This window comes from Benincasa hispida, chromosome 3, assembly GCF_027475165.1.
Source record: "Benincasa hispida cultivar pf3 chromosome 3, pf3_genome.v1.1, whole genome shotgun sequence".
Taxonomy (NCBI): domain Eukaryota; kingdom Viridiplantae; phylum Streptophyta; class Magnoliopsida; order Cucurbitales; family Cucurbitaceae; genus Benincasa; species Benincasa hispida.
Genome location: NC_143480.1, coordinates 21,992,423 through 22,064,511, shown reverse-complemented (window position 1 = coordinate 22,064,511; position 72,089 = coordinate 21,992,423). Strand labels below are relative to the sequence as shown.

Here is a 72,089-nt window from a genome sequence, read left to right as displayed (position 1 = left end):
TTCCAGGAGATCACCCAACATAGGATTGACCCAAGCTAAGAACGCTTAACTTTGGAGTTCTTATGATTGAGCCACCAAAAAGGAAGGTGCACCTTGTTGGTATAGGTAGTAACTTTCAATTCTTTTTAAGCATTTCTTAACCATACTTTCATGTCCTCAGGATCTCTCTCATTCAGATGTGATATCGGTTTATTCATGTACCCCTTCTGAACTCGGGTCATTACAAAAGCAAACTAACATCAGAGTTTAAGAGAAAGAGACAATGACGCTCCAATCTAATCACAATTTTGAAAAAAAATAATTGAATGTTAAATAGTCCCCAACAACGACGCCAAAAACTTGATCAACCAAATGTGTATGAGTGATGAAAATGAGAATAAATATAGTCCATCAAGTTTTTTGTGTCGTTGTCTAGGACTATTTCACATTCAATTTTTTTAAGAAAGAGCTTTCGATGCAAATCAAGGGGTAACTGGTAAATGAGTGATTTTGAGGTTAAATGTTTATAAAAGCAATAAATAGGAATGTTGAATAGGGATACAATTATGTTCCAACCTTTTGGGTTCTACATTGTAAGTGATGTGGTCGCATCATACTAAGCTTTGAAATGTGCATGAACAGAAAACTACTCCTATCTGGTCTTATATCAAGTTCCTTTAGGAGATATAAGTAGCTAATGCTTAATGTTTCCATGGTTAGTTGGATCTTAAAATAGTTCAAGCTTAGATTATTTATCCTACGGTGTCCTTTATTTCTAAGACGATTGACCCTCCTATTTCTAGGGGCCTAGCCTGGAATTCCTTTGTGATATCAGTTTATATCCTAACCTTCTCAGTATTAGGACTCCACTAGATTGCTAAATTAAGTGATTAGTTTAACTTAACAATATTTTTCCATAAACTCAACAAAGGAAATGCATAAGTCAAAGAGGTATAAAATATAAGCATTGCTCGAGCCATAAAATCCTGGGGCATCCACATAACTGAACCTTTTAGAGAATTCAGCTTAAGACTAATGATGAAAGAATGACCTTCATTAAATCATAAATCATAGCTACAAGATGATGTTTGGGTGAAAAGAGAATAAAAGAACTACAAGAAATAAAGTAATATAAATGCTGAAAAAATACAATTCAAGGGGTATTGGGACAAATCCTCAATTTTCTAGTCTTTCCCTAGGTTGATTCCCCTTTTTCAAGGAAGAATCTCCCTTCACCATACGCTTTCACAGAATGAGATGACCTAGAGCCGCTACGCCTCAGAGAAACTTTCGTTCTTGAGGGTACTGACGTAAGAAGCTGATAACATGCTTAAAGGGCTAATTGAATAGCAGAAACGGTGAACGAAAGTGAAGATCTTGACAATGGAGAGTTGTTGCTTGAAATGGGAAGCTTCCCCTCCTTTATATAGGCCAAGGTGGTTGAGGAATGATCTAAAATCATGCTCTAGACATTTACCCATCATTTTAGGCGTTAAATAACAATTTTGACAGATAAAATAACAATCAAAATTGACTGAGAGAAAATTTGAAAAATTAAAGCTCACTGATGCGGCACTGCAGATCTGCTGATGTGGTTGTATCAGACAGAAATCAACAATTAGGCTAAAATCACCTACAAAAATCCACAAAATCAACTTCAAATAAGCAATTAACATCTTTTAAGCACATTAAGACACACATAAGCTCATTTTAACTAATTAAGAATAAATTTAGGAGAAAACACATATAAAAGTCAAATTTTCTAAGTAAAGGTGCACAAATAAAGGTCGAAAAACATTCATTTCATGGCATGTATCACAGTGGTATCACGACACAACAAAATAGTTCTAGATTTGACGATAACACAAAATGTATGCTAATTGAATCCTACTAGTTTTGTTTGATATTTTAAAAATTTCTACCATGTATTTAAAATTGATCACAATAATTTACTGTGTATATCCAAACAATTTTCACATAGTTTACTTTGTACCTAAATAGGTTTTATTGTTAGCTAACGCGACATTATAGTTGTGTCCTCACAATAGTTAATACACAATATAACTTTATTAAAGGACTAATTTTATGATGAAGGTATAAAAAGCGAGTTATTAGATGTAATGAATATATGTTAAAGTAAGTTTAGTTTAATGATAATTTGAATAACCTTCCTCTCTAGAAGTTGGATGTTTGATCTTCCACCTCCACGATTGTTGTACTGATAAAAAAATGCAATGAACATATATTACTAAGCAACAACTATATCTTCTCGCTTATTACTTTTATAATCTAACACAGGCACAATCTTTTTGTTTTCTACGAGCACATCTCTTCTAATTATAATTATATCTAGTGAGCGTTGTGTTTGGACGTTATTGCCAATTGCTGCCTTAGCATGCTATGTTGGCTCCTGTTCAAGCTTTCCTGCCCTCTTCTAGTTTTATAGGACGTTTGTCGTTAGTCGGCCACTCCCCTCAATCCCTTAAAGGTGAATTACAATGCGACAATCTTGAATGATGAGGTATGTGTTGGAGCAATTGTTCATGATTCAAAGGATGATGTTCTGTTTGTTTGGAAAACTATTTTCCTTTTAGCCAACTGCAAGAGCAATTCTACCACTCATGATTTAGCTTCTCAAGCTTATAAATTTGGATTTTCTAAAATCCCAAGCTTGAAGATCACCCTCTATGGATAAATTCTGCCCTCTTATTAAAAAACCTTTAAAAATGATGACGTTGAAAAATTGTAAGTATTTCAAAAGTGCTTATGAGATTTTATGCCCTGTTTGGTTCATGCAAATAAGAGATGAAAATGAGAAATGATATTCTATTACCATGTTTGGTACAAGTTTTTAACCTTGGAAATGAAAATATCTTATTCCAGGGTATTTCATATTCTCATCCATGGAGATTTCCCTTAACCACCCAAATAGATGAGCTTTCTCCATTTCCAATTATTTTTTTCTCTCTCTTACTTTTTATCTTTTCCTTTTATTTATTTTTTTCTTTGTTGATATTAGTTAATTTATTTAATTTAATAAATATGTTCAAATTAAATTTATAATTGACATATAAAATTAATTTTATTAATAAATAATGTTAATATAATAATTTATTATATTATTATGAATTACTATGAAAAACCATAATCTTTTAAAGAAAATATGAATAACCACAATTGTATTTGCTTAAATCCCTTTTTATTGGTATTATATATTAACATCATAAATTATTTATTAAAATTATTAATTAGTCGTTAAAAAATGTTAATTAACTAACTAATTTAGTTTATACCAACTTTTTTCTTGTATATATATAAGGCTTATAATTGACCTTAAACAATTAATTAATTAACTATTCAATTAATAAAACTACAGAAGATAAAAAGAAAAATAGATATTTAAATTAATTACTAATATTTTTTAATAAAAATTGATAATATAAATGTGTAATAGAAAAATTCTAATTGATAATAAATATATTAAATTGAAGAGTGAGTAAGTAAATTTAATTAAATTTTAATAGTTTAAAATTGATTTAATAACTTAACGTAATAAAAATAAATTAACAAATGAAAATTAATTATTTATTAATTTTATACTTTATAATTGCATAAAAAGTATAAGACATCTCCAAACATCCTATTCTCATTTCTATACATAAGCAAACACAGTTATTTTGATTTCCAAACATCAGATATCCTATTTTCAGAGATCGGTAAAACCTTAATTCAAATGGTTGGTTAAAGTATTATTACATCATATTAGAAAGAAATTGGAAACGTGAAACCAAGATGATGCGAGCATAGCGGATCCAAAAGTTTTTTTTTTTTTTTTCTAACAAAGATGTAGAAAAAGATTGGTAGGAAAAAGTGTGAAAGCAGCTTAAGATTCCTGATGGGGTTACGGCAACCATAGAAATAAAAAGAAGAATATTGCCAAAAAAAAAAAAAAAAAAAAGGGTCATTAAAGCCCAAACAAAACAGATCTCCATTTTTGTTGAAATAGGTTTGCATTTCCACTTCAGAAACCCCCAAACGCAACTCTTCCAGCTCGTCAAAAGCGATGTGTAGGTGTAATGTGGATAGTAGATGCCAACTTCTTTCTTCCACCGCACGCCCAAACCATCCAACAACTAATATTAAGTGGACTATTACTTGGACTCTACCGTCTTCTTACGACCCTTCCAATTCTATAAATTCAAAAATATTTATAAATTAAAAATTAAAAATTTAGCACAACTCATGTGATGAACCCAAATTATTTTGTAATTGGGTTAAGTTATTGGAGAGCATTAAAAAAATTACCATGTGATGAACTATTATTACTAGTTCGATAATTAGATGGATTCTAAAAAAATAAAAGTAAAGCACCTCATAGAATATTTAGAAGAGGAAAAGATGTTAACTTTATTCTTTATTTAACTTTAAGTAGTTCTTATAGTTATTCTGGGTTATACCATGTGGACTATTAACATACCTCAATAATTTTTGTTAGTACAATAATTACATAGTGGGAGATTAATCTCTACTTTTAAATGTGAAAGTCATGCTAATGTCATTCAATTAAGCTCACTTTAACAAATAATTCAATAGTTAATATCTATAATTCAATATAATGTTGAGGTTTGTAACCAGCCATGGGATGTTATTAGTTAATGAAATCGTTTTTTTCTTTTTTGTAAATAAATAAATAAATAATGCATGCCTAAAGTAATGACGTCGTTTAACCCTTCGAAGTTTGCAACAATATCCAATCTCGCCCTTCAAAGGATGCACGTGATCCTGGACCCACCTTTTATATTCTCAAATTGAAGCATTTGCATTTTCTAGGTATTCTTTTACCTTTTTTTTTTTATTTTTTATTTTTTAAAAAGGCGTAATTTGAAAAATCGGGAGGAAAAAAAAGACGAAACAAATTGGTTTGTTGGTTTTATCTTTATCTTCCCAATGCGACGTTCAGATTCTCATAGTCCTAATTTTTCTTTTTCCTTTTTACAATTTACGCATGGAAAAGAAAGGGTCGAGGTATGAAATCGAAAAAAATTAAAACAAAATGAATAGCTGATTAAATTTCTGGCTCAAGTATTACTCAAAATGTTAAAAATCACGTCTAGTCCTAAATTTTCATATAAATAATAATTTAATCTTTGAATTTTAATTTATAATGATTTAATCATTATATTTTCAATTATATAACAATTGAGTTCATAAATTTTACTATATAACAATTTAGTCCTTATACTTTAAAATTTATAACGATTTAGTCTATTATAGTAGTTAATGATAAGGTTCAATAAAATCTCATGCATAAATAAACCATTAAACTAATTAGAGACAATATTTTTGCAAAATACAAAGTCTATGTTATAAAATATTAAAAATTGACATCTAATTTTGAATTTTTTTATATATAAAGGATTAAATTGTTATAATTTTGAAAATGTGGGACTAGATTGTTATATACTAAAGTTTATAGGCTAAATTGTTACAAAATTGAAAATACAGAAATTAAATTATTACAAAACAAAATTTAATGACTAAATTATTATTTTGATAAAAGCTTAAAGAGAAAAAGATGAACTTCAACGACTGTAATCTCTTGATTCCACCTAATTTGTTAAGTGTAAACTGAAAGTGAGCTAAATAATATTGGAATCATGCTAAAATAAAACTTTTATGGCCAGTTAGCAGTGGTTGAAAAATTACTTTCGTTAATATTTTTAAAAAAAAAAATCCAAAAACCTTGTTTCTGAAATAGAAAATAAGACTTGGTGCTTAACTGAAATTAAAGATTTAAAAACGTATATGGTAAGCAACGTAACTATAGTTGAACAATATGTTTCAGAAAAATATGGTTTGAACATAAATTATATTTACTCTTTTTGGAATCGAAATTAGTTTAAATGTGTGCACTTCATAGAAACAACGTGTACTAGAGAAGTACTTCAATAGACTCCAAATCAAGAAAATTGCAAAATTAATCAATATAATTAAATTTATTTCCAAATAATCTTAGTTAAATTGACTATGATAATAATTTTCAACTTGGTCTAAAATCAATGTAAAGATCAGATCCCACCTTCTCTTCAACAGGGAAAGAAAATTTACCAAACATTTCTTCAAATCGAATGAAATAATGATACATTTGATTATGACTGCGATCCTCCAACTATCTTTACTATGATATTATCAATTTTGGATATAAATTTTCGTGATTTTGGTTTTGATTTCATCCAAAAAAAATCACATACCAATTAAAATAGTTATCACTTCTATATCTATGATCATTTCCTTATTTAATTAATGTGAGATTTTGATTGCACTCTCAATGCAATATCACCTTTCTTTTTATCAATAATTTTTAGATCAATTCAAAAGTTGCAACGCGTAAACATTTTACCTTTGCATACGAGACACGTGGTTAATAATTTTGAAATGCTAATTAATACTTAATGGATAATTGGCTCTTCGTTTTAATTTTCAACATTCTCGAGTTAGGTGGCCCAGGTGCATAGTTTGCATGTGTACATCTTGATTAGGTATAACAATGAGACAAATAAATTGGGAGTTATAATATAATTAATTTTATAGAACAATATTTTGGAGCGGAGAATTCGCTAGTCAAATTACTATGTAAAATTAGAGATGTCACGGAGTGGGATGGGATCGAGGATGTCATTCTCTTTTTTCATTTTTATTCCCCATTTCATTTTTCATCTCCGTGAAATTTTCTACGGAGATCGGGGTGGGAATTTCCTTGGGGAATTCACAGGGATCGAATTCCCTGCAAGATTTTTTTTCCGTTACCTCTTTTTTCTTTTGTAAAAAACAAATTAATTTAAATCATTAATATGAGCAAATTGTACTTAAATAGTATCACTAAATTGTTTATTATGATTAGTTTTACATGACAACTTGAATTTAAAGATAAATTACTCAAATTTTGATCTAAAAAGCTAATTAATTTTTTAGTAGAAAAAAATAAATATAAATCAAATTGTTCACAGATATAATCTAAATTTAAACATATTCATTATTTTTTTCAATAAATAATCAAATTTGAAATTTAAATGTAATATTTATATAATAATAATAATAACATAACATTGGATAACTATACTCAATAAATATGTAGAAGCTAATGGGGACATGGACGGGAAACAGAGCGGGATGGGGATGGAAAATGCATTTTCCTTCTCCGTTCCCGTTTAACTCATGGGAAATACTTTTTCCCCATTCTCCGCCTAATCAGAGAATCTCCATCTCATAAAAAAATTGGACATCTCTATGTAAATAAAAATGGACAATTTCATATATTAAATTCAACTAGTCAAACTCAATTATAGTAAATCGGCATAAAATATGCATTACTATTGAACTAAAAATAAATATATTCAAATAAATTGTAGATTGTATTCCTATAACGTGTGACATAGAAACATGTATACCAAATATAAGTTAAACTCTAGGTTTAAAACATATAGTTATATATTATTTAAATACGTTGTTTAGAAGAACAATTCATAAAATTGAGATAAATTTATTCAAAATGTCGGAGTTAAATAGTCAAATGAATCCAAGGTCTTCGGACATCGTGAGATTGAGTCGAGAGTCGAATGGAATTACAAAGGGATAATGAAATTTCAAGTGAACTATCCTAGTTGCATGTCAAACACTATTGAATTTTTGTACAAATTCCAAAGCACCATATTAAAATTGTTTTTTTTTTTTTTTTACAACTAAAAACATTTTCAGAGTAATTTAAAAAATGAGTAAAATGGTTTTAACAATTTCGAAATCACTCTCAAACATTCTCTTAAATATAAAGAAAAATAAAGAGTAGTTGACCAAATATACTATATGAGACCGTTAGACTAATCAATATACCTAATCATTTACGGATTTAGTATAGGCCCAACCTCCCTCAACTTTATATTCTTTATTTATATATATATAAACTAATATAGTAGTAATATCATTAATAGCCTAGTGGTAAATATAGCTTTCAACCTCTTTAAACCGGAGTTTAAATCTTATTTATTTATTTATTTTTCATATTTTTCTTATTTGAATAGTCTTTCTATTATAAAGTTTTCGTTAACAAAATTTTCAGATCTACGAGTGCACCCGATAAAAAATGACTCATCAAAACACAAAAGCTGAAGTAAACAAATCCGATGTTAAAATGACATTATCCTATCTGATGTATAAGGAAAGACGAAAGTACATAAATCTAATTAAGAAGCCAAAGCACGTACCTCGAGGCAATTAATTGGGTGTTTGACCCTAATGAATTATTGAAATATAGGTTTGATTATTATTATTATTTAAAATTTTGATAACGATAATAATAATAAGTAATAATAGTAATAATAATTAAAGGACCGAAAATGGACGACAAATAGGTCCCAGTAATGAACAGCATCTTAAACCGATATAGGGAGTGATAAGAGCGAGTGGGTGTGGCCAGATGTGTGTATTGTATGGCAATAATATAGAATCATAAATTGAAAATTGAAAAGAAAAAAGGGTTGAAATTTGGCCGCTTATTTGGGAGTAGAAAAAAGTCGGATAGGTTTCCGTGTATTCAAGTCTCACCAACCAACTGGAAACACTATCCCTTGCTATCAGACACTACTGACACATACCCGTGAACCAGCCACGCTTTTTCCTTTTTCCCTTTTTTAATAATAATAATAATAATTTATTTTTTTTTAATTTATTTTTCTTTCCAAATATATAGTATATTTCTTTTTCTTTTTTAATACGAATAAATCTAATTTAAAATATCATTTGAGTCTAAATATTTTTTCAATTTTAGTTACTTTGTTTTTAATAACTCTTAAATTTAGTTTTTTTAAGTAATTTTTTAATCAAAATTGATTAAATAATAATAATATTTTGGTTTATATCTAAGTCTTGACTGTTGAATCATATTCTATTTTGGATCTATGCTTTAAAAAATATTCGTTTTAGTCATTAAACTTTTATAAAGAATTTATTTTAGTCCTTATTATTAAAATTATGTTAATTCTTGATAAAAATGTGAAGGAGCTTATATTTTTGGATGAATATGCTCTAGATGTATTAAGCAAGATTAATGTAAAGTAAAATTTCAACAACCAATATGCTAAAATATTGAGTGACTAAAATTTTGAACTATAAATGTCTTTAAAATTCACCTACTTTATCACCTTATTCGAAACTGGAACTCTAGATTTTATAGTGTAACTAACTTATTTGATAGTCTAGTTATCCAAAAAGACAAGTTATCTCATTATTTTGGGGAAGAGTTAACAAGCAAAGATTAAAATAAGGTTTTTTTTTTTTTAGTTCATGGATTTAAACGAACATTTTTAAAAGTTTATGGACCAAAATAGATTATTATTCAAAGTTCAGAAACTAAAATAGACATTTTTAAAAGAATTACCAAAATAGAATATTATTCAAATGTTTAGAGACCAAAATAAAATTTAAATCTTGTATTTTTTATGGAATAATAATAATAATTTTATGTAAATAAGTAGAATATGTGAATTTATGGTAAAAAGCTAATAGATAATATTTTTTTAAAAAAAGAGAACTACAATGAACTGGCGGTGGGATAAAATGTAGATTTATTTTAAGTAGAGACTAAAATTGGTCAATTTAAAATATAGAGATCAAAATATTATTTTAATCATAAATTTTTAATATTAACTAGTGATTTATTGTTATTTTTATTTGATTTTATTTATAATCATCTCATAATCATGTAAATAAAACTGTCTCCTCAAAAAATCCCAGACATAGTTACTTTTAAGTTAGTATAAAAAATAGAAACTAATGTACCCATTAAATACCACTCCAATTTCATGTATAATCACGACTATATAATTTTTACGGTATTTATCTCTAAATTATAATAATTACATTAAGATTTTAAAATGAAATCCAAATTCTAATAGAGTTTGAAGTGATTTATTTATATGAGAGTTTAATAATGAAAATGATATAATTATTAACTTAGAATTTTAATTTATACGATCCAAAATTTAGGAGTAAAAATTGATATTTATTTTTTTTTTTCATCAAAATTAAAACTTTAATGCCGACGTAAAATAATTCAATTGAAGTGAAATACATTCTTAACAAAAGATCAAATTATTCGAATTCCAACAAAAAGAAAATGAATCTCTAGTAAATATATGTGTGATTATAAACTATGTTCATACATCACGATGATGGTGCCTGATTTGTTTTTAGTATATCAAATATGTGGCTTCATGTAGTCATATAATTAATATTCCATTATGACTTTTTTGGACAAACTTTAACAATTTTGTTACTAAGTGACAAAAGGATTAATGAAAGAAGTGGACAAATAGATAAAATAGTACGACTTACGAGCTCATCAAATCCCTTTTAATAGACTATATACATAGCACATAAACTGTCTAATATTCTTAGGGTTTCATTAGAAAAAAAATAATTTTTTTAAAAATAATACTTTTTATTTAAATTATTTTGATAAAGTCGTTCAAAATATATTTTAGCAATATTTCAAAAATTATTACGAAAGATCACCAAATATTTCAACTTTTTTAAATGATTTTTTTAAAAAATTAAATATTTGAAGAATTAAATCAAATGCAGATAAAAATAATGGTATCTAATAATATGAGAGTATTCCTTCACTATATGTACCGCATCAAACCTTATTTTAAAATTTATTAAGAAATTAACGTTAAATTGAACAACATTAATAATTAGTTGTAAAGACAAAATGATTATTGTATATAGAAACAAAATTCCACATCACAATAATAACTTGATTAGTATTATTATCAATAATAATAGCACGTTGTTTTAAAATGGGCCATGGCAGAAAATATGTCACCTAAATCAATTGTGTGACAACATGAATAATGAAAACATAAAAATAATTAGAATATGTATAGACTATGTTTTATGATTCAAATGAATTGAAATTTCTTTTTCTAAAAAAAAAGAAATTGTAGTATTTGACATCTAATACACATTATAAACATATATCATACATATTAAATTATACAATACTTTTAACTTGATAAATATTATTAAGGTTTATATAACTATACCATAAATGGTTTAATTTGGGATTTATTTTCCAAATTTGCTGTAATATATTTGAAAAGAATAAAATACAACGCAATTTTTTAACCTAATGAAAAAAAAAAGGAAGTATAGAGTTTTGAATCTCCAATCTCTATATATATAGATAATAATTATGTTTCATTTAATTTCATACTTTCATGTTTCTTATATACTAAAAGAATTTATCACATAGCATTTTGTTATTGAGTATTGTTTGGACGGTACAAAAAAAGTTACACTCGAATTTTTTCTATAAAAAAAGAGTATGTCAATTGCTTTTTAGCTAAGCTTACTTGACACCATCAAACACAATTGTAATTGAGAATGAGATCAAATTTTTTTTAAAAAAAAAATCGAATGCTACCACAGTATGGACTACAGATGCTGCTACTATTATTGCCACGACAACTTCTTTTAATTGTTATACGTGGGGTTTAACTATTAATAATTCACTATAAAAGGAAAAATACTAGTGTGAACACTTGTAACTCATAATTGCCATAGACTACTTCAAAAATTTCCTAACTTTTTGTTTGTGAGATCAGACATGGCAAGTTGGCTGCAGCATGTAGATATGTGCGTTTTTTCTCAGTTAAAGTTACTTTTTAGTCCAAAATATCAGGTTAATGGGAGAAATAAGGACTTTATAGAACTTAATGGGGTAAAATGGGTTGTTTTTGAACTATTTAAAGAAAATGGTGTATTTTGTATCGTTATTTGAATGCATTTAACATTATTTTATTCGTTTTTTGACCGTTCTCTTCTGAATGTTTTTCTTCCGGAGATGCATTCAAATAATTAAATAGAAAAAAGATGAAACGTCAAATCGTCTGAATATGTTCGTTTAGAGGACACATTCAGACCACTGTCAGTAACTATCACTACAAGAATTTTTACTTGTTCCGATATTTTTTTTCGACATATCCATTTTCGTTGGCATATATGTATTTATCCCAACGAAAATTCAATGCGTCGGCCAAAATATAGCAATGTGGACATTTAAAAAAAAATTATGCCGACAAAAATTTGGACTTATCCCACCTCCTAGGACTACTAAAAAGGGGATCGTTATTGCATGCATACATAAATATTCACATTGAGGAAAATAAAGTAAAAATAAAATAGATTAATCATGATTTTTATATAAAAAAAATGTTCTGCAATTATCTCAAGATCTTAAATTGTTCAATACGGGCACCCTTTTTAACATGAAATAAATTATATATATAAAAAAATTATAATGAAATCATAAATGTAATAAAATCAAAACATGAGAAAATATAAAGGGTCAAATGCGGAAGCGAATTCTGGTTCCTTTAGCACTGTCACGGATTCCTCTTGTCAGTCGCCCGAATATCCTTGCCCTTACCTAAAAAAAATAAAGATAAAGGTTGAGTATAAAATACTCAGTAAGTGATCCCATTACCGGGATCAGACTATGCATCCACGAGCAAAGAAAGATAGCCCGTGGCTCATACAACTACATCGGGTTTTGATGATGAAAGAAAAACCAAAAGGCGTACTATCTTGCCTTGAAATGCATGTTTAGCGGCCCGTAGGCACACCGACAAACATGAAAATAACATGAACGTGAACCCGTCGACTCACGCATGTCTAGCGACCCGTAGGCACATGTCAAACATGAAACTACACCTGTAGGTCATCTGAAATAAAACATACGTCAAGGCGAGATAGTAAACCGCTCTACTAATCTATTCATGCATCACATATATAATATCAATACTGATTAGAAATTCGAATATGCTCATAATACTTATAACTGTCATGCAACAGATAAACATAATGACAAAAAAATCATGCTTCAAGAGTCCATTAAGTAACTTTATAGGTCTAGTCTAGGCCGCCTGGCACGAAGGCGTCGGTAATAGTACCACTTACCTCAACTTGGTCTCAAAAGTCTGCACAAATAACTCCGTAATAGCCCTTGGATAAAACTCAAATCAACCCTAAGACATTAACCACAAGTTTAGTTTAGTAACTATGGCCTAGGAAGTGAGTTAAAGATTAAATAAATCCTCGGGGTCCAAGTCCAAAGGATAACCAACCAACTTACACAAAACTTACCCAACTCCAAAAAATTTTCGTCGAAAAGAATGGTCTCTTCCTTGATAGCAACGCCCTAAAATCTTCCAAAATCTTAATCCTGAAAGCTGACACAAAGGGTAATAACCAAAATTATTTCCAACACAAAGTGACACTCCAAAATCTCAAAAACTCAAACCTTGCCCAAAATAAACCAACTCTTACCCAACTCAAGATTGCAAGAATAGGCGGTGGTGGTCGAATGCGTCGACTTGTGGTTGGGCGCAGCGACAGATACGGAGTTGAACGGATGGGCATGGCGGCTCACGGTCAACCCGATGGTCCAGACACCAGCGAGGCAGCGGCGGACGAACAGCGGGCTCTTTCGCTGCGATGGGGACGACACTGGCGATCGATGCAGTGATGCGGCGCTGGCAAAAGGACACGGCAATGGCGGCGCTGACGATGGGATGTGGCGATGGAGGAGGGACGCGGCGAAGTAACAAGCGGCTAGGGTTTGGGTAAAGAAAAAAAACGGGAAGAAGAAGGAGGGGGGGGGGGGTCGCGTGGGGCTTTGAGAAGAGAGAGAAAAGAAAAAAAAATATATTTTCTTTTTCTTCTTCTTCTTCTTTTTTTTTTTAACCTTACCCACGAGTATATATATAAAATCTTAAACCTTTTCCTTTTCCCTTTTTAAAAAAAATTCCTAATCCTTTATCAAAATATATATACTTATATATATTTTTCTTTTAAAACTCAAACAAACAAATTTAATTATCTCCATAGATAATCAAATCTCCAAATGCAAGCCAAAATAGAACTCAATTAATTCCAAATAATTAAATTATATTTTAGCTTAGCCAAAAATATAAATCTCATATAATTTATCCAAGTAGCCAACATAAAAAAAAAAAAATATAAAGCTTAATTACAAAATAAATCAGGATGTTACATTCTATCCCCCTTAAAGAAACTTTCGTCCTCGAAAGTTCTAATCCTGAAAAAACTCGGGATAATGCGCCCTCATGTCGTCCTCGCGCTCCTACGTTGCTTCCTCGAATTGATGATTCTGTTAAAGGACCTTCACCAAAGCTATCTCCTTGTTGCGCAAAACTTTTACTTCCCTGGACAGGATTCGAATGGGCTCCTCTTCGTAGCTCAGGTTCTCATTTAAATGCAAAGGCTCATAATCCACAACATGAGATGAGTCTGCTACATACTTCCTCAACATGGAAACATGAAAAACATTGTGAACTGCTAAAAGGGATTGGGGCAAGGTCAGCCGATAGGCTACAAGGCCAACCCACTCTAGGATCTCAAATGGCCCGATGAACTGAGGGTTCAACTTACCCCTCTTGCCAAACCTCAACACCCCCTTCATAAGTGCCACTTTAAAAAACACCTTTCCACCTACCTCAAACTCCAGATCCTTACGCCTAACATCGGCATAACTCTTCTGCCTACTTTGAGCCATCAACATTCGGGCCCTAATCTTCTGTATTGCCTCGTTCGTGGTTTGTACTAACTCGGGTCCTAGTAATTTCTACTCACCAACCTCATTCTAGCATACAGGTGACCTACAACTCTTCCCATAAAGGGCCTCAAATGGTGACGTGCCAATGGTTACCTGATAACTATTATTATAGGCAAACTCTATCAAATGCAAGTGAGAGTCCAAACTCCCTGCAAACTCTAGCGCACAAGCACACAACATATCCTCCAATGTCCGGTTTAAACGCTCAGTTTGATCGTCAGTTTGTGGGTGAAAAGTCATATTGAAATCCAAACGAGTACCCAATTCTGCCTGAAGGCTCTTCCAAAAGCTGAAGGTAAATCGAGGGTCCTTATCAGACACGATGGACACTGGTACCCCATGCAATCTTACCACTTCTTTCATATACAATTGAGCCCACCTATTCACTGAATATGTAGGCTTCTCTGGAATGAAATGTACCAGCTTGGTGAGTCTGTCCATTATAACCCAAATTACTGTAAAATCCTTCGCGGTTCGCAGCAAACCCATAATGAAGTCCATCGAGACATTCTCCCACTTCCATTTCGATACGCTCAAAGGTTACAACAAGCCTTCTGGCTTTTGTCTTGGGGCCTTTACCTATTAACACACCAAGCACTTATTGAAAAACTCTGCTATCTCCACTTTCATGTTATTCCACCAGTAACAACGTTTTAGGTCCTGGTACATTTTGGTATTTCCAGGATGTATTGAAAATGGGGAGTTATGGGCCTCCCATAACATATCGTTCTTGAGGTCACCGTCTACTGGTACACATAAGCGTCTTCGAAAAGTAAGACCATTATCTGCGGACAAGGAGAACTCACCACCCTGTCCTGTCTTCACCTGTTACGCTACTTCAACCAAGTAAGGATCACTGCGTTGAACAACAAGGATCCTCTACCTTAAACTTGGTTGTATTGACAATTATGCTAACTGCGCAGAGGCCTCCCCTACCACCACTGCTATCTCGGCCCGCTCAAGGTTCTTACATAATTGGGTTTGTCTGGTGATAAGGGCTGCTGAATGGGCTACCTTTCTATTTAGAGCATCCGCCACTACATTTTCCTTTCCTGGGTGGTACAGAATCTCACAATCATAGTCCTTCACTAGCTCCAACCACCTACGTTGCCTCATGTTTAACTCCTTCTGAGGGAATAAGTATTTTAAACTCTTGTGGTCGGTGAAAATCTTTATCTTCTTGCCATACAAGTAGTGCCTCCAGATTTTTAAAGCAGAGACCACGACTGCCAACTCCAAATCATGTGTGGGATAGTTCAGTTCAAAGTTCTTTAGCTGGCGAGAGGCATAAACAACTACCTTACCTTGTTGCATCAACACGCACCCCAACCCTCTATTGGATGCGTCACTGTAAATAACGAAACCACCCGTTCCATCCGGTACGGTGAGAACTGGGACAGTAACCAACCCTTGCTTGAGATCTTGGAAACTATCCTCATAAGCCTTACTCCAAATAAAGGAAGCTCCTTTTCTGGTCAACTGGGTCAGAGGGGTGGCTATACGAGAAAAGTCCTTCATAAAAAGACGGTAATAGCCTACCAACCCCAAGAAACTGCGTACCTCTCCAACTGTGGTAGGACGAGACCAACTCGTGACTGCCTCGATCTTTGCGGGGTCAACAGATACACCTTCCTTGGACACTATATTCCCTAGAAAGAACACCTGCTTTAACCAGAACTCGCAATTGAAAAACTTAGCATATAACTTTTGCACCCTCAAGGTCTCTAGAACCTTTCGTAAATGTTCCACGTGTTCCGCCTCTGTCTTGGAATAAACCAAAATGTCATCTATGAAGACTATCACAAAGGTGTCAAGAAATTCCTTAAACACCCTATTCATCAGGTCCATGAATATTGCAGGAGCATTCGTCAACCCAAATGACATCATGATGAACTCATAATGCCCATACCTCGAACGAAAAGCTGTTTTGGGAATATCACGATCCTTTATCCTCAACTAATGATACCCCGACCAAAGATCAATCTTAGAAAACATTGTAGCTCCCTGCAACTGGTCAAATAAGTCGTCAATCCTGGGAAGCAGATACTTGTTTTTTATAGTCACCTCGTTTAATTCCCTGTAGTCAATGCAGAGCCGTATGACCCATCTTTCTTTTTCACAAACAACACCGACACACCCCAAGGGGACACACTAGGGCATATGAAACCCTTATCCAACAACTCTTGCAACTGAACCTTAAGTTCCTTCAATTTTGATGGGGCCATTCTGTACAGAGCTTTTGAGATAGAAGTTGTGCCTGGCTCCAACTTGATAGCAAAGTTTATCTCCCGATGCAGTGGCAAACCTGGGAGTTCCTCTGAAAAGACATCCGAGTAGTCATGTACCACTAGCTCCGAAGTCAAGGAGACCTCAGGCTCTCTAGTGTCAACGACACTATCCAAGATACTTCAGACACCCTGGTTAAGCAACCTCTGAGCTTTCATGGCATAAATCACTTTGGGCAGGACCACGGTCCCCGCCCCTTTAAATTTAAAGCTGGCTCCCGTGGGAGGGTTAAAGATCACCTCCTTGCGAGAGCAGTCTATACTGGCATGATTAGCAACTAGACAATCCATGCCCAAAATCACATCAAAATCCCGTATGTCTAAGACTATTAAAGTCACATCCAGGGTATGACTCGCTACTTCAATCTGACATGCTTTTATCTTCTCCTTTGCTGACATAATTTCTTTAGATGGAGTGGAAACAGACAACACATAGTGCAAAGGCTCTAGTTCTAACATGGTATAATTAACAAATAACGACGATATAAACGAAAGGGATGAACCAGAATCAAACAATACCAGTGCAAAATGTCTCAAGATTGGAAGTGTACCTGTAACAATAGTGCTTGCTTTCTCGGCCTCCTGCCGGGTGGTAGAGTAAACACGACCTTGTTGATGCTGAGGCCTACCTAAACTCCTCTGTTCATGGCCTACAAACTGGTTCCCATAACCGAACATGCTTCTAGCAGGACATCTGTCTATCGAGTGCCTCTTCTGCTTGCAATGAAAACAAATCCCGGTGCCTGCCAAACATTGACCCTAGTGGCGTCTTCCACACGAGCTACACACCGATCGAATTCTTTCCACTATACCCGCCTCGGCATCCTGCTACTTAAAATGTCGAGGCGATTTGTCTAAACTTTGAACCTTCTGATGGGGGTGAGGCTCGAAAGCCTTCTGATCTGCCTTCCACTTTTGACTTGAGGAAGGTCCTGCCCCAAACGCCTGTGATTACTCGCCTCCTGACTGTGGGTCCACCTCGACTGCCAAACGAAGTGCCTCAGCATGAGTGGTTGGTTTGAATGTTCGCACGATACCTCATATACTATCTTTTAGGCCTTGAATGAACCTTTCTACCCTCATAGCTTCCATGGCGACCAACTCTGGGGCAAAACAGGACAGGGTGTCAAACTTTTGGTCATACTTCTCCACTGACCTGTGTCCCTGCCTCAGCTCCAAGAACTCTTTCTGCTTATTGTACCTCAGGTTGGCAGAGAATTACTTCACGTAAAAGCGCTTCTTGAACTGCTCCCATGTCACAGGTTCCCCTCCTACACCCAGCATCATTTCTACTGACTGCCACCAGATCTGTGCTTTGTCGGTAAGCATGAAAACGACACACTACACCTTTTGATCTTCTGGGGATTTCATATAACGAAAGATCATTTTAATTGTGGATATCCATAACTCTGCATTGGTAGGGTCCTTTAGTGACCCATTGAAGGTGTTGGGGTTGTACTTCTTGAAATCTCGCAAATGCTTAGCCTCCATTGAAAGGTCTGATATGCTTTGGTTTTGGATCATGTTCTGAGTCTAGACTTGTGGCACCTGATCCTGTGGTGGTGGTGTCTGATGGAACTGGGCAAACTGTGCCAGACGTTCATCTAGCATGTCCTTCACCTTACTCAACACGACTAATGTAACTGCTTCCCCTATAATGGCTGCCCAATCGGTAACCTCTGATGGAACGACTAGGGTGGCCTGCGTCTGTGGTGGCGTGGCTGTGTGATGGGCTCTACTTCGTGTCTGCATTCGTTGCCACCCTGACCCTAAGGGGTCCCTAGGCGGCAAAGAATCCTCTAGTTCCGGAGGGTCCTGAACTTGTGGGTCCTCATCATGAGGATCTTGATCTTGAACTGACGGATTCTGCTCTTTCGGAACACGTCCCCTTCCGATAACCCTATGACTGCCTCTTCCCCTAACACGAACCATTTTTCTGACAGTTGTTCGCAACCACCCCTTAACTACTTTTCTTACTAGCAAAAAAAAACATATCAAATGCAATCATAAATGCTACTAACTCGGTGCATATTATCCTAAATACTTTTCATAAAAAACATACCTGGCGACGACGAAGAAACCGTTATAGGCCAAAAGGAACAACCTGGAGTTACATAGTAAATTAGTCTACAAAACCCCGAAACACGGGCTCTAATACCAACTGTAACAAGCCCACCTCCTAGGACTACTAAAAAGGGGATCGTTACTGCATGCATGCATAAATATTTGCATTGAGGAAAATAAAATAAAAATAAAATAGAATAATCATGATTTTGAACTGCTTTAAGTATATAAGAAAATGTTCTGCCATTATCTCAAGATCTTAAATCGTTCAACCCAGGCACCCTTTTTAACATGAAATAAAATATATGAAAAAAATTATAATGAAATCATAAATGTAATAAAATCAAAACATGAGAAAATATAAAGGGTCAAATGCGGAAGCGAATTCTGGTTCCTTTGGCACTTCTACGGATTCCTCTTGTCAGTCGCCCAAGTATCCTTGCCCTTACCTAAAAAAAATAAAGATAAAGGTTGAGTATAAAATACTCAGTAAATGATCCCATTACCAGGATCAGACTATGCATCCACGAGCAAAGAAAGATAACCCGTGGCTCATACAGCTACATAGGGTTTTGATGATGAAAGGAAAACCAAAAGACGTACTATCTTGCCTTGAAACACATGTCTAGTGGCCTGTAGGCACACCGTCAAACATGAAAATAACATGAACGTGAACTTGTCGACTTACGCATGTCTAGCGGCCCGTAGGCACACCGTCAAATATGGAAATAACATGAACGTAAACTTATCGAGTCACGCATGTCTAGCGGCCCGTAGGCTCGCCGTCAAACATGAAAATAACATGAACGTAAACCTGTTGACTCACGCATGTCTAGAGGCCCGTAGGCACACCGTCAAACATGAAACTAGACCCGTAGGTCATCTGAAATAAAACATGCATCAAGGCGAGACAGTAAACCACTCTACTGGTCTATTCATGCATCACATACATAATATTAGTACTCATTAGAAATTCGAGCATGCTCATAATACTTATAACTGTCATGCAACAAGCAAAACATAATGACAAAAAATCATGCTTCAAGAGTCCATTAAGTAACTTTATAGGTCTAGTCTAGGCCGTCTGGCACGAAGGCGCCGGTAATAGTACCACTTACCTCAACTTGGTCTCTGCACAAATAACTCCTTAATAGCCCTTGGATAAAACTCAAATCAACCCTAAGTCATTAACCACAAGTTTAGTTTAGTAACTATGGCCTAGGAAGTGAGTCAAAGATTAAATAAATACTCGAGGTCCAAGTCCAAAGGATAACCAACCAACTTACACAAAACTTACCCAACTCCAAAAATTTTCATTCGAAAAGAATGGTCTCTTCCTTGATAGCAACGCCCCAAACTCTTCCAAAATCCTAATCCTGAAAGCCGACACAAAGGGTAATAACCAAAATTGTTTCCAACACAAAGTGACATTCCAAAATCTCAAAAACTCAAACCTTGCCCAAAATAAACCAACTCTTACCCAACTCAAGATTGCAAGAATAGGCAGTGGCGGTCGAATGCGTCGACTTGTGGCTGGGCGCAGCGGCGGACGGAGCTGAACGGTTGGGCGCGGCGACTCGCGGTCAACCCAATGGTCCAGACACCGGCGAGGCAGCGATGGAGAAACGACAGACTCTTTCGCTGGGATGGGGACGGCGCTGGGGATCAACGCGGCGATACGGCGCTGGCAAAAGGACGCGGCAATAACGACGTTGGCGATGACGGGGGGACGTGGTGAAACAACAGGCGGCTAGGGTTTGGGTGAAGGAAAAAAAAAGAAGAAGAAGGAGAGGGGGAGGGTCGCGTGGGGCCTTGAGGAGAGAAAGAGAAAAGAAAAAAAATCTATTTTCTTTTCTTTTCTTTTTTTTTTTAACCTTACCCACAAGTATACATATAAAAGCTTAAACCTTTTCCTTTTCCCTTTAAAAAATAAATTCCCTAATCCTTTTTCAAAATATATATACTATATATATTTTTCTTTTAAAACTCCAACAAACAAATTTAATCATCTTCATAGACAATCAAATCTCCAAATGCATGCCAAAATAGAACTCAATTAATTTCAAATAATTAAATTATATTTTAGCTTAGCCAAAAACATAGATCTCATATAATTTATCCAAGTAGCCAACATAAAAAAAAATATAAAGCTTAATTACAAAATAAATTAGGATGTTACAAAAAAACCCACACTCTTCTTTTTCCCCCCACTTTTCCTTTTCCCCATTTTTTCAAACCAACTCTCTGTTCCCCCACTCTTCTTTCTTCCCCTTCCCCGCGACCCCACCTTCCCCCTCCACACCCCCAATCCTCGTCGCTTTGTTCCCCTTACCCCACCTCCCTGCCCTCGTCTCTTCCTCCCTCCCCCCCTCCCCCACTCTTCCTTCCTCTTTTACCTTCCCTTTCCCTTCAATTTTTTTACACAGATGGCTACCGCTCCAACGTCCAACACTGCCGCACGCACTGGTTGGTTCTCCTTCTTTTTGCTTTTTTCTAACAAATGTGTCTATGGGTTGTGTTTATGTTATTATTATGATAAAGAGTTTTGTTTTTAATAAAATTGATGTATAAATCCATTTAAAGTAAACTTTTAGTTGTTCTTTTTTTTTTTTTTTATCTTTCTTTTAAGATGGATTTATGTATTTATTTCATATTGGAATTAAGATATTCATTTGTTTATGAATGAAATTGTTATTCTATATTTGGTTTGTACATATGGATATAATGAAAGATGGATTATTTGTGTAGTTTGGTTTTGATTTTGTATATGAGATTTATTTGTTAATATTAAAGTTTAATCTTTCCTTTTTTATGGATATAATATGCTTTAGGTTTTAAAATGAAATTGCTAAGGATGTTTAATTAACTAAATTTCACACTTTTACATGCGAGTGTTAAATTTCACACTTTTACTTGCGAGTGTTAAATTTCACAGTTTATTCATTTGGTTCAACGATGAATAAGGATTGAATTAAGCTTAGAGATAGATTTTTGAGAGAGATAGATTTAAAGGAACAAGTTCTTGGCTTATTTATAGAGATTCGATAGTTGCGAAGGTTTAAAGGCCGTTTATTTATTTGTTTAAGTGTATTTACGACATGCTCGTAACGTGGAGAAGGGTTCACGTCTTAATTCTAACCATTTTAATCACCTTTTAGATAGTAAAATGGTTGTTTGTGATGTTCATGTTTTAATTATGAACATTGACGACATGTTTGTAGCTTGAGAGAGGGATCATTCCTCAGTCTTTATGTGATTGTTAAGATCTTTTTGTGCATTTTTCTTTGTTAATTTTAAGAAATCTTTAATAATATTTGTTTTTCCTATTTCAGGTTGTTCGTGTAAATTCTTAAAGATCATTTTTTTTTTAGATTGTGAGAAGATTTTGTGAGATGATTACTTAGTTTGGTTTAGTATCTCACTTATTTTGGCTTAGGGACTATTAAACTTTTTTTTGTATAGGGGATTTGTAAGAAATTAGAAAAACTCAAATTTAATTGTATACATAGTTTTTGTTCGTAGAATTTTATAGTTTGTGTCTTGAATATTAGTCTTATTTTTAAATATATAAGCTTACTTTTGTTATATTTATCCACAATTGATTTGTTTGAAGATTAATTTTTGTTTGTGCATAATTGGGCATTAATGAAATAAAAAATTGGTTATTTATTTGTTACAAAAAAATATACAAAATTATAAACAACTTATGCCGAAGTAAATAAACGTTAGCAGAAATCTATCTATTGAACTAAAATTTTGTTGTGTAGGACTATGCTTTTTCCGATGCAAATTGTATTTTGTTAGGAAAACACATATGCCAACCAAACAATTGCATTGCCAAAAATGGTATTTATGCTGATGAAAGTAGTTTTCATCGGGAGGAACTTCTCTTGACATGAATATGACGACGATTATGCCAACGCAGAAAAAAAAGAAGAAAACGTTGGCATGCATAACCTATCCCAATGTTTTTCATACTTTGTCCGATGTTTTTTTGCATGAGAAAATGTGAAAAATCTCGTAGTGTGCATGCGCCAGACGACCTCGTTGACCATGAGATAATTTTTTGAATTTTTTCGTTTTCCACTTCCCCTCCCCCCCTCCCCCCCTCTCAATTCTTTCACTTTCTTCATCCATTTTCTCCCCAACACCCAAGAAGCGTTGTTGATTTTCATCTTTTTCATATTGTCTCCCCAATAGAAATTTAGGTTTTTTTATAATCTTGTACTGATTTTTTTAATTATTATTTTGTTTATAGTGGATATTATTTCCGAGAAAAATTCTACAAACGATCATGCAAAGATTTTTTTTTTGTAAGGTGTAACATTTTTCTTTTGGTAAGTTGATATATTTTTGTTATTTAATAAAAAATTAAATTTCTCATAATTTTGTTGTAACATCCTGATTTATTTTGTAATTAAGCTTTATATTTTTTTTTATGTTGGCTACTTGGATAAATTATATGAGATTTATGGTTTTTGCTAAGCTAAAATATAATTTAATTATTTGGAATTAATTGAGTTCTATTTTGGCTTACATTTGGAGATTTGATTATCTATGGAGATAACTAAATTTGTTTGTTGGAGTTTTAAAAGAAAAATATATATAAATATATATATTTTGAAAAAGGATTAGGGAATTTGTTTTTTAAAAGGAAAAGGAAAAGGTTTAAGCTTTTATATATATACTTGTGGGTAAGGTTAAAAAAAAAAAAAAAAAAAAAAAAAAAAAAAAAAAAAAAAGAGAAAAAGAAAATAGTTTTTTTTTTCTTTTCTCTCTCTCCTCAAGGCCCCACGTGACCCTCCCCCCTTCCTTCTTCTTCCCCTGTTTTTCCTTTACCCAAGCTCTAGCTTCCTATTGCTTCACCGCGTCCCTCCGCCATCACTACATCCCATCGCCAACGTCGCATCGTCGCGTCGATTGCCAGTACCGTTCCCGTCGCAGCGAAAGAGCCCACAGTTTGTTCGTCGTTGCCTCGCCGGTGTCTGGATCGTCGGGTTAACCGCGAGTCGCCATGCCCAGTCGTTCAACTCCATTTCTGCCGCCGCGCCCAGCCACAAGTCGACGCATTCAACCGCCACTGCCTATTCTTGCAATCTTGAGTTGGGTGAGAGTTGGTTTATTTTGAGCAAGGTTTGAGTTTTTGAGATTTTGGAGTGTCACTTTATGTTGGAAACAATTTTGGTTATTACCCTTTGTGTCGGCTTTCAGGATTAGGATTTTGGAAGAGTTTGGGGCGTTGCTATCAAGGAAGAGACCATTCTTTTCGACCGAAAATTTTTGGAGTTGGGTAACTTTTGTGTAAGTTGGTTGGTTATCCTTTGGACTTGGACCCCGAGGATTTATTTAATCTTTGACTCACTTCCTAGGCCATAGTTACTAAACTAAACTTGTGGTTAATGTCTTAGGGTTGATTTGAGTTTTATTCAAGGGCTATTAAGGAGTTATTTGTGAAGACTTTTGAGACCAAGTTGAGGTAAGTGTTACTATTGTCGGTGCCTTCGTACCAGGCGACCTAGACTAGACCTATAAAGTTACGTAATGGACTCTTGAAGCATGATTTTTTTGTCATTATGTTTTGCTTGTTGCATGACAGTTATAAGTATTATGAGCATGTTCGAATTTCTAATGAGTACTGATATTATGTATGTGATGCATGAATACACTAGTAGAGCGGTTTACTGTCTCGCCTTGACGCATGTTTTATTTCAGATGACCTGCAGGTCTAGTTTCATGTTTGATGGTGTGCCTACGGGCCGCTAGACATGCGTGAGCCAACGGATTCACGTTCATGTTATTTTTTTATGTTTGAAGGTGTGCCTACGGGCCACTAGACATGCGTGAGTCGATAGGTTTAGGCTCATGTTACTTTTTTTCATGTTTCATGTTTGACGGCATGCCTACGGGCCGCTAGACATACGTGAGCCGACAGGTTTACTTTATGTTATTTTCATGTTTGACGGCGAGCCTACGGACCGCTAGACATACTTGTGTCGACAGGTTTACGTTCATGTTATTTCCATGTTTGATGGTGTGCTTACGGGCCGCTAGACATGCGTGAGTCGATGGGTTCACGTTCATGTTATTTTCATGTTTGACGGTGTGCCTACAAGCCGCTAGACATGCGTTTCACTGAAAGATAGTATGTCTTTTGGTTTTTCTTTCATCATCAAAATTCGATGTAGCTGTATGAGCCAGGAGCTATCTTTCTTTGCTCGTGGATGCACAGTATGATCCCGGTAATGGGATCACTTACTAAGTATTTTATACTCAACCTTTATCTTTATTTTTTTTTAGGTAAGGGCATGGACACTCGGGCAGGAATCCGTGACAATGCCAAAGGAACCAGAATTCGCTTCTGCATTTGACCCTTTATATTTTCTCATGTTTTGATTTTATTACATTTATGATTTCATCATAATTTTTTTTTATATAATTTAGTTCATGTTAAAAAGAGTGCCCGAGTTGAACGATTTAAGATCTTAAGATAATGGCATAACATTTTCTTATATACTTAAAGCAGTTCAAAATCATGATTATTCTATTTTATTTTTATTTTATTTTCCTCAATGCAAATATTTACGAATGCATGGAATAACGATCCCCTTTTTAGTAGTCTTAGGAGGTGGGGTTGTTACATTTGTACTAATTTTTTTATTATTATTTTGTTTACCGTGGATATTATTTCCGAAAGAAATTCTTCAGTCGATCATTAAAACGTTATGTAAATAGTTATTTACTCTTATTTGAAATGATGTATTAAATATTGAATGATTGAATGTTGTTGTTATTGTTGTTGTTGTTGTTGTTGTTGTTATGTTTACAATTTATTTAGTCATTATTATTATTATTTTGTTTACAATTTATTTCGATTTTTTTGTTATATATACTTTGTGTTATCGGCACTCTTATGTTAGATTAAGTTGTATTATTCATCCTAATATTGTAAATTTTATGATGATTAAAAAACGAAGATACATATCTGTATAAAAGAATATTTGTCATTGATTTTCAAAATGAGGATGCATGTCTAGATAAAAAAATTTATGATACATGAAACATAATTCGTTTAAAAAATAATTTTAGTTTATTACTCTCTTTCATATTAATATATTTTCATTATTTAATGGAAAATCAAGTTTCCTATGATTTTGTACTGGTTTTTTTATTATCATTTTGTTTATCGTGGATATTATTTCTGAAAAATGTTCTTTTATAAAAATAAGAAACCCAAAACAAAAAATAGAAAATGAGAATGTCATCAAATCAGTGCCCAAATATGTTAATTCAACAATTTTTTTTGTTAAGAATTAAACACTAATTTAATAACACATACTTCCCGTTTTCAACTCATTGTTCAAACAATAGTTTTTCAACAAATGAATGGATTGTGAACTTAGGTTCAAATGTTTGAAATGAACACAACTAAAAAGTTAAATCCCTTTTTAATATAGTTGGCATAATTAAATGCTCAAATGAAAACTATTAAATATTTTAAATGGTCAAGTTAAAATTTCAAATAAACATTAAATGTTTTAAATGGTCATATTTGGCATACAACAAATTTCATTTTTTGGTCTAATAAAATATTGAGACAAAAGACAAAATTTAAATTGATTATATTGCAAACAATAAGAGAAAAAAAATCAATTTTAATCATAAATTTATTATGATATATTAATTTAAACCATAAGTTTTTTTGTTCATCAATTTTAAATGTAAACTTAGATAAGTCTCCATTCTATGAAGATTCTATATCTATTTTATAATGATATATTAAGCATAGATACGTTGCACAATTTGCAGACAAGAAGAACATAATAGATGGAATTGTCTTAATTGAGCTCGCAATGCGACTTAGTCATTGGATTTCGTTTTTATTTCTTGGCTCGTTTTTGTAACTTATTTTTGTAATTGTAAATAACAAATGATGTATTCCTGATTGTAATTGCCCTTATATCATGTAATCGCATTGATTTATAATAAATATTTAAATTAAATTTAATCTTGTTTTTATAGGATCAGATAGAAGATGATGTTAGCACAGGGTCATACAACGACTCAAATTTGTACTTACAATGCAACCATAGATCCAAAGTTGTTTGGGAAGACGAGCATATTGATGCTATGCATTGTTGGAGACCGGAGGCTATTATTCAAAGGAAGGAAGACCCATACCCTCATATATTAAATTATCTATGAGCCGTAGGATTCTTTGGAGTCTCTTGTATCAAATTTATATATATAATTAGATTGGCATCTTATAACAGCATTAATGGAATGATGGCGACAAGAGACATGCACTTTTCACATATTGCATGGAGAGTGTATGATTACATTACAAGATGTAGCTATCCAATTTGGACTCCCGTTTAATGGAAGACCATTAATCGAATCACTAAATCAGGATTGGGAACAACTTTGTGACGTCCTTTTAGCCGTAACAACGAGTGATGTCGTTCTTAGTAGAGGTCATCTTAGCCTGCCGTGGTTAGCTGATCAATTCAACAACCTTACCCATCTATCAGATAATGCAGATGAAGAGGAACTGCAACGATGTGCTCAAGCATATATTCTCACATTGATTGAAGGATTGGTATTTCCCGACAAATCCAACAGCAAAATGTATCTAATGTATCTTCCTCTCTTAGTAGATTTTGATGTTGCTGGGACATACAATTAGGGGGTTGGATGTCTTGCATGGTTATATAGACAACGACGCAAGGGTGCAGTTATAGATGAAAAATACATTGTGGGCTCGATTTTATTACTGCAAATTTGGTCGTGGGATCAATTTCCTATTTTAGAACCTCGACGACTCCACCGATATAAGAACAACTTGGGTAATAGACATTTACAATACGGTAAGCATTTTTACCTCATTATTGTCGTCTTCATTATGAAATACTAATAACTAACATCCAACTTGTGATTGTTGTAGATGGAATGACAACTTTTCTGTCATCAGAGCATTGATGCATGTTCTATTGCAATATAGATACATATTGGATACACATATGCCTAACCAAGTAATATTGTAATCACTTATATATTATATATTAATAATGTTTCAATCTTTTGGTTCATTCATATTTTGACACACATGCATGCAGATTATTTGGGAGCCACACAATCATCTCATTCAACTATTGTTGCCACATTGTCACAATAGTAATGAGATGTGGACATCCAGATGTCCACTCATATGCTTTTTTGTTGTGGAGTGGCATCACTCAGATCATGTGATGCGCTAATTTGGGATGTTGCAACAAATTTCTCAACCTTGCAATACAAACTCTTGACTTCATCACACGATCTAAGAGGCAGGCATAAGCGAGACTGAATTGCATATTTGGCTCCTTAAATTTTAATTTGGGAAAATCATCAAAATTTGGTTGTTAATGGTCCTCTTATTAAAAACGGTGTAGATACTTGGCTTGGATATAGTGAATGGTATTCCACTGTGAGCATGCGATATATAACGAAAGTATGAGCATTCTATCACTTGTTGGTATGAGTTTATTATTTACTAATATTTTTAATTTTATTGCTTAATTGCATACCAGAATAATTTTTAAAGTCATTAACTTGTTATTCAATTCTTTTTCAGGCCGATTTACCAAATATGACATTATCTGTTATAAGGGTCTTGCGTAGACTCACCTCTATATATCGAGTGCGATATTTCAATGGTGATATTCCAATGGAAGAATAAAGTAATCCAGCAAGACATCCTGATGTTTCTATTCGACCTAATGTTCAGAATGAATATCCAACAACCCCATTCGATCATATTACACATAGTTCGATGATGCCACCCCCCTCAACATTTCAATTTTTTCCAACAACCCCTAGTATGCTAAGTATGGAAGAAGGGCAAACTTCACATATTCGTTCAGATGTCCATGATCAGTGTGTGACATACCGACATCGTGGAGAGGGTATACACTTTACAGAGGAGGTTCAACCATCAAGTGTAAGAGATTGTGGCGATCGTGAACACTATGTGACTTAACAAGATCGATCTAGGCATAATAGAGGATCTTCTTCTAGTCATGAATAAAGAAAACTATACTTATAATCAAATTCAAATAAGAAAATGCACTTTCAATCTACAACTTGGTACCTCCACATCCTAAAGAACCTTGAAAATTATTAATGTAATAGTCGGAGGTTAATATCCATATTTTTTTACATAAGTTTCCAATAACTTCAAACAAAAACAAAAGGATGGTGAAAGTATCTTCAAAATATATATTTTTCTTTGTTGGAACAAATTACAAATATCATAAATATTAACTATAGTCATTTTAAAAAAAATGTATATATATGAAAAAGATATTTTTGGAACAAAATACAAACTTTATAAATATTAAATATTATTTTTTTATATATATGAAATATAATAACAACGATTTGTAATTAAATAAATTGAATATTATTAAAATTAATATCACTGGTATTATTAAAATTAATCAAAGAATAGTAATTTCTTTATCAAAGTAACATTATTGTTTATATTGTTAAAAAATGAGTAACATTATTATCACTATAAAAAACGAGACTAACGAGATGATTGATTTTAGAGTTAAAAGTAATTACAAATATTATCGTTAATTTTAGGTTAAAAGAATCAAAAAATTATTATTTTTTAAATCCAATCTTATTGCAATTCATTAGGGAAAAAATTCATTTTGAATACATCTGTTCAACAGACGCGTTCTAAACGGTTTTGCATTCATTATATTGCAGGAGACACATTCACCTTTTTTAAATTAATTATTTGAATGCATCTCTTGAAGAGATGCATTGAGGGGAGATTGGTCGAAAAAATAATAAAATAATGTTGAATGCGTCTCTTAGAGACGCATTCAAATAACGAAAAAAAAAAAAAAAAAACATAATCTTTTCCCTAAATAGTTTCAAAACCCCTTTTATCCAATTGAGTTTTAAAAGGTCCTTATTTTCCATTAAACTTTAAAGATTAAGTGCATTTGACCCATAAATTTTTTAAACCTACAAAAATATGTTAAAATGCTCGTGGGCTAAGCTTTTTTTTTAAAATAATTGTAAATAATTACATGACATGTTAAATTAATAATATGATTTTAAAAAGTAATTTTAAATAAAATAGATAAATTAATTTTTTTAAAAAAAATTGAAAGATCATACAATTGTTTATAGTATTCATAAAAATTATTTTAGTAATCTTTTACACTTATTCTTACAAATTTAGGGATTAAAGTTATACATTTTGAAAAATCAACAGCCAAATGTATCTATTCTTAAATATTTGAAGACTAAAAAGTTATATTCAAAAGAAAATTCAAGAACCAAACATAAAACTAAAAAAGTTAAAAAGGGTTTGCTTAGTATGTATGAAATCTGAAAAAATAAAATTGAAAACATATTGTATTCCATATGTTTTATATATCTGTTTGATGGCAGATTTAGAAATTTGATCATAATTTAAAAAATTGTTTTTAATGTATTTGATATTAAATTTTTAAATTATAAAATTAGTTGTATTTCAGATAATTAAAATTGGGAGCTATATTAAAATTAATAATTAAACGTGTAACAATATTTGTCAATATTTGTCCGGAAAGCTGATCTATGTATTAATTCTTTTATATTGTGCTCAATTTATTAATAACTCGCCTGTTGCTGGATTTGGAGCGGCTGTATTATCAATATATAAATAGAATCTGAAAAGAGAGAAAAAAATTTGGATTACCAACCAAATATAACATAAATTTTCCATTTGTTTAATATATGAGTATTGAATTTGGGTGGTATCTTGGGCAGGGAAGAAAGAAAGAAAAGTATTTAAGTAGTAGAAAGGTGAGGGTAGGAGGGAAAGAGGAGAAGAAAAAAGCGGTTGTACACGTGATGAAACAAAGCAGTAACTCCTTCTCCATTACCATTACCCCCTCCACGTTCCTTCAGAGCTGTCGCTAACTCCTCTTCCGTTTTGGCTCCACGCAATTATTCATTTTCCCAACAAGACAACCACCCCCCACTCTCTCTGGTTTTCACCTTTTCTCCTCCATTATTTCACTTTCCTTCTCCATTTTTATATAAACTCCATTACCCTCTTCCATTTTGATGCTCTCTTTTTGATTGCATACACACCATGGCAAACCCGCTTTGGATTTTTCTACTTCTCTGTTTCTTCTCTGTGCCGTCCATGGCTGCCGCACAGAAGAAGACTTATATCGTGCATATGGCTAAGTACCAAATGCCCGAGAGTTTTGAGCACCATTTGCACTGGTATGATTCGTCACTTAGATCGGTGTCCGATACCGCTGAGATGATCTATGCTTACAACAACGTTGTTCATGGGTTTTCAACCAGATTGACGGCGGAGGAAGCTCAGCGGCTCGAGTCCCAACCTGGGATTCTGGCTGTGGTGCCTGAGATGAGATATGAGCTTCATACCACTCGTACTCCGCAGTTTCTTGGACTCGACAAGAACGCAAATCTATACCCTGAATCCAATTCCGTGTCGGAGGTCATCATCGGAGTTTTGGATACTGGGGTTTGGCCGGAGAGTAAGAGCTTCGATGATACTGGGCTTGGACCGGTACCGAGTAGTTGGAAAGGTGAGTGCGAATCGGGTACTAATTTCAGTGCGTCGAACTGTAACAGGAAGCTGATTGGAGCCAGATTTTTCTCTAAGGGCTATGAGGCGACTCTCGGTCCGATCGATGAATCGAAAGAATCGAGATCTCCGAGAGATGACGATGGCCATGGAACCCATACCGCTACCACCGCCGCCGGTTCTGTAGTTGAAAACGCTAGCCTATTTGGGTATGCCTCGGGCACCGCCCGTGGGATGGCGGCACGTGCGAGGGTCGCCGCCTACAAGGTTTGCTGGGCCGGCGGATGTTTCAGCTCCGATATCTTAGCTGCCATTGAAAAGGCTGTGGAGGACAATGTCAATGTCCTTTCCATGTCGCTTGGCGGTGGAATATCCGATTATTACAAAGACAGTGTTGCCACCGGAGCCTTTGCCGCCATGGAGAAAGGCATCCTCGTCTCTTGCTCTGCCGGAAATGCCGGCCCCAGTCCTTACAGCTTGTCAAATACGTCTCCATGGATTACAACCGTCGGCGCTGGAACATTAGATCGCGATTTTCCGGCGTATGTCAGTCTTGGCGACGCCAAGAACTTCTCCGGCGTTTCGCTCTATCGAGGCAAGGCATTGCCGGGAACGTTGTTGCCTTTTATTTACGCTGCTAATGCGAGTAACTCTGGTAATGGCAATTTGTGTATGACGGGTACTTTGATCCCTGAAAAAGTCGCTGGAAAGATCGTGTTCTGCGACCGAGGTGTAAACCCTAGGGTTCAGAAAGGTGCGGTTGTCAAAGCCGCAGGTGGAATCGGAATGGTGCTGGCCAACACCGCCGCAAATGGAGAAGAGTTGGTGGCCGACTCTCATCTTCTGCCCGCCACGGCGGTCGGTCAGAAATCCGGCGACATTATGCGGAAGTATCTCATTTCAGAGCCGAATCCGACGGTGACGATCTTATTCGAGGGGACAAAATTGGGGATCGAACCATCGCCGGTGGTGGCGGCGTTTAGCTCCCGAGGACCAAATTCGATCACTCCTCAGTTGCTGAAGCCCGACATAATAGCCCCTGGCGTCAACATCTTAGCTGGATGGTCAAAATCAGTGGGACCAAGTGGTTTACCCATTGATGACAGACGAGTAGATTTCAACATTATCTCTGGAACCTCCATGTCCTGCCCCCATGTGAGCGGTCTCGCCGCTCTGATCAAGGGCGCTCATCCCGATTGGAGTCCGGCTGCGATTCGATCGGCGTTGATGACAACAGCCTACACAGCCTACAGAAACGGCCAGAAGATCCAAGATATCGCCACCGGAAAACCATCCACCCCATTCGATCACGGAGCCGGACACGTCGATCCAGTATCAGCTCTTAATCCAGGTCTTGTTTACGATCTAACGGTGGACGATTACCTGAACTTCCTCTGCGCACTCAACTACACTCCGTCGCAGATCAACTCACTGGCAAGGAGAGATTTCACTTGCGACTCCAAGAAGAAGTACAGTGTCAACGATCTCAACTACCCTTCTTTCGCTGTCGTTTTCGACGGCGTATTGGGCGGCGGAGGCAGTGGTTCCAGTGTAGTCAAGCACACCAGAACTCTTACAAACGTCGGCTCCCCAGGAACCTACAAAGTCTCAATCTCGTCGGAGACTAAATTAGTAAAAATCTCTGTCGAGCCGGAATCTTTGAGCTTCACGGGAGCCAATGAGAAGAAGTCATACACAGTCACATTCACCACCGTGACTGGTTCGGCGGCGCCGCCGAGCGCAGAAGGGTTCGGTCGAATTGAGTGGTCGGACGGGAAGCAGGTGGTGGGAAGTCCGATTGCATTTAGCTGGACGTAGAAAGAGGACAATGAAGAAGATGGGTCTTGTTGAATTTCCATGGCTGATGGGCCCAGAAGATGAGGTTCGATCGATCGGACCTGAAAATCGAAAGTTAATGTAATATTTGTCAAATTTCCAGCGAGAAATAGAGCTGGATTTTAGTGTTTTGTTTTTTAACATTTTGTTTCTACTCTACCAAAAAAAAGGAAAGGAAAAATGAAAAAAACTGATAATAACAGGGAATTGCCTTTGGTGCTTTGGTTTGATTTTTGCTTACAGTATTCGTAATTGCTTGTGTGACTATCATTGCTGTGGAAGTCAATATGACGTTCTTGGATTTCTTCCTTAAGCATGTCTTTCCTTATTAATTTTAAAAATTAAGTTTATAGTATATTTACATTTTTAAAAAATAGTAAATACAGTGAAATCTATCATTATAGTCATTCACAAGTTCTATTACATCATAGTCATTCACAAGTTCTTTACTGTATCTGTAAAATCACTAACCTTACCATTTACCTGGTCTAGCACTTTTTTTCGTGTTTCTTTCTAGTCGAAAGTGTGAGATTAATGTATTTTGAGTTTTGCAGAAGATGTTGGTGGTACAGGTACTGTTAAGTTGCAGTGTGAAAACAATTAATTTGGTGTGTACATTTAATGTAAGATATTTATTTAGGTGAACTTGTTTGTGAATCGTGTCTTTTAAGAAATCTATAACATATTAATTTTTATAAATTAATTATGTCATGTGCCCCAGATTTATTTGTTTTTTTTTTTTTTGAGCTCCATGGGTCACACTCACATGGGGGTCATGCCACATTCATAATTATTTTCTCTTTGCTTTTCTCCCCCTTCCCCCTCCAATTAATATTTTCGAAAAAAAATATGTGGCAACACGAATAATAATAGTGGCAAGATTTTCAGAAGTAGCACTCAAAAAAGAAAAATCAAAAATCAAAAATCAAAAGTAGCTTTAAGAAAAATAAAAATAATAAAACACTACAGAGGGCTCATATATTACTCGGCCCACGGCGTGTGCCCATGGGCTACAACATTCAACTCTCTTTTAAGTTCTAAATCCAAGTTTAACATTGACTCTAGAAAGGGCCCATATATTACTCGGCCCACTCATTGATCTGATGGCTATGGGGATGAATGATCGCACTTGGTATATATTTAAACCAAGCTCAATTTATTAAAAGCAATTTTTAGTTGCTATTAAGTTTGACATTTTTTTTAATAAAAAAATACTTAAAATCCAAGTTCCATCTATCTTCATGCATTCCCTTCAATCACAAAAGCAAAGGGCAAAGGCAATTTGAATACACTATTTTGTAGGTGTATCACCTATATTTGATATTTTGCAAATACGACAAAAATTTCAAATCTAGATTTCTAATTATCTTTTATTCTATATTTGTCCACAATCAATTGATAGAGATAGAAAAGCGGCAACCGTCGATTGGTAGTTGAACGTGCGACAGTCGATGAAGGTAAGCGGTAGGGGAGACAGAGTAGTGATTGCCGATAGATGGTATGGAGCAGTGTTAGTTGGTGAAAGAGAGATGTTGGGGGAGGAGGGGCCTGTTGCGAAAAGTGCATCGATAGTATAATGAGTGTATCATTATCATGTTTATTGACAGTATATCAATCAAGTGTATTAACAATATATTAGTCAAGTGTATTGACATTATAAAAGAGTGCACCATTATCAAGTTTATTAGCTGTATATCATTATCAAGTATATTAGTCAAACGTATCAAGTTTATCAGTAGTATAAACGAGTGAATGATTGACAAATATATCACTAGTTTATTAGTCATGTGCATCCTTATCAAGTACATCAAATTTATTAGCAGTATAATTGAGTGTATGATTGACGAGTATATCAAGTATATCAGTCAAGCACATCATCATCAAGTATATCAAATGTATATCAGTATTGAACACATTTGCAACATTTTACGTATTTTATATGTGGGATTAGCTTCGTTTTTGCTATTTTTACAAACAACAAACATGTAGGCTATAGGCTAATTAATGTACTTTATTTTGCCCTTTTTGCAAGTGCCACAAGGAAAAAATATTAAAAAATATATTTTTTTAAATAAAAATTTTGGGGATTTTTTCAATAGTAGTAAAATAAAGGAAAATATTTACACAAATGGTAAAAATTAATTATAGTTGTGATAAATATTGTTATTGATGTCTATCACAGATAGACGCTGATAGAAGTCTATCAATATCTATCAAGGGTAGAAACTGATAGAAGTCTATTATTAGTAGACGTTGATCAATATCTATCAATGTTATAAACGGATAGAAGTCTATATTGATACTCAGTGATAGAAACATGATATAAGTTTATCATTAATAGAGGTTGATAGAAGTCTATTAATGTCTATCAGATTTTTTTATTATTTCTATAAATAGTTTGTCATTTTTTCTAACTACCAAAATTTCTCTAAAAATTTACTGTGGATGATTTGAGATACACTTAGATAGGCAATGCATAGATGAGAGATGATGCAATATTTTTCGTTTTTAATGGTTGCTCAAACCAATATTGCAACTAATAATACGTCACATCCAAAACAGAAATTTCCTAAGCAACTTACATTACTAGAAACCATAAGACAAAAAATAAAACTTCACAGAAAATCAGAGGGGCACATAATATTCGGAGAAAAGTGAAAACTACCGTTCAAATCAGATCTAAATGATTGTAAAATAGAAAAAAGAAATCAGATCTAAATTGAAGTGGTCCACGTCCACGCAAGCTCTCGAAAACACGTGTCAAGGAAACCACCAAAAAGATACAAATGGAGGGTATACGTGTCAGAACACAAGAGCTTAAAAAACATGTATAAAATCAAACCCAACAAGAAAAAAAAAAGTAAGAACCTTGTCGTTTAGAAAAAAATGGATAAGCGTGAGACCGATCAGCTGCAGCGGCAACAAGAGGAGAGGAAAAGCGGAAGAGAAGAGGAGAGATCGGAGGGAATTCCGTTGGAGAGCAGCCCGTACGTGAATTATAAAGACTTGGAAGATTACAAAGACCAAGCCTATGGAACCCAAGGCCATCTTCAGCCTAAGCCCGGCCGTGGCGACGGCGGTGGCCCCACCGACGCTCCTACTCTCTCCGGTGACGCTGCCGCTTCGTCTGTGATTAACCGCCAGGGAGTACCCTGAGAAGACATGGAGATGGCGACATGCCGCCATTATTTAATTTCTGTTGCTGTTTATTTCCCTGTTTTTTAGGCAAGGTAATAAATTAAAAATAATTGAAATCGGAATGGTATTTTCTTTCATGTTGTTTACTTAAAAAGTTGGGGTTATCTTGAATCAAAACCAGGTGCGTTGTTTACCTTGAGAAATCGGAAGTTTCGTCGGCTTCGTTTTTTTTTCCGTTTTGGATTTCCATTTCGTCTCACATAATCAAATTTCATGGAGGCAGTGTTTTGATTTTCAGTCCATTTCTTTTACTCCATGCGTGTATGTAACATCGCTACCTCAAAGCGCGGCATTTATAGAAAATCCCATGGATCATCACTAGTCTGTGCAATGACAGGAAACTGATGGACTAGAAAATAAAATTTTCTTCTACTCCTAAAAAAACAATCATTTTTTCTCATAAATCAAAATGAATTGAGAACTGTTACCGGAGATTCATAAATTAAATTCCCATTCAAATTGAAAATGTATTTTTGATAATATATTATAAAGTTGAGGAGTACAATTGAGTTCTACAAATAAAAAATATAGAAATATATGAAAATTTAAGTCTCTCTAAAATTCTCCATTCATTTTTTGACCATCCCACCTTTATTGTTTTTCTTTATCTATTAAATGTCACTCTTTATACTTAGATTGAGAAGTAGAAGTGAATTATAGGAACATTAAGGGACTTTCGGACTAGGGGTGGACATTGTGAACCGTTTCTAAAAATCGAATCGAACCAAAAATTCATTGAAATCGAAAATTTTGGTTCGATAAATTTGGTTCGGTATGGTTTTACTTTTGAAAATCGAATTTGACACTGAATCGTGTTTTTAATCGAATTTAAAATCAACAAAATCGAATCGAATCGTTTTTAAAAAACGAATATAACATGGATTTTTTAAAAATGTCAAAACGAATCGATAAATCGGTTTGACCACCAAATCGAACTGAATCGAATCGTTTTCATCCATATTTCGAAGTAAGGAGTTGATTATTATAGTTGGTTATAATAATTTGTATTTGAGAGGTAAGTTATTTTATTTTGGATTATAATACTATGTGTTTGTGGTGTAACTATTTTAGTTTGAGTTATAATAGTATGTATTTGAGATGTAAATTAAATAATATAGTAAAGAATAAATAATTAATGAATGTAAAATAATAAAAATTGTAGCAAATAGTAAATAATGGAGAAAAGTTTTGAAGTAGTGTTGATCATAATTAGTTGGAGGTTTTGAAATAATATTTAGAGGTGGTTATTATAGTTTGGAATAGTCTTGGTCTCAAACGTTCTCTAATATATGAATAATAAGAGGTAGTTATTATAGTCTTGGAATAGTCTTGGTCTCAAACGTTCTCTAATATATGAATAATACGTGGGGAATGGAGAAGTGACATTTGTTCTTTAGACATTAAGAACATGCATCTAAATTATATAAAAATAGAGATTTTAAAAGAGTATTTATGGTAACCAAAGGTGGTTATTATAGTCTTAAAATAGTCTTAGTCTCAAACGTTCTCTAATATATGAATAATATATGAGTAATAGAGAAGTGGCATTTGTTCTTTGGACATGAAGAACGGGCATCTAAATTATATATATTTTTTATTACTCTCCCTTAGATATCCATTATATATATGGGATATGCCTTAATAAAATCTTACTAGGAAAATTCTAATGAGAAAAAATTAGGGAAGTAAAAAAAATACATATTTCATATAATTTATACTTCTAAAAGAATATAATATATTTACTCTCTTCATAAAACATCACTTGAGATTTCTAAGTCGTCATATTCCAATGTTGTGTACCAATTTTTTAACGGTTACAGTTGGTAATGATTTTTTAAATAAGTTTGTCGAGTTACCATTCGAACAAATTTGTTGTACAATGATGTTATCATTTTCTTCAAAATCATGAGTGTAGAAAAGCTCTAGTGAAAATGCTTGTTTTATCTCCTTTAATATCATTTTTTGATTTGGGCTATATATGTTGTGTTGTTTTCATATAATATCGTTGTAAGATTTTTACTAGAAGATAAGTCACATGTTTCACGAATGCGTTGAATCATTGATTTTAGTCATATACATTTTCAAACATCCTCATGAATTGTAAGAATTTCAGTATGATGTGAGAAGTAACCGTTATGGTATGTTTCACTGATTATCAAGATATAACAATTCCTTCATTTGTGAATAGATAACCTGTTTGAGATCTAGCTTTATAGATCAGATAAATATTCAGAATCTGCATAACTAACAAAATTTGATTTATTTTAGTAAAACATACCCATATGGTTCGTTCCTCGAAGATAATAGAATATATGCTTAATTCCGTTCTAATGTCTATTTGTTGGAAAAGAACTATATCTAGTTAACAAATTTACTGAAAATGTAATATCTGGTCTTGTATTATTAGCAAGATATATAAGTACATCAATTGCAACAAGATATGGTACTTTAGGATCAAGAAATTCTTCATTATCATCTCGAGGTCGAAATATATCTCTATTTACATCCAATGAACGGACTTCCATTGGAATGTTCAAAGAATGTGTTTTGTCCATGTATAGTGATCTCTATAACTTTATTGAATACAATTCTCGAGATTCTTGATTTATATGTTTCAAGCATCTTAAGTCCTTTTAGGATTCTCGTATAAATATCATTATAAAGAGGTCCATATAAATATGTTGTGACAACATCCATAAGATGCATGTCCAAACTTTCATACTGAAAAACATCCAAAAAGTGTGTTTTCCAGGCTTAGAATTTAGTTAGTTTTATGCTTAATTTGAGGTCTTTGGTGCTTTTATTGTTTGATTGTAGGAAATCGAGCAAATGGATGAGAACAAGCAATTTTGGAAGATTAATAACCAAAATACCCCCAAGAAGGTCAAAGTTTTGACTTAGGGTAATGATCAAAGGAAAAAAAGGAAAAAATACAGAAATCGGAGGCAGGACAGCGTTGAACAAGTGTTACAATGCTGGCTCGCGATGCTGCAAGGCAGAGAGCATCTAAAAACAAGGCAGCGTCGCAATGCTGCTTGCAACATTGTGACGCTACGATTAGTGCTACGCGCTACGAATTTAATTGATGCCAGCGTTGCAATGCTTCCCTGGAGCGTTGCAATGCTGCAACTGCTGTTTATATAAGCAGTTTTTGGCCGATTTGATTCGAGGAGGCCCTTTTAAGGCTATTTTGAGAGCATAAAGCAATATTTCGATGAAGCCTCCCTGGGGAGTTTCTGGACCGAGGCAACATCTCAGAGCTTCAAAGGATCAAAGATTTAAAAAGTTCGTTGGGTTGTGATTCCAAATTCGAGGACGAGAGTCAAGAACACGACTTGCAATTTCTTCCCTCATTTATTTTCTGTCCTTTGTGTTTAAAAACCTCATGAATAGTCTATGTTTGTGTTGTAACCATGAGTGACTGATTTGTGTTTCTAGGGCGTTGATTTAGTTTTATGGATTGTGAAAACTGAATGAGTTGTTTCTTGGATTGAATTTACGCATAATTATTTTAGCATGTTTGTTCTTAATGCTTTTGATTAACTGATCACTAATTGAATGCTCTTTACTTATTTGTCTCGAGAGAGAAGGTGTTTGAGTTGGATCTAGCATGTTAAACTGTTAATCGATTATGCACGAGAGTGATAGGAGATTAATAGAGATTGTTAACGAAGGAACTTAATGATGTGGTCAGTCAAGTGATAGAAGAGATTCAGGTCGATGGTTAGTCATTAGAAAGAGTTGAGCTTGAGAGAGGATACCTGGATAAAAGACTCCTAGATCTATAATTTGCATGAATCAATCTAAGGTCAAAATAATTAATTTGGCTAATTCGTTTAACGAAATTATACCCTAGAACGTATCTTTGTCTAGTTTCACCTCAATTTTATCTTTTTTTTATTTTTTTATTTTTAGGATTAGATTAGTTAGGTTATCATCACAGTTCGGTCCTCTAAATAAAATTAGAAAAATCTCTGAATAGCTAAAAGAGACAAACCAATTCCTCAGAGAACGATAATAGGTCTCTTGGCCATTTTATTATATTATAATTTGACGCGTGCGCTTGCTCTACCATTAATTTTTTGGCGCCGTTGTCGGGGAATTGTGTTTTGAGTTCTTTTAATATTTAAGAGATCTGACTGATTTTAATTTAGGGTGTAGATTATTTTGTTTTATTTTGTTTTTGTTTTTTGTTTTTTCGTTTTCTCTTGTGTGATTGCTTGTGGTGTTTGCTTTATCATGTCTTATCATAATTTTGGGTGGCCTTATGGGTTTTACTAACCTAATCTAGGTCCACCACCACCAATGTCTTTACACCCATACCCATATCCCATCAGTTACTCATCCCATGACCATAGAAGTTTTTATGTTTATCCACCCCTAGTAGAGGAGAAACCTTCTTTAGAAGACCTGTTAAAAGAGTCTATCTTAGAGTTCCAATTTAGGAGGTTTTGTATGGAAGAAAGGAGGAGGTTGGATAGGATAGAAGCTCAATTGGCAGAGAATGAGGCAGCCCTGAAACGTTTAAGACATCAACACAGTCTGATGGTTGATTCATTTAGAACCTTATTTGAGAAAAATATTTCCAATGCCACTGAGGTAGGGAGGTCCGTGATTGTAGATTATGATGATGGGGATGAGTTAGAAGTATTAGAGTCATACCAAGAGCCGGGTCATGAGATTAAGAAAGAAGATGTGCCTAATTTAGATATGGAAGTTCAAGTGATTAAGGTTGAGGTTGAGAAGTCTTATGTTCCATCACTTGAGAGTCCTCTTGCCATTAATCTTCTTCTTCCATATTCTTATGAGTCGTGTCAGTTTGAGTATGCTTTTAATTTTTAGTATTTTTATCTTTCAAAAATTTAAAAAACCAAAAATAATTTTCTTCTTTCAAGTACCTTGGGAAAGATGGAAAGCCTACAAGATTTTGTAGGTTATATTGATTCAAGCAAGAAGGGACCTAAAAAATGGGAGAATTTTTATGTACCTTGACAGACAATCTCCCATGTCGTTTAGCTTAGACGTTAAACTCAGTGCTTCTTGGGAGGCAACCCAAACTTTTATTTTCTTTTTGCTATTTTAGTTTATTTTATTATTTTTATTTTTAGTTCAACACTCATGGTTTGGACTCTTATCTTTTTCTGGTCCAGGTTTTACAGGAGTCCTCAAATTAAAGCATGGTTTGCAAGGCTGACACACGTGGGTTACTTCATTAATCAGGGCAGTTTTGCTCACTCCTTCTGTTTGTTTTATTGCATTGAGGACAATGCATGTTTCTAAGTTTGGGATGGGGGATGTATTGCATACTGTTGCTTGTCTTGTGTTTTTATCATGCTATGCATGTTATTTAGAAAAATTGTCTTATATGATTATTGATTAATTATTTTGAATGGCTGAATTTTAAGGAAAATTCTAAATTTTTTTTGAATTAAAAAGAGGATCTTATGCTTAAATTAGAAATTTACTGAAGATGTAGTGATTATGATTGCCTATGAGCTATTCTAAATTTGCATGTTAGATGATTTGTTGTGGAAATAGGATGATATACTCCTGAATTAAATTATCTTTAAGTCCCTTTTTGAGTCTCCCATAGCATGAGCACGTAGTCACTTTAATTTAGAAACTTCAACTAAAAGGAGGATTAAGTGTAGTGTATTTGGTTGTCACCTTAAAAGGTCCCACCGATTAGATGGTTATGTGCATGATGGTTTGTAATGTTAGACTAAGAGGAAAACAAAGGAATATTATTATTGCCTTCGAGGAAAAAAATGTATATACTCATATGCTTAAAAGAAATATCTTTTTATATTTTAAACCTGTAATGTGTATGCATGGATGGGGTAAAAAGAACTGTTATTTCTGTGATCAAGTAGGACATCTGAGAATTGACTAGGTATGGTTCCCTACAGTGAATATGTGAAAGCTAATGCCCCTAGATAAAATGATGCATGTTAGGCCCTTTTTGTTGTTAATATATATATAAACAAGGCACCTTAGTGGACATATTACTTTCTTAAATGTGTGGATGCTTGATGATTAGTGCATGAGCAAGAATAGGGGGAAAACTAGATAAGCTCTCTTTTAGTGCTTGTGTTTTGAATTAAATGTGAGTTGCGGACACATAAACATGGGAGATGATGAGATTTGGCCTTGAAATCTTTTAATGTTGGGATGTGTTTGAAATTTTCTACTAATGGATCTAATATGCTTATTTTGAATAATAAGGTTTTGAGTCATTTGCATGCTTGTCTAAATTTCATCATAGTCTTGTTCTTTCTTTGCTCGGGACTAGCAAAGTTCTAAGTTTGAGGTGGTGAAACGCATCCCAAAAGTGTGTTTTCTGGGCTTAGAATTTAGTTAGTTTTATGCTTAATTTGAGATCTTTGATGCTTTTATTGTTTAATTGTAGAAAATCTAGCAATTGGATGAGAACAAGTAATTTTGAAAGATTAATGACCAAAGTACCCCCAAAAAGGTCAAAGTTTTGACCTAGGGTAAGGATCAAAGGAGAAAAAGGAAAGAAAATGTGGAAATTGGAGGCAGGGTAGTGTTGAATAAGCATTGCAATGCTACCCCGCGACATTGCAAGGAAGAGAGCATCTAAAAAAGGGCAGCGTTGTGACGCTACGATTAGTGCTACGCGCTATGAATTTTATTGACGCCAGCATTGCAACGCTACGACTGCTGTCTATATAAGCAGTTTTTGGCCGATTTGATTCGAAGAGGCACTTTTAGGGCTATTTTGAGAGTGTAAAGTAATATATCGGTGAGGCCTCCATGGGGAGTGTATTCTAGACCGAGGCGACATCTCAGAGCTTCAAAGGATCAAAGATTTGAAGAGTTCATTGGGTTGCGATTCTAGATTCAAGGACGAGAGTCAAGAACACGACTTGCAATTTCTTTCCTCTTTTATTTTCCGTCCTTTGTGTTTGGAAACCTCATGAATGGTCTATGTTTATGTTGTAACCATGAGTGATTGATTTGTATTTCTAGGGTGTTGATTTAGTTTTATGGATCGTGAAAACTAAATCAGTTTTTTCTTGGATTAAATTTATGCATAATTAGTTTAGCATGTTTGTTCTTAATGCTTTTGATTAACTTATCACTAATTGAATGTTCTTTACTTAATGTTTTTCTTGAGAAAGAAGGTGTTGAGTTGAATCTAGCATCTTAAACTGTTAATCGAGTATGCACGAGAGTGATAGGAGATTAATAGAGATTGTTGACGAAGGAACTTAATGCTGTGGCGAGTCAAGAGATAGAAGAGATTTAGGTCAATGGTTAGTCATTAGAAAGTGTTGAGCTCGAGAAGGATACCTGGATAAAAGACTCCTAGATCTATAATTTGCATGAATCAATCTAAGGTCAAAATAATTAATTGGTTAATTCATTTAACGAAATCATACCCTAGAACGTGTCTTTGTCTAGTTTTACCCCAGTTTTATATTTTCTTGCTTTTTAGGATTAGATTAGTTAGGTTCTCATCACAGTCCGGTCTCCTGAATAAAATTTGAAGAATCTATGAATAATTAAAAGAGTCAAACCAATTCCTTAGAGGACGATACTTGGTCTCTTGACTGTTTTACTATATTATAATTTGACGTGTGTGTTTGCGCTACCATCACATGCACAGTCAGACTAATTAAAAATTTTAGTGTAATTGCATCAACCACTGGATAATACGTCTCATCATAATCAATACCAGGTCTTTGTGAAAAACCTAGTGCAACTAATCTTGCTTTATATCTCGTGACCTCATTATTTTCATTTCTTTTTCTCCCAAATACTCATTTGAATCCTACAGGTTTGACACCTTCTGATGTTTGAACTACTAGTCCAAAAACTTGAAGTTTTGAAAGTGAGTTTAATTCTGCCTCAATTGCTTCTTTTCACTTAAGCTAATCTTTTCTATGTCGAAATTCTTCAACAGATTTTGGTTCAGGATCCTCATTTTTAGATATAATATCAAGAGCAACATTATATGTAAAAATATTGTCAATAACTATATTAGTCTTGTTCCACCTTTTTCCTGTGATGACATAGTTTATTGAAATCTCATTTTTATCTTTAGGTATTTCACTTTCTTCACTAATTTTACTATCAGTCATGTCCATGGTTTTTTCATGGATATTGAAATCCTCAACCATGTCTTTTCTACTATTAACTATTTTTTTCCCAGGATTTTTATCTTTGGAACCCATTGGTCTACTATGCTTCTGGCGTGTTCTAGATTCATTAGTGACAATTTACTGTATTGGGATATCAATTTTTTATGGAACATTTATAACTGGTTTACTTTGACTTAGTTACTTTCTTTGCATCTGTAAAAGCATCTGGTAGTTGATTTACTATATTTTGCAAATAAATTATTTTTTGAACTTCAAGTTCAATTGATTGTAAGGGGATCTAAATGAGATAATAACGATGTGCTCTACATAATTTAAGTGACATATTTGATTATTTTATGTGTAATTATGAAAGGCATATTACTGAATTTTCTCAACGTGTATATATAGGTTTCTTTGGAAATATTTTGAAGGGTCAGACGTATTGAATACCTTCAAAGTAGTCAACTCGAACGACATTGCACCTTGTTTTGGGACACCGACCAATCAAGCATGGACTCTATCAATGGTCTTCTCAGAACAACCATGACAAATGGTGCTCATTCCCTACAATCCTGATTAAGAGTTTATATTATTGTATATTAGTTGGATTTTTATGTAGCTTTTAATAAGAACGTAATCATACTCATTTTCATTCCTTCTGATAAGGGTCATTGGATATTGTGTGTTATTAAAAATACATGCAAAGACAACATATATTTTAGAATCATTACATTCTAGCAGCTGGATGATCTAAAACATGTTATAAATATGTAAGTTTGTCAAATATTGTATTAATATAGTTAAATTTTTAATTCTTTAAGTTTGTTAAAAGGTTTGCATTTTTTTTTGGATGTTCTTTTCTTCTCTTTAGGGCAATGAAAATGTATATGGCTCAAAGTACTCACCAAATAAAAAAAAAAGTGCCAATATGACATGACTCCCCGTAAAGGTAAATAAAATTGGGTTATAATTAATTAGCTATTATTACATGTACAAAAATAACCTTAATTATTGTTATTTAATTTTACGGTTCAATGCCCTTGCCAAAATGGTTGTGTGGAGCGTGGGTATTATGTGATGAAGTTCATGAGAGAAGTTTTACATCATCTAGATACTCCTATCAAGTCCCTTGTATGCCACTATTCTAACTTTTTACATATTGCGAACTTAGTAATAATGATTTTTTTTGTAATCTTTGTTATTTATTTACTTTGATATAGTTTAATACTAAGAACCCTTTTACCCAAGAAGAACTCGATGAGGACCAAGTTGAGTGGGGGAAGCATATGTCGAACTACACTTGATCGGATTGCATACATGGTGCCACAATATATGGCTTTTGCTTTGAACGTTTGGTATATCCCTTACGCATTTTGGTTGTAAAGTTGCTGAAGAGTTTTCTGGTTGCAAAGTTGGTAGATCATAGGCATTATGTAGTTTTAATACATATTGTTTAGCATTATTGTTAGAAATGTGATATTGGCTAAATATATTTGTTTAAGTACCCTAGCATCACTTTCTTGAGCTTTCTGGAGTTGTCTCTTCTTTTGCCCCAGATGGATCTTGTCTCAGAAGTTACCTTTTCAGTTGTTGATTCTGTAGAATATTTCTTTTCTTATTTATTATATTCTATATGATATTTCTTATGAAATATTTTCTTTTCTGATGGGTTGACGATTTTCTGTGGGATTATTTTCCTTGTTTCCACTGTGCTATTTATGCTTAAGAAGATCGTTTGCTAGTGTTGCCGCTACATTCATTGTTTGAGCATATTGTGTGTCATCTTTATTCAATAAGAGCTTTCTCTTTGCGGTGAAGACAAAGTTCTTTGTGTTGCATTTGTGGCGGTGTGTTCTTCGTTAATTCTCATCACTGTTCACGAAGATTGTTTGGTCTTAGAGGGAGTTTAAGACTTTGTTCATCAAGAAGGATTTCTCAAGTCTTAGGGGGAATCTAAGTTGCTTTGCATTGAGAAGGGAGTTCTCATTACTTAGGGGGATTCTAAGTTCTCTTGTAAAGGGAGTTCACAAGTAGAAGGATAAATATTATCACGTGAGAGAGAGTTTCATTCACTTAGGGGGAGCCTACGTGTTTCATCACTAATGTTCATATACTTAGGGAGAGCCTAAGTACAAGAGAGGGAGTCTCATATTTAGGGGGAGGCTAGGTGTTCAACAAAGTTAAGCTGAACGAGTATCACTGTAATATTGTTACCTTACACATAAGTACAACGTTATAATTGCTTGACCTTTTTACATTAGTGGATTATATTTCTTGAGTATACTGCCTCCCAGACGTAAATGGTTTATCGTTGAACTGGGTTAATAAACTTGGTGTATTTGTTTTAATTTGCCTTACATTATTTTTGCTGTTGTCTATGGACGTGCCAAGACATTATGCAAGACATGTATTGATTGCTTAAATCCATTTTCCAAACTTTCAATTGGTATCAGAGCGAGTCACCTTTATCTCAGGTGCTTTGATCATGGAAGGTATTAAGGAAGGTGGTTCCACTACGCGTCCTCCTGTTCTTGATGGAAAAATTACTCTTATTGGAAAGCTAGGATGATTGCATTCTTGAAGTCTATGACAACAAAAATTCGAAAGCCATTATAACTAGTTGGTCTCCTCCAACTACGAAGAATGCTAAAGAGAAAGAAGTTCTAAAGCTGAACATTCAATGGACTGAAGCTGAAGATGAAGCTTCCCTGGGAAATTCTCATACCTTAAATTCTATTTTAAATAGTACGGATCGTAATATATTCCATTTGACTAATTCTTGCACTTCATTTAAGGAAAGCTTGGACATTCTGTCTATTGCTCATGAAGGAACTTCAAAGGTCAAGCTCAAGATTACAACTTTTAACATCAAAGTTTGAGAATCTCAAAATGTAGAATGATGAAATGATTGTTGAATTTAATGTTCAGTTACATGATATTGTTAATGAGTCATTTACTCTAGGGGAGAAAATCTCAGAGGAAAAATTGGTTAGGAAAGTTCTTAGGTCTTTGTCTAAGAAATATGTCATGAAAGTGACAGCCATTGAGGAATCCTATGACATCTCCAAGATGAAAATGGATGAGTTATTTGGATCTCTTCTCACATTTGAAATGTCAGTTGAAGGAAAATTGGAGAAATTTTTTTTAAGAGTGTGGCCTTGTAGTCCTCAGTTGAAGAAGAGTTTGATGATTTGAATGGGGAGTCTGATGAGTCTCTTACTGATTCTATTTCTTTATTATCTAAGCAGTTTTAATCGTGTGCTCAAATGATTTGAAAAGAAGTCAGGAAATCCAGATTCTTGGAATACCAAACCAAGAAGTAATTTTCCCCTAAACAACACAAACCTCATAATTTTTGGAGGGATTCAGATAAGACTAGCTCCACTAGTGTTCAAAATAAAGAAAAGTCATTCAAATGCAAAGAGTGTGAAGGTTTCAGTCGCTTCCAAGCTGAATGTCCAAACTTTCTAAAAATGCAAAATAAAAGTTATGTCTTAACCTGATCTGGTGATGATTCTGATGGGAGTAGTGAATCTGAAGTGGATGTCAGGGCACTTGTTAGTTACATCTTCTTAGACACTTTATAACGAGAATCTTGATTTTGATGTGTTTGCTGGGAGTGAAAATAGTGAAACTAACCCTGTCTCATATGATTCTTCCTATCAAGCACTCTTTAACAAGTGACAGGACGACCTAAAGGTCCTTGACATTCAAAAGGAGAGGATTGAATCTCTATTGGCTGACAATCATAGACTTATATCAGCAGTTGTTGATTTAAAACATGAACTAAAACTCTTAAGGTTGAGAAAGACTCTATGTGTAAGTTTGCTAGAACGCTCAATTCAAAATAAAAAAAGTTAGACAAAATCTTGTGTAAAGGAAAATCTCCCAGTGACAATGCTAGCCTGACTAAAAGAAAAACAGAAAATTGAGTTTGTTAGAGCACAATTTTCTGAATTTTATGGCTTTTAGGAAACATCTTCAAGTAGTACAAAAAGAGGGGCACAGTTAGCATAATAGTCAGTTTAAACAAGTGTGGATTTGCCACTACTGGGGAAAAAGAGGACACAAGAGATCTTTTTGTTTTCAACTATATGGATCTCCTTATAGATCATATATCATGCCCTTTATGTCCTATTCTAGAAGATATAACTCTCCTCGAATGACACAAGTATGGAGGATTAAAGAGGCCCAAAACAAATGTAATGTTGTTCGAACTTCCCTCAGTCTTCAGCTAAGGAAGACCGGTTCTTTGATAGTGGCAGCTCTAAACACATGATTGGAGAAAAGAGCTACATTTCTGACTTCAAACCTGTGAGTTTCGGATATGTTACTTTCAGCGATGGAGTTACTAGAAAAATTGTTGGAAAAAGAAAACTGCATTTTCCTAGTCTACCTTCTCTCTATAATGTGATGCTGGTTGAAGGGCTTACGATGATTCTTATAAGTATTAGTTAAGTGTGTGATCAAGGGCTAAAGGAAAATTTTTCCAAAGACAAATGTATTGTCACAGATGATGCTAAGGCTCTTGTCATGACAGGTATGCGCTCTTCTGATAACTATTATTTATGGTCCCCTAATGATACATTCATCTCTCTCGTCAAGAGGAAGCAAATTTGTGGCATACGCGTTTTGGGCACATGAGTATAAAGTCTATTCAAAACTCTATTTTGAAGAAGGCTATTTTTTGTCTTCCTTCTTTGAAGTCTCAAATGAAACAATTTGTGATGACTGTCAAGCTAGTAAACAAATTCATGTGGCTCATAAATAGGTACCCAATATGGTTTCCAATCATATTATGGATTTATTATGTTTGGACCTCATGGGGCCTATGCAAACATAGAGTTTTGGTGGAAAAAGATATGTTCTTGTTTGTGGAGATATATTCTAGGTACACTTGGATGCACTTTCTTAATGATAAATCAGAAACATTTACTATCTTTTGAGCTTTGTGTCTTCTAGTTCAAAGAGAAAAGTACTTTAATCTTGTTCGTATCAGAAGTTATCATGGTCGTGAGTTTGAGAACTCTCAGTTTCATGATTTTTGCTCTGCCGCAAGTATTCATTATGAGTTTTCTACTCCCATTACCCTTCAGCAAAACAGGGTTGACAAGTGGATGAATCAAACTCTCCAAGAGATGGCTTGAGCAATGCTTCATGCCAAAAATTTGCATTGGGTTGAAGCTTTGAACACAACCTATCATATCCACAAATGTGTTGCCTTACGTCCGAGTTCCTGCAGCACGAAATATGAAATTTGGAGGGGGAGGAAACCTAATATCAAATGTTTTCATATCTTGGGCAACCGGCATTATATCTTGAATGACAGAGACTTCAGAAGGAAATGGGATCCCAAATCGAACGAAAGAATATTTTTAGGTTATTCCACAAATAGTAGGGCTTACCGGGTGTTCAATAAATGTTGTTATGGAACTAAGGTCGAAAAGATTGAGAAAAATCAGTCACTCGTTCTTTGTTATTCTGTACAAAAGTATACTGCCTAATTTACTAATTCGTAGGAAGAGACTACACTTTTGTATTTGAAAAAAGTTTCAGGAGGGATGATCTCTGAAGTAGATGATGGTTGATAGAGTATTGATGATACTATGAATAGTTCTAATTTTGCCTCTGTGGAAGAGGAGAATGACGTTTTACCTTGTTAGCTCTAATGTCCAGGACAAGTTATCTAACAATGTTCTAATAACCAGATTGAAAAGTGTTGTGATGTGACTGAAAATTATTGTGGTGTGACTAAATATTGTGAAGTCAATGAGAGACAACCTTCTAGTAGGGTTCATAAAAATCATTCTATCTCTAACATTATTGATAACCTAGAAGAAGACATGTAGACAAGAAGAAAAGACAAAGTTAACTATCTTGAGATGATTAGCAACATTTATTTTACCTCCCTGATTGAACCAAAGAATGTCAAGGAAGCTCTTGTTGTCAATGTTGGGTGAATGCTATGCAGGAGAAGCTCGAGAAATGATATTTGGTCTCTTATCCCTCGTCCTGATGATGTGAATGTTATAGGGACAAAGTGGATCTTAAAAAATAAGTTCGATGAAAGTGAAAATGTGACCAGAAACAAAGCTCGTTTAGTTGCTCAAGGATATTTACAGATAAAAGAAGCTGACTTTAATGAAACCTTTTTAAATTTTTTCAGATGGATATGAAAAGTTCCTTCTTAAATGGGTACTTGTCTGAAGAAGTGTATGTTGAACAACCTAAAGGATTTATTGATTCTTCCTACCCTGATCATGTTTACAAGCTCAAAAAGGCTCTTTATAGCCTTAAAAAGGCTCCTAGGGCCTGGTACGAGCGATTGACTCAATTTGTTGTTGAGAATGATTATTGTAGAGTAGGAGTCTACAAAAATTTGTTTGTGAAAAAAATTGATTGTTATTATTCATATATATGTTGATGAAATTGTTTTTAGTGGATTGCCTCAGAAGATGGTTGATCTTTTTGTTAAACAGGTGAAGGAATAGTTTGAAATGAGTATAGTAGATGAATTGACCTATTTTTTGGGATTCTAAATTAAACAATACAGAGGAGGGCATATTTATTTCCCAAAGAAAGTACGTTAGAAGTATTGTGAAGAAGTTTGGGCTTGAAAAGATAAAAGTTGTGTTGATGAAAATGGTGATTGTGTTGATGAAAGCTTATATAGAAGCATCATTGGTAGCTTGTTATACCTCACTGCCTGTAGACCTAATATAGCCTTTGCTATTGGAGTCTATGCTCGTTATCAATCTTGTCCTAAGTCCAATCATCTTCTTTCTGCGAAGAGAATAATCAAGTACATCAACAAAACTTGCAGTTATGGTTTACTCTACACCTTTGACACAAGTGGCTCTTGTTGGTTATCGTGATGTTGATTGGGCAGAGAGTTCTAAGGAAAAATAAAGCACTTTAGGGGGATGCTTCTTTCTTAGAAACAATCTTATATCATGGTCTAGTAAGAAACAAAATTGTGTTTCTCTATCTACTGCCGAAGTCGAATACATTGCAGCGGGCAGTATCTGTACAAAATTGATGTGGATGAAGCAGATGTTAAAGGAATAAGATGTTCCACAAGAAGCCATGACACTCTACTGTGACGATTTTACTGCTATTAAGATTTCGAAGAATCTTGTTCAGCACAGTCAAACAAAGTACATAGATATACGACATCATTTCATTCGTGAGCTTGTTGAAAATAAACAAAATGTTCTAGATAGTGTTCGTACCAAAAATCAGTTGGTAGATATATTTACTAAGGCCTTGGATGTTTTTTGATTCGAAGCCTTGAGGGCGAGTTTGAGCCTTCGTAAACTTAATTTGTAGCAATTAGCAATTAATTATGTTATTTTGGTAGGTGAGGATTGGTGTTCTCATTAAGCCCATTTATTATTCTATTGTGGCGACCCATGGTCTGTTTAATGATGAAATTAATTTAAATTTGAATTTAACTAGGTGGCTATTATTAATTAAGGCACTAAATCCTTCCAATGTGGTTATTCATGTAACATCCTGATTTATTTTATAATTAAGTTTTCTTTTTTTTTTTTTTTTTTTTTTTTTTATATATGTTGACTACTTGGATATATTATAAGAAATTTATGTTTTTTTTAGCTAAGCTAAAATATGATTTAATTATTTGGAATTAATTGAGTTTTATTTTGGCTTGCATTTGGAGATTTGATTATCTATGGAGATAATTAAATGCATTTATTGGATTTTTTTAAAAGAAAAAATATATAAGTATATATATATTTTGAAAATTTATTAAGGAATTTGTTTTTAAAAGGGAAAAGTAAGAAGTTTAGTTTTGTTATTTATACTTGAGGAAAGGTTATAAAAAAAACAAAGAGAAAAGGAAAAATAAAAAAAAGAAAGTTTTTTTTTTGTCTCTCTCTCCTCAACCCACGTGCGTCGTCTCTTTCTTTTTCCTTCTTCTTCTTCCGTTCCTTCCTTCCAAACCCTAGCCGCAGTGCCGGCTCACCTTGCCGCTTCACCAGCGCCAGTGTCGTCCCATCGCAGCATCAGAGCACTAGCGATCCACTAATGTCTCGCCGCCGCGCTCAGTCGTCTGCCGCTATCTCGTTGCCACACCCCGCCATCCAGTTTTGTTTCTGCTGCCGCGCCCAGCCAAGTCGATGTCGTTCGTCCACCACTGCCTTTTTGAGATTGGGTAAGAGTTGGATTATTTTGGGCAAGGGTTGGTGTTTGGGTCTTTTTGGAGTGTCACTTGGTGTTGGAAACAATTTTAATTATTACCCATTGTGTCGACTTTCAAGATTTGGATTTTGGAAGATTCTGGGGCGTTGCTATCAAAGAAGAGACTATTCTTTTCAACGGAGAGTTTAGTTTGGGTATGTTTTGTGTAAGTTGGTTGGTTATTCTTTGGACTTGGACCCCAAGGATTTACTTAATTTTTGACTCACTTCCTAAGACATAGTTGCTAAACTAAACTTGTGGTTAATGTCTTAGGGTTGATTTGAGTTTTATCCAAGGGCTATTAAGGAGTTATTTGTGCAGACTTTTAAGACCAAGTTGAGGTAAGTGATACTATTACCGGTGCCTTCGTGCCAGGCGACCTAGATTAGACCTATAAAGTTACTTGGTGGACTATGGAGCATGATTTTGTTTGTCATTATGATTTACGTGTTGCATGGCAGTTAAAAGTATTATGAGCATGTTCAAATTTCTAATCAGTACTGATATTATGTATGTGATGCATGAATAGACCAGTAGAGCAATTTATTGTCTCGCCTTGACGCTTGTTTTATTTCAGAAGACCTACGGGTCTAGTTTCATGTTTGATGGTGTGTCTATGGGCCGCTAGACATGCATGAACCAACATGTTTACGTTCATGTTATTACCATGTTTGACAGTGTGCCTACGGGTCGCTAGACATACGTGAGCTGACAGGTTTACGTTCATGTTACTTTTATTTTCATGTTTCATGTTTTGACGGCGAGCCTACGATCTGCTAGACATGCGTGAGTCGACGGGTTCATGTTCATATTATTATCATGTTTGACGGTGTGTCTACGGGCCGCTATACATGCATTTCAAGGCAAGATAGTACGTCTTTTGATTTTCCTTTCATCATCAAAAATCGATGTAGGTGTATGAGCCACGGGCTATCTTTTTTTGCTTGTGGATGCATAGTCTGATCCTGGTAATGGGATCACTTACTGAGTATTTTATACTCATCCTTTATCTTTATTTTTTTTCTAGGTAAGGGCAAGGACACTCGAGCGATTGACAAGAGGAATCCGTGACAGTGCCAAAGGAACCAGAATTCGCTTCCACATTTGACCCTTTATATTTTCGCATGTTTTGTTTTTATTACATTCATGGTTTTATTATAATTTTTTTTATTATTTATGATTTATTTCTTGTTAAAAAGGATGCCGGGGTTGAATAATTTAAGATTTTGAGATAATTTCAGAACATTTTCTTATATACCTAAAGCAGTTCAAAATCATGATTATTCTATTTTAATTTACTTTATTTTCTTCAATGAGAATAATTATGCATGCATGTAGTAGCGATCCCCTTTTTAGTAGTCTTAGGAGGTGGTGTTGTTACAGTTGGTATTAGAGCCCGTGTTTTGGGGTTCTGTAGACTGACTTATTATGTAAGTCCAGGTTGTTCCTTTTGGCCTATAACGGATTCTTCGTCGTCGCCAGGTATGTCCTTTATGAAAAGTATTTAGGATAATATGCACCCGAGTTAGTAGCATTTATGATTGCAATTGATGTGTTTTGTGCTAGTAAGAAAAGTAGCGAAGGGGTGGTTGCGAATAACTATCAGGAAAATGGTTCATGTTAGAGGAAGAGGCAATCATAGGATTACTGAAAGGGGGCATGTTCCTGAAGAGCAGAAACCGCCAGTTCAGGATCAAGATCCTCATGATGAGGATCCACAAGTTCAAGATGCACAAGTTCGGGACCCTCCGGTACCAGAGGATTCCTTGCTGCCTAAGGACCTTTCAAGGTCAAGGTGGTAGCGAACCTAGACACGAAGTAGAGCCCAGCACATGGCCACGATATCACAGACGCAGACCACCCCTGTTGCTCTAGCAGAGGTTACCGATTGGGCAACCACTATTGGAGAAGTAGTTACATCAGCTGTGTTGGGTAAGGTGAAGGACATGCTGGATGAACGACTGGCCCAATTTGCCCAGTTCCATCAGACACCACCACCACAGGATCAGGTGTCGCAAGTCCAGACTCAGAATATGATCCAGAACCAAAGCATGTCAGGCCTTTTGGTGGAGGCTAAGCATTTGCAAGATTTCAGGAATTACAACCCCAACACCTTCAATGGGTCATTAAAGGACCCTACCAATGCAGAATTATGGATATCCACGATTGAAACGATCTTTCGTTATATGAAATGCCCAGAAGATCAGAAGGTGCAGTGTGTCGTTTTTATGCTTACCGATAAAGCTCAGATCTGGTGGCAATCAGCAGAAAGGATGTTTGATGTAGGAGGGGATCCAGTGACATGGGAGCAGTTCAAGAAGCACTTTTACGCGAAGTAATTCTCTGCCAATTTGAGGTACAATAAGCCGAAGGAGTTCTTGGAGCCTAGGCAAGGACACAGGTCAGTGGAGAAGTATGACTAGGAGTTTGACACCTTATCCTGTTTTGCCCCAGAGTTGGTCGCCACAGAAACTATGAGGGTAGAAAGGTTCGTTCAAGGCCTAAAAAACAGTATACGAGGTATTGTGCAAGCATTCAAACCAACCACTCATGTTGAGGCACTTCGCTTGGCAGCCGAGGTGAACCCAAAGTCAGGAGACGAGTATTCACGAGCGTGTGGGGCGGGACCTTTCTCAGGTCAGAAGAGGAAGGCAGATCAGAAGGCTTTCGAGCCTCACCCCCATCAGAAGGTTCAAAGTTCAGACAGACTGCTCGACATTTTAAGCAGCAGGTTGCCGAAGTGGGTATGATGGAGAGAATGCGACTGGTGTGTAACTCGTGTGGAAGACATCACTAGGGTCGATGTTTGGCAGGCACTGGGGTTTGTTTTCATTGCAAGCAGGAAATGCACTCGATAGATAGATATCCTGCTAGAAGCACGTTTGGTTATGGGAACCAGTTTGAAGGCCATGAACAGAGGAGTTCAGGTAGGCCTCAACATCAGCAAGGTCATATTTACTCTACCACCCGGCAGGAGGCTGAGAAAGCAGGCACTGTTGTGACAGATACGCTCCAAATATTGGGACATTTTGCTCTAGTATTGTTTGATTCGGGTTCATCCCATTCGTTTATATCATCGTTGTTTGTTAAGCATGCCATGCTAGAACTAGAGCCTTTGCACTATGTGTTGTCGCTTTCCACTTCGTCTGGAAAATTATATTAGCAAAGGAGAAGATAAAAACATGTCAGATTGAAGTAACGAGTCATACCCTGGATGTGACTTCAATAGTCTTGGACATGCAGGATTTTGATGTGATTTTGGGCATGGATTGGCTAGTTGCTAACCATGCCAGTATAGACTGCTCTCGCAAGGAGGTGATCTTTAACCCTCCCACAGAAGCCAGCTTTAAATTTAAAGGGGCGGGGATCGTGGTTCTGCCCAAAGTGATTTTTGCCATGAAAGCCCAGAGGTTGCTTAACCAGGGTACCTGGAGTATCTTGGCTAGTGTCGTCGACACTAGAGAAACTGAGGTCTCCTTGACTTCGAAGCCAGTGGTACGTGACTACCCGGATGTCTTTCCAGAGGAACTCCTAGGTCTGCCGCCGTATCGGGAGATAGACTTTGCTATCGTGTTGGAGCTAGGCACAACTCCTATCTCGAAAGCTCCGTACAGAATGGCCCCAGCAGAACTGAAGGAACTTAAGGTTTAGTTGCAAGAGTTATTGGATAAAGGTTTCATATGCCCTAGTGTGTCCCCTTGGGGTGAGCAGGTGCTGTTTGTGAAAAAGAAAGATGGGTCATTACGGCTCTGCATTGACTACAGGGAACTAAACAAGGTGACTATAAAAAAAAGTATCCGCTTCCCAGGATTGATGACTTGTTTGACCAGTTGCAGGGAGCTACAGTGTTTTCTAAGATTGATCTTCAGTCGAGGTATCATCAGTTGAGGATAAAGGACAGTGATATCCCCAACACGGCTTTTTGTTTGAGGTATGGGCATTATGAGTTCGTCGTTATGTCATTTGGGTTGACGAATGCTCCTGCAGTATTCATGGACCTGATGAATAGGGTGTTTAAGGAATTTCTTGACACCTTCGTGATAGTCTTCATAGATGAAATTTTGGTTTACTTCAAGATAGAGGCGGAGCACGAGGAACATTTACGAAAGGTTCTAGAGACCTTGAGGGTGCAACAGTTATTTGCTAAGTTTTCCAAGTGCGCGTTCTGGTTAAAATAGGTGTCCTTTCTAGGGCATGTTGTGTCCAAGGAAGGTGTATCTGTTGATCCTGCAAAGATCGAGGCAGTCACGAGTTGGTCTCGTCCTACCATAGTCGAAGAGGTACATAGTTTCTTGGGGTTGGCAGGGTTTTGTGAAGAACTTTTCCCGTATAGCCACCCCTCTGACCCAGTTGACCAGAAAAAGAGCTTTCTTTATTTGGAGTAAGGCTTGTGAGGATAGTTTCCAAGATCTCAAGCAAAGGTTGGTTACTTCCCCAGTTCTCATCGTACCAGATGGAACAAGTGGTTTTGTTATTTATAGTGACGCCTTTAAGAGAGGGTTGGGGTGCGTGTTGATGCAGCAAGGTAAGGTAGTTGCTTATGCCTCTCGCCAGCTAAAGAACCATGAACTGAACTATCCCACACATGACTTGGAATTGGCAGCTGTGGTCTTTGCTTTAAAAATCTAGAGGCACTACTTGTATGGCAAGAAGATACAGATTTTCACCGATCATAAGAGTTTAAAATACTTCTTCACTCAGAAGGAGTTAAACATGAGGCAGCGTAGGTGGTTAAAGCTAGTGAAGAATTATGATTGTGAGAGTGGTTGAAGTCAGTGAAGGATTATGATTGTGAGATTCTGTACCACCCAGGAAAGGCAAATGTAGTGGCAGATGCTCTAAGCAGGAAGGTAGCCCATTCAGCAGCCCTTAGCACCAGACAAAGTCGTTTATGTAAGGACCTTGAGAGGGCCGAGATAGGTGGTGGTAGGGGAGATCTTTGCGCAGTTAGCACAATTGTCGATACAACCAAGTTTAAGGCAGAGGGTCATTGTTGCTCAACGCAGTGATCCTTACTTAGTTGAAGTAGCGCGACAGGTGAAGATAGGATAGGGTGGTGAGTTCTCCTTGTCAGCAGATAATGGTCTTACTTTTCGAAGATGTTTATGTGTACTAGCAGATAGTGACCTCAAGAACGATCTGTTATGGGAAGCTCATAACTCCCCATTTTCAATACATCCTGGCAGTACTAAAGTGTACCAGGACCTAAAACGTTGCTACTGGTGGAATAACATGAAAGTGGAGATAGCAAAGTTTGTCAATAAGTGCTTGGTGGGTCAGCAGGTAAAGGCCCCAAGACAAAAGGCAGCAGGTTTGTTGCAACCTTTGAGCGTACCGGAATGGAAGTGGGAGCATGTCTTAATGGACTTCATTGTAAGTTTGCCGCGCGAAGGGTTTTACATTAATTTGGGTTATAGCGGACAGACTCACCAAGCTGGCACATTTTATTCTAGAGAAGTCTACATATTCAGTGAGTAGGTGGGCCTAGTTGTATATGAAAGAAGTGGTAAGATTGCACGGGGTACCAGTGTCCATCGTATCTGATAGGGACCCTCGATTTACCTCCAGCTTTTGGAAGAGCCTTCAGGCAGCATTGGATACACGTTTGGATTTCAGTATGGCTTTTCACCCACAAACTGACGATCAAACTGAGCATTTAAACCAGACACTGGAGGACATGTTACGTGCTTGTGCGTTAGAGTTTGCAGGGAGTTGGGACTCTCACCTGCATTTGATAGAGTTTGCCTATAATAATAGTTATCAGATAACCATTGGCATGTCACCGTTTGAGGCCCTTTATGGGAAGAGTTGTAGGTTACCCGTATGCTGGGATGAGGTTGGTGAGCGGAAATTACTAGGACTTGAGTTAGTACAAACCACAAACGAGACAATACAGAAGATTAAGGCTCGAATATTGACGGCTCAAAACGGGCAGAAGAGTTACACTGATGTTAGGCTTAAGGATCTGGAGTTTGAGGTAGGTGGAAAGGTGTTTCTGAAGTGGCACCTATGAAGGGAGTGTTGAGGTTTGGCAAGAGGGGTAAGTTGAACCCTCGTTTCATCAGTCCATTTGAGATCTTAGACCGGGTTGGCTCTGTAGCCTACTGGCTAGCCTTTCCCCCATCTCTTTCTACAGTTCACAATGTTTTTCATGTTTCCATGTTGAGGAAGTACATAGCAGACTCATTTCATGTTATGGATTATGAGCCTTTGCATTTAAATGAGAACCTGAGCTACGAAGAGGAGCCCATTCAAATCTTGGCCAGGGAAGTGAAAGTTTTGCGCAATAAGGAGATAGCATTAGTGAAGGTTCTTTGGCAGAATCACTAGTTCGAGGAAGCAACGTGGGAGCGCGAGGATGACATGAGGGTGCATTATCCCGAGCTTTTTCAGGATTAGAACTTTTGAGGACGAAAGTTTCTTAAGGGGGGTAGAATGTAATATCCTGATTTATTTTGTAATTAAGTTTTTTTTTTTTTTTTTTTTTTTTTTTATGTTGGCTACTTGAATATATTATATGAGATTTATGTTTTTTTTGGCTAAGCTAAAATATGATTTAATTATTTGGAATTAATTGAGTTTTTTTTTGCTTGCATTTGGAGATTTGATTATCTATGGAGATAATTAAATGTGTTTATTGGATTTTTTTTTAAAAGAAAAAATATATAAGTATATATATATTTTGGAAATTTATTAAGGAATTTTTTTTTAAAAGGGAAAAGGAAGAAGTTTAGTTTTGTTATTTATACTTGAGGAAAGGTTTAAAAAAAAAAAAAAAAAGAGCAAAGGAAAAAGGAAAAAAAAGTAAGTTTTTTTTTCTCTCTCTCTCCTCAACCCACGCGTATCGTCCCCTTCTTTTTCCTTCTTCTTCTTCCGTTCCTTCCTTCTAAACCCTAACCGCAGTGTCGCCTCACCTCGCCACTTCGCCAATGTCGTCCCGTCGCAGCATCAGAGCGCTGGTCCTCCGCGCTGTCTCGCCGCCACACTCAGTCGTCTGCCGCGCCCTGCCATCCAATTTCGTTTTTGCCACCACGCCCAGCCAAGTCGGCGTCGTTGATCCGCCACTGCCTTCTTGAGATTGGGTAAGAGTTGGATTATTTTGGGCAAGGGTTGGTGTTTGAGTCTTTTTGAAGTGTCACTTGGTGTTGGAAACAATTTTAGTTATTACTCATTGTGTCGACTTTCGGGATTTGGATTTTGGAAGATTCTGAGGCATTGCTTTCAAAGAAGAGACCATTCTTTTCAACGGAGAGTTTAGTTTGGGTAATTTTTTTTGTAAGTTGGTTGGTTATCCTTTGGACTTGGACCCCGAGGATTTACTTAATTTTTGACTCACTTCCTAGGCCATAGTTGCTAAACTAAACTCGTGGTTAATGTCTTAGGGTTGATTTGAGTTTTATCCAAGGGCTATTGAGGAGTTATTTGTGCAAACTTTTGAGACCAAGTTGAGGTAAGTGATACTATTACCGGTGCCTTCATGCCAGACAACCTAGATTAGACTTATAAAGTTACTTGGTGGACTCTGGAGCATGATTTTGTTTGTCATTATGATTTGCATGTTGCATGACAATTAAAAGTATTATGGGCATGTTCAAATTTTTAATCAGTACTAATATTATGTATGTGAAGCATGAATAGACCAGTAGAGCGATTTATTGTCTTGCCTTTACGCTTGTTTTATTTCAGAAGACCTACGAGTCTAGTTTCATGTTTGACGGCGTGCCTACGGGCCGTTAGACATGCGTGAACCGATAGGTTTACGTTCATGTTATTATCATGTTTGACGGTGTGCCTACGGGCCACTAGATATGCGTGAACCGACAGGTTTACATTCATGTTATTACCATGTTTGACGGTGTGCCTACGGGCCGCTAGACATGCGTTTCAAGGCAAGATAGTACGTATTTTAGTTTTCCTTTTATCATAAAAAACCGATGTAGTTGTATGAGCGACGGGCTATCTTTCTTTGCTCATGGATGCATAGTCTGATCTCGGTAATGGGATCACTTACTGAGTATTTTATACTCATCCTTTATCTTTATTTTTTTTCGAGGTAAGGGCAAGGACAATCGAGCGATTGACAAGAGGAATCTGTGACAGTGCCAAAGGAACCAGAATTCGCTTCCACATTTGACCCTTTGTATTTTCGTATGTTTTGTTTTTATTACATTCATGGTTTTATTATAATTTTTTTATTATTATTTATGATTTATTTCTTGTTAAAAAGGATGCCCGAGTTGAATAATTTAAGATTTTGAGATAATTTCAGAACATTTTCTTATATACCTAAAGCAGTTCAAAATCATGATTATTCTATTTTAATTTACTTTATTTTCCTCAATGAGAATATTTATGCATGCATGCAATAGCGATCCCTTTTTTAGTAGTCCTAGGAGGTGGGGGTTGTTACAGTTCATCTTCTTCCTCGCATTGCTCCAACTGCCTGTGTGCTTTTCTTTGTGTATTGCTCTTGAATGATGGTGAATACCAGAAAGAAATCTTATGTTCCAGAGAAAAAGATGGTGTGACTTAAGGAGAAAGCTAATCGCAAGAAGGTTATTGAAGTCGATGTCCTTGCCACTACGACGAATGTTTATGGCATTCGCATGCGAGGGTTTCATTCACCATCAAACGAAAATATTGTTGCTTTTCATTCTACAAAGTGGAAGAGGTATAATGTGGGTTCACCATCATCAGCTAAAAGGAAGATTGATTTGTTGTCTACCACCATCTTGACTATCACTAATCTTGTGGGATATAGTAAGACAATTTTGTCTACCTCTCAAAATTCTTCTTTAAATAGTTCTTCAACGTCTAATATAGATTATCGTGTTGTACGTTGTACTTCTTATCAAAATATGTCATCTGATCATGCTTCGAGCAAAGAGGTTAGGGTTTCTCTATGTTATGCTGTTGGGAAAACGAATGTTGATGCTGTTGTTGTATCTAGTCCTGTTACAATGAATGTAGTTGTCACTAAGTCTAGTTCTGATATTCCTTTGGATTATACTAGTCCTCTTCACAGATTGATCATTTTGTTCATGAGTCTATGGTTAGTTCTGATGTTATTGGTGAAGAGAATGTGTCGACTGTTGTGGCTGGTACTACTGATGTGTTGTTGCCTGTGTGTGAAATTCAAAATGTGATTGAAGAAGTTGTTGTAGTTGCTTCTAAAAATGTTGTTGTGTCCATTAATAATGCTACATTAGATAGTCAACTGGCTGTAGAGTTCGATATTTTGCTGCCTACCAGTGAGCATACCAGTCAAGTTCACGTTGAGGGTGAAAATCCTGAAACCATTACTATTAAGCCTGATGAAGTTGAAAATGGTGAGTGTTCTACCAAGCCTTTTGGTAAATCTCATTTGTCCAATTCCTCCAGTGAGGATGATATCCCCCTTAGTCAAATTTTGTCCGAGATGAAAGATGTTGCTCAAGACAAAAAGACAAGTTTTAAGTCATCTTAAGAAATTTCTGATGAAGAGGATGTTGAAGTTGTTTCTGAACCCTCTAGAGGATGGGTTTAATAAGTAGTCAAATGATGACACTGAAAAAGGTGAGCTTGTCACCTGTGTCTCTACTCGAGGTTAAAAGAAGGTCTATTTTCTATTTCTTCTATTCCCGTGGATGTTTTTTTTCCTTTCATAAGAAGAAAGTGCAGTATTTTGGAAGTATGTGGTCAAAAGGACAACTTCTGCTAAAAAAAAGTTGTCTGAGAAGGCCTAAGAGTGCCTTGACATCATGGAACTTCTAGTCAAGCCTAATATGATGAAAACAATGTTGAATCTTGGACCTTTCTATTCGAAGCTTGTGCGAGAATTTGATGTGAATCTTTCACCTTCATTTGATGATGTTAGCTCACTTGATTTTCGCATAGTTCATGTCAGGGGCCACTTTTTTTGTTTTTACTACAGGGGTTATAAATAAGTTTCTTGATTATACTGTTCCTCCTAATACAACTGAACTGCGTCCTTCCTTGTAAGATTTGGTTTTTGAATTAACTAGTGGGATGAAGAATGTATGGCCCAAGGATGGGCATCTTGCTTCAGCTGAATTGAATGCAAAATATGGTATGTTGTTCCAGATTGGTATTGCTAACTGGTGCCTGACTTCTCATCATTCTGGTATGTCTGTTGCTTTGGCTACATTACTTTATCAGATTAGCAAAGGAGCTATCTTTGATTATGGGGCGTTTGTCATTGGTCAGCTTTGAAGACACATTGGTTCTCAGGCCCTGTGTTTTCCAATCTCATATCCTCGTCTGATTTGTGGAATTCTTCTATCCCAAAAGCCAAATCTCATTTCTGCTGATGAGCCTCTCGGTGCCAATCCTGGTCTATTGAATTTCAGTTATAAACTTTTTCAAGGCCTTCATGTTCCATATATTACTCTGCATTCTCCTGGTACCACAGAAGAAGATCCTCGTGTTGACTTTATCAAGTCTTCTATTGGTCTTCATCTCATGCATTCCCTTTTAGTAGAGCTTACGATGCTTAATGATAGTATTGGTCATGCTTCAGAACACAAGCACAAGCTTACTACTTTGTTGTTTATGAGGAGACGGGTTGCTATTGATTCAGATCAGGCTAAGCTTTCTACTTGATATCTTTTCTTTAAGATAGAGGGGGAATTGTTTTGTGTTTTGGACTATTGGTTTTCTATTTGTGTTGTTGCTCTTGGTTGGGTTGTTGATTTATTTTGTTTTGCTATTGCTGAGCTGATCTGTTGTTTTGTTGGACATCTTACTTGTTCTTTTGAACTTTATCTTCTTTAAAGGAATATTAGTTTTGGTTTTTTATGCCTTCACTTATAAATGGATGTTATGGGTTGGTGGTCTTGACTTTATTCTATCTTAAACAAAATATATCTTAGCCAAAGGGGGAGTTTGTTAGAAATAAGATATTGGGCTAAATATATTTGTTTAAGTTCTCTGCTTCACTTTCTTGAGCTTTCTAGAGTTGTCTCTTCTCTTGTCCCAAATTGATCTTATCTTAGAAGTTGCTTTTTCAGTTGCTGATTCTGCATAATGTTTCTGTTTTTATTTATCATATTCTATAGAATATTTCTTATGAAATATTTTCCTTTCTGATGGACTGACGATTTTCTGCGGGATTATTTTACTTGTTTCTGTTGTGCTATTTATGCTCAAGAAGATCGTTTGCTAATGTTGCCACTACATTCATTGTTTGAGCATGTAGTATATCATCTTTATTCAGTAAGAGCTTTCTCTTTCCGATGAAGATGAAGTTCTCTATGTTGTATTTGTGGCAGTATGTTCTTCGTTAATTCTCATCACTGCTCAAGAAGATTGTTTGGTCTTAGAGGAGTCTAAAACTTTTATTCATCGAGAAGGATTTCTCAAGCCTTAAGAGAAGCCTAAGTTGCTTTGCATCGAGAAGAGGGTTCTCATTACTTAGGGTGATTCTAAGTTCTCTTGTGAAGGGAGTTCACAAAGTAGAAGGAAAGATATTATCACGTGAGAGGGAGTCTCATTCACTTATGGGTAGCCTAGTGTTTCATCACTAATGTTCATATACTTAAGGGGAGCCTAAGTTTAAGAGAGGGAGTCTAGCATCTAGGGGGAGCGTAGGTATTTAACAAAGTCAGCCTGAACGAGTGTCACTATAATATTGTGATCTTACATATAAGTACAACATTGAAATCGCTTGAATTTTTTACATTAGTGGATTATTTTTCCTGGGCATACTACCCTCCAGACATAGGTGGTTTATCATCAAACTGGGTTAACAAACTTGGTATGTTTTTTTTAATTTGCTTTAGTTATTTTTTTTTGTTGTTTGTGAATGTGTCAGGACGTTGTGTGAGAAATATATTGAGTGCTTACAACCATTTTCCAAAATTTCAATTTTAAATTAACATCATAGTATACAACAATAAAAACTATTAAATGTCTTATAAAAAAACAACTTTGATTAGAATCAATGTCAGTTCCTAACTACCATCAATGATCCATACTATGTCATTTTCAAATTGACATCGTACATAACCATCATCATATTATGTATGATGGCATGGGTTTAATGTCAGTTTCTAGCCATCATACAAAATCACCATTAAATGTCTATGATAAGATGACAGTTCAAAACTGCCATCAAAGATAATCTGCAATTGTATCCTAAGATGACACGAGATATATTGGCGGTTTGTAATCCACCATCATATGTATATGATGGTAATTCAAAACTGACATCTAAAGCCAAAATTGTTATAGTGTAACTTTGACCAAAGAATCCTTGTTAACATCCTTCAACACAACTTTGAGAGTAATAAGCTTTTAATTTATTAACAAATATGACAACTTTGACTTCCATGAAGTCATAGTAAAGGGTGAGTTATCTCATAACTCTCCCACTACGATAAAGACTTATCTAGTTTGATTAGGATTCATTTGACATTAAAATGTGATAAAATGGTTAATAAAGTATTAACTATTTAGTAGATTTACTTGGAACCAAAAAGAATAACACTATCCAACCTTAATAAAGGTTTGTAGTCTTTTATTCAACATTTCTTATAAAATTAATATTTGTCATACAAATACATCGTTTTATTTAGCATTGCATAAAAGACCATTTTTTTTAGGATAGCCTACTTTTTGTCACATCTTCCAACACATTTATTCCTTTTGGTTTGTTTCAGCATATGCATCTTAATATACTCAAATCCTGAAATGTTGTAGACCAATTTTACTACACTTCTATAATTCAAAATTGTCTACCAGACAGTTTTAGATAGAATAATGTTCATAATGCAATCTCTATTGCTCGTTCTTATCAGAATCTAGCAAGGATGTGTAATTTGTTCACGACGTGACCATGTCTAACAAAGTATTCATAATTAATGTGACCAAGTCTAACAAGGTCATATTTCTCCTTTTTAAAGCACAATTTCACCCAAATTATATCAAATGCTTGTAATCTCATTTCCTATTAATTAGGTATAATACCGAAATTTTTGTACTTCTATGATCTGATCATAATATTGTTGGGGTGGATGTCCCAAATCTCATGGATCTTGTAGTTTGTAATTATAATGTATAAAAGATTTATTTATTAATAAAATTGGAGGAATTTTATTTGACATTTAGTAGCATTAACCCATAAAACTAATAAATTAACATCCAAGGTTATCTTCTGTAGCTTAAACATGTATGTAGAGACATATAGGTGGATTTAAGTGATAACCTAAATGGTCTGTAGTAGATGGATAAGGTTGGATACCTTATCATGGTGACACTACGAATACGACCCACTTTGTAGATGTTTCAATTATTGCAAAGTGTTACAAATAATCTGATCTTGATCATTCATGTAGAGACATATGAGCGGGGGTGTTCTATACAAAGGGGTTTGTATAAACTAGACCACGAACTGAATAGTCTCATTGTATAAAACCGTTAATAATAGAGACTTACATTTCACCAAGATGACCATAGGTAACATGACCTGAATCCTGAGTGAGTTGTGAACTCTTGCCTATGGAGGCAATCTTTTGATTTGTGTGAGTGAAAGTGGCCAGATCACCAACTCAATAAGCCTACCATTTTGAGGATTCGTCTAATTGGGGAGTTGAGAACATAGCTACACAAGACGAAATTCACTCCTTGCCTAATGTCGGGGTAAGTAGATAGATTGCTCCCTTAAAGGCTGATTCTGGGGCTTGAACAATGTGGCGCCACACCTTCTCTTGGCCCAGGAGGGGTTTGATCATAGTTGGACTATGACTTATGATCAGTAGAGGGAACAGTGGTACTTAAGGAGTTAGATGTAACTATTATAAGTGCAAAATGATAATTTTGGCCCAACTGTACTTACGAGCTATTTGTGAAGGGTCATCACACTATTGACTGGTTATATCCAATGGACACATAAATATATCCGTAGTGCGAAGAGCGTAGTGTTTAGTGGAATGACCGACAGTTAATGGATGTTGGATAATTTAATTAAATTACTTATCCATTAACTGTCGGTCATCACACTATTGACTGGTTATATCCAATGGACACATAAATATATCCGTAGTGCGAAGAGTGTAGTCTTTAGTGGAATGACCGACAGTTAATGGATGTTGGATAATTTAATTAAATTACTTTAATTAATTATTCAAGTACCATTGGAGCTTCAATCTACCGGTCCATAAGGTCCCCTCTGTAGCTCAACTAGGATTAATGAGAATTAATTTTGGACTAATTTGAATTCTTCAAATTAATGAAGGGAAATTAATTATATATAAAATTAATTTAAATTAATTATATCATATATAATTAATATAATGTATTTGATACATTATACTATAAGTTTATTTGAGAGGAAATAAATATTTGAATATGATTCAAATATCAATTATGTAAATTTGATTCATATAATTAAATTTAATATAAATTTGATATCCTAACAATTTAAATATAATATTTATATTTAAATAAAATGCATGATATGTTTAACCTATGGTGAGATTTTAATCTAAATGACATATTTTATGTAACATTTAAAAAAATATTAATGAAAATCATACATCTCATGCATAATTAAATTAAAGTAAAAAAAATTGACCAGCATCTTGGACATATCCTAGACACTAAAGATTAAATTCAAAATTACAATAATTTGAATTTTCAAGACATATCTTGGTCTTCAATTTCTTCCATGGCCATCAAAATTTATGATTTGAAATGCTTAAATTTAAGCTCTTTAAGCTTCAGTCACACATACTTTAATCAATTCTGTCAGATGCTTTAATGACCCACAATAGATGCGCACAACAGAATTTCAAGATTTTCCAGATGTCTTTAATTCGGAACATACATGATTTTTCCAAACTTTACACTATTTTTTTCACCAAAATAAATAAAAATATAAAAGAAAAACCTAGGATTTTACAATTGATCTAATCAAAGCTTCAAAATCTAACGCCCATATATGCTTAAATAATCAATTTTACAAATCACAATTAAAAACATACATGTCATGTATTTTATTTAAAGGAAAATTAGATAATATAGCAAGATTTGGGAAATCGTTTGGATATATAGCAAAAAATCAGAAACCATAAGAATTTTAACAAACCAACTGTTCAACACGTGCTCCATCTTCCTTTATTCCAAGATTGCCCTTAATGGGTTCCAAAAATGTCCTCAACATAAGTTAGCAGATTTGAATCACAATGTTGTTAGATTTGACTTTCAAATTTTAATACATCTACATGTGGTGTTTGCGTGTATATATATATATATATATAAACGAATTTGTTTGCAGATTTGATTAGAGAAGCAAAGGGAAGCATGGGGGAGATGGAAGCAGAGTTTGAGAATTTTGGAAAGGGTTTTTGATCTGGAATATTTTATAGGGATTGTGACACCATTCCTATTGAATTGCTAAACCTTCAAACTCTCAACTTTCATGGAAGATGGTTTATGAAACTTCTCCACCTTAACAAACTCTACACTAGGAGGAACCATTTTTCTTATTCGTTTTCATCTCTTTGATAGCTATTTCCTTCCACATCTCAATCATGTCAGAAACAAAATTGTAATTTGCTGCTTAAAGGGATTACGGAATAGCAGAGAGGTATGGATGATTTTTCCTCCTTTCCAAAAGGCATTAGATGCAAAAGTAGTCATTTTAAAGGGGGAAAAAAAAAGAGGATAACCAAAGAACATCGCTAAGTAAAAGAGTTTCTTATTCAAGTTATCTGATGATCTTTTTTTGCTATGTTGAATTAACGAAGTTGAGGATCATCACATTGCAAGATGACTCTTTCAATACCTCGTTCTTTTCTTTTTAGTCATTTCTAAAGTTAGACATTTATCGGTATTTTTCTTCTTTTTTTTCTTTAAGCTTACCATGTATTTCCTTATTTGGTTGGCAGATTCATAAAGATAAATTAAACAGGGATAAATTTGTTTAATTACGATGTACTTACATTTGGTAGATTTTGGTAGAAGGAAAATCAAATCTGTTTAATTACAATGCATTTACTTTTGTGGGTTTGGTAGATTTTGGAAGAAGAAAATAAAATCTTTTTAATTGCAATGTATTCTTTTTGTAGATTTGCTACGGGTTAAATTGTAAAATGGATTAGTCCACCCGCAAGGTTGGGGATGCCATTCCTCATTCCATCCCTGCTCTCATTTCATTCCCCATCCCTATAAAATTCTTCAAGGGATCGGGGCGGGGATTCCGTGTCGAATTTTTTCCTATTATTTTTTTTTAAAAAAACCAATTAATTTAAATTAAATCACTAATGTGTGAGCAAATTTTAATTAAATAATTAATTTTATCACTAAATTGCTTATTAGGGTTAGTTCTACTTGACAAATTGCTTATTAGGATTAGTTTGATTAGGGTTAGTTTTATTAGGGTTAGTTTTACGATAAATTATTCAAATTTTGACCTAGAAAAGCTAATTAATTTTTAGTAGAAAGAAATAAATATAAATCAAATTATTCACATATATAATCTAAATTTAAATATTCAATTTAAATATATTAATTATTTTTTCCAATAAATAATCAAATTTGAAATTTAAATGTAATATTTATATAATAATAATAATAACATAACATTAGATAACTATACTAAATGAATATGAATATGTAGAAGCTAATCAAAGCGGGGAGAATGGGGCGGGGGCGGGATAGGGAATGCATTCCCCATCCCATTTCGGGTAATTTTTTTCCCATTCCGTTCAGGGTGGCCCCACGGGCGGTAAATCAAATCTTTTTTGAATTATTGTTCCTATATTTTGGGATTAGTTCAATTTTGAGGTTGATGGGTATTTTCATCTTTTGCAAATTAATATTTTGAGTTTATGGGTATGTTCGTCTTTTGCTAATTCGTATTTTCTATTTATAATATTCGATTTGTTATATTTACAATTTTGAAATTTTTTGCTATTTTTTCAAATAAATCTTTAATTTTTCTATTTCTCTTGGTAGCCTTATTTTAAAAAATACCCACCATTCTTGATTGACTCTGATACTAACTGAATGGATTTAAATCTTGACAGAAGTGTGTGATCGCTTTATTTGATTTCTTGAAACAATTAAAAATCAAGTAGACAAGAAAAGGTTAAACAACATACCTTTGTTTATCCATAATTTTAGCAAACTCACCTCTTGAAATTGGTTGTCTCCTTGAATTCTTCCAATTCCACGAGATCTTCCTAGTTATTACTCTGGCAAGGATCCGGCTTGTGGGAACCATTTCTTGAAGAATAAAGAGAATGAGAAGAAGAATGTTCTTAGAACTAGTCTAAGAAAATTGGGAGAAATATTAGAGGGAGAGTTTTAGAGTGATCGTAGAGATTATTCTGGTAGAGATTGTGTCGGCTCCCAGGGCTTTATTTATAGAACCCTATGGGTTACTCCTAATCCTATTGCTAATATCCAATATTGATAAATATTTACCCAAATAATATGTCATATTAAATGGTTTAAAACGTTTAGATCATATTTAAATATTTATCACTTCCCGAATCTTTAAATTTGAATCTCATCCAAATTATTCAAATTAAATAATTAATTGTTCGAATTCAATTAATCTTAATTAATTAAATCTTCCTTCAATTATTTAATTCAAATCTTATTTAAATTAAATAACTTAATTATATGGATCTCATCCAAATAGTTAATTACTTGAGTCATATTCAAATAAATCAATTCTCTCATTATCTATTTAATTCGAATCTTATTCAAATTAAATAATTTATTTATTTATAGATTTCATCAAAATAAATAAATAATTATTTAATCATATTCAAATGGATTAATTCTCCATATTATAAATTTATAATTTGAATCTCATTCAAATAAACTTTATTATAAATCATGTAATTACTTGTATTAAATACATTTTCCCCCATAAATTTAATCATTTCAAATTTTCTTTAAACGTAATTGATCCTTGTTGGTCCGTAGACAGCTAGCATGTACCTACAGATTATAAGCTCCAATGATCCAAGATTAAATAATTAAACTCTTTAATTAAATTAACTTTCATTCATTAACTATAGGGCAGACCATTATAGATCTATAGTTAAACTCTTATGTACTATAGGACAAGATGTGTCCATGGATATAATCAATATAAGTAAGTTGATCCTTCCCGAGTTGTTCATAATAACAGTTAGGTCAAATGTCTATTTTACCCTTATAATTATCTTTTTCCTTAAGTACCACTAATTCTTCAAATGAACAGTTTGTTTATGATCAAACCATTAATTAAGTCAGCCAGTGAGAGAGCGGAGCCCTTTGTTCAAGACTCAAAATCAACACTTAGACGAACTACTCATCTACTTACCCTATGCGAGAAGGAGTGAATTCCATCTTGTGAAGTTATGTTCCCAGCTCCCCATTTAGTCAAGTCCCTAAAATGGTAGGCTTATTGAGTTGGCAACTTGGGTCACGCTCACCCATGCAAATAAAAAACTAGCCTCATAGAGTTCATAAATCTTTCAGGATTAAGATCTAGTTGCACATGATCATCCTATGAAATATTAATTTCATAAGTTACTAGATTTACAATGAGAGATAAAATATTTTGCAGTCTGATCTTATACAAATTCTTTGTATAGAAAACCTTCACTCACATGTCTCCACATGAACGATTTGCATCAAACCATTTGTAACTATTATAAAGTGAACCATATCCATAGGTCACTAGGATAAGTCACTCAATCTTATCTATATACTAGAGAATTTTAGATGATTTCTTGAATGATCCACCTCGTATGTCAACTACATGCTATTCAAGACTACATATAATAACTTAGAATTTTTTTCAGCTAATGAGTTAATTAATCTTGGATAATTAATAATTAATTTAATCAACTAATAAATTATGAGACTTTAGGATACAAATTCCAACAATCTAGCTATTCATTTTTGTTCAGTCTTCATGCAACTGGTTGTTGTCATGAGCACTGACTTCACTGCTTCTTTATTCAACAACTTTGATACTGAGGCTTCATGGACATTAAATAGTTTGTATAGACCATTCTTAAGACTCCCTTGTAACGTCCCACATTATAAAATTAGGCTAACTTTGGGATAAATTATGTTGTTTAACCTCCACCCCATTAATTTTAAATTAATGGACTCCT

General features: G+C 34.6%; 4 protein-coding genes across 4 annotated transcripts; 2 read left to right on the top strand and 2 right to left on the bottom strand.

Moving 5' to 3' along the window:
- Window positions 1-14,209: 14,209 nt before the first annotated feature.
- LOC150037131 (uncharacterized) lies at window positions 14,210-14,611 on the bottom strand. Its single transcript, XM_090311887.1, has one exon. It carries the CDS (start codon window positions 14,609-14,611, stop codon window positions 14,210-14,212), a length of 402 nt encoding a protein of 133 aa, XP_090168013.1.
- Window positions 14,612-15,577: 966 nt separating this feature from the next.
- On the bottom strand, window positions 15,578-24,056 carry LOC150037130 (uncharacterized). Its single transcript, XM_090311886.1, has 8 exons — window positions 23,887-24,056; window positions 19,019-19,083; window positions 18,505-18,932; window positions 18,026-18,144; window positions 17,824-17,939; window positions 17,088-17,699; window positions 16,867-16,988; window positions 15,578-16,627 (listed from the first exon to the last, which is right to left on the bottom strand). The coding sequence occupies exons 1-8, from the start codon at window positions 24,054-24,056 to the stop codon at window positions 15,578-15,580; spliced, it is 2,682 nt and encodes an 893-aa protein (XP_090168012.1).
- A 6,672-nt stretch (window positions 24,057-30,728) lies between these two features.
- On the top strand, window positions 30,729-33,690 carry ARA12 (Subtilase family protein). The gene has a single exon (XM_039025746.2). It carries the CDS (start codon window positions 31,157-31,159, stop codon window positions 33,440-33,442), a length of 2,286 nt encoding a protein of 761 aa, XP_038881674.1. The 5' UTR covers window positions 30,729-31,156; the 3' UTR covers window positions 33,443-33,690.
- Window positions 33,691-36,306: 2,616 nt separating this feature from the next.
- Window positions 36,307-36,801, top strand: LOC120074234 (uncharacterized). Its single transcript, XM_039027287.2, has one exon. The coding sequence runs from the start codon at window positions 36,347-36,349 to the stop codon at window positions 36,614-36,616; it is 270 nt and encodes an 89-aa protein (XP_038883215.1). The 5' UTR covers window positions 36,307-36,346; the 3' UTR covers window positions 36,617-36,801.
- The last annotated feature ends 35,288 nt before the right edge of the window (window positions 36,802-72,089 follow it).

Bases quoted from the DNA above. Each gene is read 5' to 3' on its own strand.
- LOC150037131 (XM_090311887.1), bottom strand. From the start codon at position 14,611: ATGGCTCAAAGTAGGCAGAAGAGTTATGCCGATGTTAGGCGTAAGGAT.
- LOC150037130 (XM_090311886.1), bottom strand. From the start codon at position 24,056: ATGGAGTTGAACGACTGGGCATGGCGACTCGCGGTTAACCCGACGATC. The intron at 19,084-23,886 runs GTGAAGCAATAG...GGGGTTTTGTAG, and splicing joins AGTGATGGCGGAGGGACGCG to ACTAATTTACTATGTAACTC. The intron at 16,989-17,087 runs GTGTCTGAAGTA...ATGTCTTTTCAG, and splicing joins TCAGAGGTTGCTTAACCAGG to AGGAACTCCCAGGTTTGCCA.
- ARA12 (XM_039025746.2), top strand. From the start codon at position 31,157: ATGGCAAACCCGCTTTGGATTTTTCTACTTCTCTGTTTCTTCTCTGTG.
- LOC120074234 (XM_039027287.2), top strand. From the start codon at position 36,347: ATGGATAAGCGTGAGACCGATCAGCTGCAGCGGCAACAAGAGGAGAGG.